Here is a 72,089-nt window from a genome sequence, read left to right on the forward strand (position 1 = left end):
TTGAAGATTCCGCATTCTCTGTGATCATCTAGCCCCAAAAGTGCCTGAGATAATCTACTAGATAGTCGGTCAACACGGGACAGAAAGACTGCTTGTGTTGCTGGTTGACGACATCTGGCAGCTATAGAAGAGATAGAGGTTTCCCTGGTCACTCGCTTAGATCTGCTTGCCATGTTTGGTGTTTGGTAGGATAGACTTTGGTCTACCGCTAAATTGAACATGATCCATGGCTTAGGAGGACTCATGAATCATGGTTTCTGTCATTGACTCATAAATAAATCAAAGTGTTAAGCTTGTAGCATTCCAAATCTCCAAATCAACAATCAAGTACAACACGTCCCAAGGTCCCAATTGTCTAGTCCTTTATTTAATGTCTTTCATAACCATTCTTTCACATTTTAAGACATCAAGATCTGTCCTTCTATCCTTGTGCAGAAGACACATTGATTTGTGTGCTATGGCATCAGTATGCCTTCAGATATCTGAGAAGAGGACTGAACCAAGAGGCATGGACATCATTTAGGGGTCACAGGGGTCGCAGCTGCGACCCTTGACTTGCCCCTTGGGACCACTGTGTGAAAATCAGTCATCATTCTCAAGAAGGTATAAGAAGAAACGTCCTTTATTTATCCCCCTGCCGCTGCAGCTCCTCCAGCTCCTCCAGGTTCCTGAGTTCCTGAGACCCACCTCACAGTAAGTACCCCCCACCTCCCAGCCCCTCGCCCTGCCCCGCGCTACTCACCCTCTCTCCTGCTTCTTTTCTTCTTTTCTTCTTCTCTGTTCTTCCTCCTCGCTCCTCGCCTGTAATCTTCTTCTGTACTCTTCTTCTCCCCGTCTTCTCTCTTCTTCTGTGTGCTTCTCTGCCTCTCCTGTCGCCTCTCTTCTTCTTCATCTTCTTCTGAGGTCTTCTGCCTGTCTTCTGCCTTCTGTTCTTCGTATCTTCATCTGTGATCTTCTGCTCTTCTGTGAACTTCTGCTCTTCTGAGTTCTTCTGGACTCCTGTTTCTTCTGTTCTTCTGTTCTTCCGGTCTTCTGTTCATCTGTTCTTCTGTTCTTCCGGTCTTCTGTTCTTCTGGTCTTCTGTTCTTCTGTCTTCTATCTTCTGTCTTCGGCTCCTCTGCCCCCTCTGTCTTCTTCTCCCCGCGCCTGCCCTCCTGCTCCTGCCTCATCCCTCTCCCTCACTCGCCTCCCCCTCTCTATCACCCCTATCTAACCCATTCGCTATCTACCTCCCTCTCTCCTCCTATCCACCTATCTCTCTATCTCACTATCTAACTCCCTCACTCTCCACCTCCTCCTATCTACCTATCTCTCTATCTATCTATTTCTCTATCTATCGATTTCTCTATCTATCCATTTTCTCTATCTATTTCTCTATCCCTCCCCCCTTCCCGCCACCCCCTCTATTACCTATTCTTCCTATCCTCTCACCCTACCTCTCACCCTCACCCACCTCTACAACCCCCCCTCCCCTATCTTCACAACCCTACTCCTATCTCTCTTCCTAACCTCCCAAACCTCCTAACACTCTCCCCCCTCCACCCTTAAACCTCCCTCCCCCAGCTCTTCTCACTCTACCAGTCCCCCCCTCCCTCGAGCTTTCCCACCGCGACCTCCTGCACGCCCCCGCCCCCCCAGCTCCCATTCGCCCCCAGCTGACCCCTCCCCCCCTCATACCTCATATGGCAGCCGCTGCGCGACCGCGCCGCGGGCACGCCGCTGGCGCGCCGGAGGCGCGCCAGAGGCAAGCCCGTCTGCGCCCGTCCGCGCCTGGCCCGCGCCCAGCGCCACAACCCCTGGTCCCCAGCTCTTCCAAGCCCCGCTGATCCGCTACGACCCCACCGCCCTCCTCGCCCTCAACCCAGGACGCTCCAACACCTGCTTCCAAGCTCACCCCAAACGCACCCATGGACCCTTCGCCTGCAACTCCTGCAAACGCATCTTCCACCACGCAACTACCACGACCACAAGCCCACGCGCCATCAACCACCTCAAGTGCATCCTGGTCAACGCTCGATCCGTCCACAAGCACGCCGTTGAACTCTGGGACCTCCTGGACTCCACAGCACCGGACGTCGCCTTCATCACGGAGACCTGGATGAACGCCTCCTCTGCTCCAGACATCGCCACCGCCATCCCCGAAGGCTACCACATCTCCAGAAAAGACCGCACCAACCAAGTAGGAGGAGGTATCGCCATCGTCTTCAAAGACTCCATCAGCGTCACCACCTCCACCGAAGACACTCCTCTCGCCGCTGAACACCTGCATTTTCAGATTCGCACCGACCCTAGGACCACCCTCAGAGGATCCCTCGTCTACCGTCCTCCCGGAGCGCGCGCCCCCTTCAGCGACGCCATCGCCGACTTCATCTCCCCGCACGCCCTCGCCTCACCGGACTACATCCTCCTAGGCGACCTCAACTTCCATCTGGAACAAAACAACGACCCCAACACCACCACCCTGCTCGACAACCTCGCCAACCTCGGCCTCAAACAACTGGTGAACACCGCCACCCACATCGCCGGACACACGCTTGACCCTATCTTCTCCGCCAGCAAACACGTCTTCTTCAGCCACACCTCCGCTCTACACTGGACCGACCACAGCTGTGTCCACTTCACATTCCGACGCGAGACCCGCCACCTCCGCACTCAACCCATCCCTCGTCGACAGTGGAACAAGATCCCCGAAGAGCAACTCTTCTCAGCACTCGCCGCCAACCAACCCACCCTCACCACCGACCCCAACGACGCAGCCCTCAGCCTCACAAACTGGATCTCCAACTGTGCAGACAACCTTGCTCCCCTCAAACGCACGCATCGACAGACCAACACCAAAAAACCTCTCTGGTTCTCTAACACCCTCAAAGAATCAAAGAAAACTTGTCGCGCCCTCGAGAAGGCCTGGCGCAAGGACCACACCGCTGACAACATGACCGCCCTCAAGAACGCTACCCGCGAACACCACCGCCTGATCCGCGCTGCTAAAAAGAACTTTTTCACCGACAGACTGGACAAAAACAGCCACAACAGCAGAGAACTCTTCAGCATCGTCAAGGAGTTCTCCAACCCCAACGCCAACGCCGTCACGCCCTCACAGGATTTGTGCGAATCCCTCGCTACTTTCTTCCATCGCAAGATCAGCGACCTCCACGACAGCTTCGGACACCAGACCCAACATAACACCACTGAACCCGCACCCCCGGCCATTACCCTCAACAACTGGACCCACATCAACACTGAAGAAACAAAAAATCCTTCATGAACTCTATCCACTCCGGCGCCCCTTCGGACCCCTCCCCTCACTTCATCTTTAACAAAGCTGACGACATCATCGCCCGCACCTCCAGACCTTCATCAACTCTTCTTTTTCTTCTGCTACCTTCCCCGAATGCTGGAAACACGCCGAAGTCAACGCCCTACTAAAGAAACCTACGGCTGACCCGAGCGACCTGAAAAACTTCCGCCCCATCTCTCTTCTGCCTTTCCCAGCCAAGGTAATAGAGAAGACCGTCAACAAACAGCTGACCACCTTCCTGGAAAACAACAACCTGCTCGACCCTTCACAAACCGGATTCCGAACCAACCACAGCACGGAAACCGCCCTCATCTCAGTCACTGACGACATCAGAACCCTGATGGACAACAGTGAAACAGTCGCCCTCATTCTCCTCGACCTCTCGGCTGCCTTCGACACCTTCTGTCACCGCACCCTAATCACCCGCCTCCGCTCCACTGGGATCCAAGGCCAGGCCCTGGACTGGATCGCCTCCTTCCTCTCAAACCGTTCCCAAAGAGTTTACCTACCTCCGTTTCACTCAGAACCCACCCAGATCATCTGCGGCGTACCTCAAGGCTCATCGCTCAGCCCGACAGTCTTCAATGTCTACATGAGCCCCCTCGCCAACATCTTTCGCAAGCACGACATCATCATCACCTCCTACGCCGACGACACCCAACTTATACTCTCCCTCACCAAGGACCCCGCCAGCGCCAAGACCAACCTACAAGAGGGTATGAAGTACGTCGCAGATTGGATGAGGCTCAGCCGCCTAAAGCTGAACTCTGAAAAAACGGAAGTCCTCATCCTCGCCAACACCCCGTCCACCTGGGACGACTCCTGGTGGCCCACGGCCCTCGGCACCGCACCGACCCCCACAGACCGCGCCCGCAACCTTGTCTTCATCTTGGACCCTCTTCTCACCATGACCAAGCAAGTCAACGCCGTGTCCTCCGCCTGCTTCCTCACCCTCCGCATGCTCCGCAAGATCTTACGCTGGATCCCCGCCGACACTAGAAAAACCGTGACCCACACCCTCGTCACGAGCCGCCTGGACTACGGCAACACCCTCTACGCCGGGACCACAGCCAAACTCCAAAATCGCCTGCAACGCATTCAAAACGCATCGGCACGCCTCATCCTCGACGTACCCCGCAACAGCCACATCTCCGCACACCTGAGACACCTGCATTGGCTCCCAGTCAGCAAAAGGATCACCTTTCGACTTCTCACCCACGCACACAAAGCCCTCCACAACAAGGGACCGGAATACCTCAACCGACGCCTCAGCTTCTACGTCCCCACCCGCCTCCTCCGTTCCTCTGGTCTCGCACTCGCTGCCGTCCCTCGCATCCGCCGCTCCACGGCGGGTGGGAGATCTTTTTCCTTCCTGGCGGCCAAGACCTGGAACTCCCTCCCCACCAGCCTCAGGACCACCCAGGACCACTCCACTTTCCGGAGACTCCTAAAAACCTGGCTATTCGAGCAGCAGTAACCCCCCCTTTCCCCTAGCGCCTTGAGACCCGCACGGGTGAGTAGCGCGCTTTATAAATGTTAATGATTTGATTTGATTTGATTTATTCGAGCAGCACAGAACAGCAGGTCTTACACCAACAATCTCTGGCAGTTTCTCCCACATTCTAGATCCTCTCCCACAACTAACTACTACTATTCAAAGATAAACATGTAACATACCCCCCTTTAAATAAATAAACAAGGAAAGAAAACAAAATAAATACATAAATAAATGAACTAAATATATACAATATACTTAAACAGTGGGAAAAAAATACAAATTACGAATCTCCCTTAAGCCCTCTGCATTTAACCACTCTCTTCACATTCCAACCTTTACCATCTTGGGTAGCAAGGCTGTTCTCAATGAATTTATTACTTTGAGAGCACAAACAAAATTAGATTCACCTTTTGCAATCAAACCAGGTTTGAGGATTCTCACCCAATCTCCTACCACAAATGTAGGTTCTCTGACTTTCCATCTCTTATCATATCTCACTTTCATTGTTCTCTGTTTCTGTCTCACTTTCCCAGCTACCCTACTGAGATCAACAACATCGGTTTTTGCATCTTCTTTCTTATCCACCAAGGAACCAGCTTAGAGCTAGGATCCCTTCCTTTCAACAACGAAATGGACTCACCTTGGTAACCGAATGCAGAGTAATACAATACATCCACAGCCTTTCTCTCAGAATACTCTTCCACTCAACTCCTGAATTATGTTCCACTTCAATGCCATCTTTGAGAACATGGTTAAATCGCTCCACTTGACCATTCTCCTGTGGTTCATATAAAGACATGGTTATATGTTTGATACCACACTTCAACAAATATTCCTCCATTTCACATGACTTAGGTTGAAAACCATACTCAGTTACCAACACTTCTGGGCCCCCTTCCCTGGCAAACACTTTACTCAAAAATTCAATCACAGCAGATGATGTAGTGTGCGCATCAAACTTAACCACAGGCCATTTCGAATGGTAATCAATCATTGCCAAGGCATGTCTGCCTTGCTGGGGTAACTCCTTGAACGGACAAGAAATATCAAAGGCCACCTTTTCCCGCAGTGAACTTGGCCACAACAAAGGTCTGAGAGGAGCAGAATATGTGTTAAATGTTCTATTACCGTTCATGCACACCGCACATTCCCTCACCAACCTGTCTATCATGACATCCATACAGGGCCACCAGAAATGAGCCATGACAAGCCTTTTCATAGATGACATTCCGTGGTGCCCCTCGTGTGCTAAATCCAGAATTATCCATTGCATAGAAACCAGAGGGATACACTTCCCTCCCTTAAAAATTAAATTTCCCTCCATTTCTAGCTCACTAGACACTTTTACAAAAGGTAACCTTTTCCCTTAGCCATGCTTCAAAAATGTATTTTTTGACAAACTGCCATACAGTATCAATACTTGTTTCTATTCCCCATGCTTCTTCTGACAACCCCTTGAATTCTACACTCAAAAATTCTCCAACAGTTGCAATCATTTCAATGTGCTCTTCCTTGAAGCCATCAGTGCACAGCAGTCAGGAAAGACAATCAGCCGTAACATTGTACTTCCCAGGCACATACTTGACACTGAAATTATATTCCTGTAATCGTGAAGTAAGTCTTGCGATGTGTGCAGTGGCATTCCAGCTACCTCCTGGTGATAAGATTCCCACTAAGGGTTTATGGTCAGTTCTCAGAATGAACTTGCTACCCCACACATAATAACAGAAATGTTCTACAGCCCACACACAAGCCAATTACTCAGTTTCAATTACCCCATACTTCCTCTCAGTTTCATTAAGGATCCTGGAAGCAAATGCTACACACTATTAATTTTCACACCCCTTTGACTAAGTACTCCACCAAGGCCATATAAGCTCACATCCACTGTAATAATACAGTTTTTGTTAAGAAAAAATGGGTTAAGAGTTGGAGCATGTGCAATTGCTTTCTTGATCAGCTGGAAAGCTGCCTGTTGTTTATTAGTCCAAACAAAGTCTACTTTGTTTCTCGTTAATTCCCTAAGTGGTTGCATTTTGGTTGCAAAATCCTGAATAAACTTGCTGTAGTACTTACATAATCCTGCAAAGGATAACAACTTTTCCCTGTTGTCTGGAGCAGGAGCTTTTACTATAGCATCAATTAATGATTTCTTAGGGACTACACCATTAACTGACAAGGTGTGCCCTAGGTACTCCACAGAATCGCAAAAAAATTGCACTTCTTCCCTTTGAGCGTTAACCCGTGGTACTTCAGTCTTTTGCACACTTCCTCAACATGTTCCATGTGTTCTTGCTCATTCTCTGAAAACATTTAAATGTCATCCTGGAAATATTTTACAAATTTGTCTAAATCTTTAAATAAGTGATACATTGCTCTTTGGAAAACAGATGCCGCAGAAGCTAAACCAAAGGGCACCCTGATGAATTGAAAAAGCCCTTGTGGAGCAAGGAAAGCAGAGAAATGCCCTGAATCTTCTGTTAATGTCACTTGGTAGTACGCGGAACAAAGATCCAAAGTAGAAAATATTCTAGCTCCTTCCAGCATACATACTACCTCATTAATGTTAGGAAGTGGATGACAATCCACCACCAGATTGGCATTGAAAACTCTCAAATCCACACACAATCTAAGGCTTTGATCAGTTTTCCTAGTCAGGACAATGAGAGATACCCATTCAGAAGACACTATCTCCTCAACAATCCAATCTTTGACCATGTCATCCAGAATATTTTTCAACTCTCCACGAACATTCAATGGTACACCTCTCAATTTCTGTTTCACAGAGCTAGCATTTCCTTTAACTTTTATTTTATAGCTATATCCCTTTAATTTTCCCAGTTCCTTAGTAAAAACTCCAGGAAACCTTTTAATCACAGCTTCTTTCTATGTCACATCCTCAACCACCAACAGAGGATCATGAACAATGCCTAATTCTCACTGATCCTTCCATCACAACACACTGACTTCTTTAGCAACAACATATATTTTGATCTGAGTTGTCCTTCCCTTGAACTCAATATCCACAACTTTATGTCCTACAATCTCTATTCTTGAACCGTCAAAGCTTTTAGCAATTATGTTCCTTCGTAATGATGGTCCAGGGAGAACCAGAATCAACCAACAACTTAAGTTCTACATCTAATATGCGCACAACACACTTAGGTGGTTTTATTTCTCCTTTCTTCTCTTCTTCTACTCACTTAATAGAAAGTACTGTCGTGCCATTCCATTCATTTTCATCTTCATGATTTTTTCATCAATAATGCATTAGACTTTCCCCTTAGTATTGTTAGTATTATTTATTTCCAGAAAATCCCTACACACTTGTCCAAAATGTCCCACACACCCACACTTACTACACTCTCTGCATAATGCAGGATACTGAGGAGATGACGCTATGTGACTGTGACTACCACACCTAAAACAACTGAAATATCTATCATTTTTTTTATATATTTGACTACCTTGGTTACTACCTCTACTAACCATTTGGATACTGTCCTTGGTATTAACTTCCTGGTTCACCCTAGGAGTTTCACTTACACTACATACTTCATCAGTAGTTTTGTCATTTTTGTTTCAAGATTTCATCCACATTTCTGACTGTTCTAATGATTTAACAGTGCTAATGGCTACTTCTAAGTTAGGATCCCCAACACCTACAACTGTTCCTGAACTTTGATTTTGATATGAACAATGACTTGGTCCCTAATCATCTCATCTGTAATGTGACCAAAATTGAAGTTAATGGATAAAGCTCGTAGACTGGTGAAAAATGGATCAAAACGTTTTCCTTTTTGTTGTGCCATGGTATAAAATTTGAACCTGTTTAGCGCAACACTAGACATGGGCTTACATTGATGCTCCATTCATAGTAAAGCGTCTTCATGCAGTTTCCTGTCTTCTTGTCCTTCCATAGGTGGTAAAGTCCTGAATACTATTTGACCCTCTGAACCTAAACAGTGTAGAAAAATACTTTTTTTTCCTTTCTCCAGCCATTCTTTCACCATCAATGGCTTTAATATATGTCATATATTATTCTTTCCACCTCACTCATGAAATAGGTGGTTCGCCCTTATTCTGGAGAAATTTAGATGGAGGGTCAAATTGCATGTTGTAGATCCACCAAACTAATTATTAGATGAAAATGCAGAAAAGTTATTTAGATTGAAGTAGTGTAGTGGTAGTCCCGTATATTGTAACTTCCAAACATCAACTGCTAAAATATTTCCAAGACGCAATACATTTTCTCTTTAAAGTATGCACATGAAAATATAAAGTCTTACTATAAATTTGTTTGTCCAAATAGTGAGTAAGGTAAAGGCAAGTATTTACCTTGTTTTCCGTTTTCATTTTCCGAATGCAAACGCTGAGCGTAAAATCACTAGAAACAGAATGAATTCAGAAGTACATGAATCGTCAACATGTTGTTGGGCACCCACATACATGTGATGTTAAGTAACTTCAATATAGTGTCAGTGGACACGGTGATATACGTGCAGACGTGCGTCCTTTGTTACATAAACGAGTTCTCCTGGTACGGCGTTTGCAGCTCCTAGACATCTCGTGCTGGTTGAGCTGTTTTAAAAGCATGCGTTGCCTCACCTTAAGGTTCATTAGAAGTAAAATTGCCTTTTTGTTAAAAATATGTCATTTTGTCATACGAAGTCCAATTTTTTTCGGAAGACCACAATAATTTTGAAACTAATTTTGTCTGGGGTACGGTGATATGTTCAGCTCAATAAAGTTAGTTGGATCTATAAAAATGGTATTGCACCTGTGCAGCTGTAGTAGCAAATACCTTTTCCCCTCGTCACCATATGTAAATATCGGTCATCATTTCCAAGCAGGTATAAGTAGAAACGTCCTTTATTCGAGCAGCACAGGACAGCAGGGCTTACACCAACAATCCCCGGCCGTTTCTCCCACAACCTAACTACTACAGTTCAAAGATAAACATGTAACACACTAGCACTGCCTTTGCAACCCGTGGCCTCGGAGGTGGCAAAATCCAGTGCCTAGAATACAGAGACAGTTCGTCCTAATTGACATCTCCTAATGCTCCACTTTCCTAGTTTTTTTGTCAATTTTTTTATTACACAAACAGTGAATAATTTTCAATGAATGTTGTATGCGTGCTTGTGGGTGAGAGTGTGTTTTTGTGTGAGTGTGTGAATGTGTGCGTATGTGTAAGCATGTATGTGTATGACTCGAAATAAAGGTTAAGAGCATGTGATGTCACTTCCGCTACCCCAGGCATTTTGGTGAATTGACACCCATGCCAAGAGGCAGTCTGTATGAATCTCAGGATTATTTATTTAGTCATTGTATATATCATGAACTCGCTCTGAGGGCATGAGAGTGATTTACATAAGAACTAGATTTTATTTCACATTTATTTTTAGTAGGAGGGGAAATTAAGTGATATTGTCCAGAATTATGGGACATTGAGCCGAGGCCTGTGGCTTGAACTTGATTAAGCAGTTCCGAAGTCAGCAGCTCTGGCTGCTAGGCCTCAGCTCCTCCTCAGTGCTCTCAAAATGCCTGGAGTCAAGAAGGGAGTCCTGCTTCTGGGATCTGACACAGAATCAATTCAGTGGATACCATTCCGTAATCTCCCCAGCTAATAGGTACCAATACAGCATTTGTCAGGGAAGCAAAAAAAAACTGAAGAGTAACATGTAACAATAAAAACAGATTAAACAGATACTAGGGCAGTAGTATCTTCGTTTTTTAACTTAAGGAAGCTGAAACAACTCCCTCCATTTCTAGACCATATCCACCATGAGGTAATATTAGGTGGAGTAATGCCAAAATTATACCTGAAAATACAGCTTTGAGACGACACCCCAAATAAAATTTTGAATGGCTGCATCATGTCCAGAACGCAGCAATTTGTTTTGTCCTTAAACTAAAAAAGCATAACTTTGGCATAGGAAACTAAAAGCACCTGCCCACACTATGTGGTGAAACTGGATTTTAAACACAAGGCCTTTCCAATCCACATGTCAGATTCAGCCGCCAAATCCAATACATTTTATTCAATTCAGTTCAGTAATTCTATTATTGATGGGGGTGAAGGGAGTGGTCATTTATTGCAGATCATAAACATGGGCACAAAGCTCTTACCACCACCTCTGCAAGATTTGCTGATCTGTCCTAAGTGAATTGTGCTGCCTTACAAAACAGATAAGCCGTATAATTTGTTGTCTATGGACTCTGTATATACGCAGGCCCTTATTTAAGAAAAGTGGTGCATCAGTTATGATGCACCACTTTTCTTACGTCCCCCTACTGGCACCTAACAACACCATGGTTGCGCCACATTTATAATACGGAGCACTAAGGGGTCATTAGCACAATAACGTCAACATTTTTTATACTATTGTGGCGCTTTGCTACACCAGTCTCAAATATGTAGCCACTAGTGCAGAAAAGTGCAAGGAGGTCCATAGATTACTATGGGAGCGTCATTTTAATGCCTGCTCTGAGAAGGAGTTAAAAATGACACAAAAAATGGTGCAGTGAAATCTTTTAAATTTCACTGTGTCAATTTTACGGGCTTCCTAGTGCATGAATGCCCTCGTTGCATATATTATGCCTGGTGCAGGAATAACGTGGTGCAAGGGGTTACAAAGTGGCGCAATGCATGCGCTGCACCACTTTGTAAATATGGCGTGACAGAAAAGCCACTTTGGCCATGCCTTAGCATAAAAAAAAATGACGCTATCGTTGCGCTAAGGGCTCTTAAATATGCCCCTTTGTGCCAACTCTTCTACTTAGTTACAAGCAACACAATTTATCTGTACTTGTAAACTGTGGCTTCACTGAAGATGAAAACACCTGTTGTCCTCTGCCAGCGAGGTGGGACACACTCTACTTAGTTACAAGGAAGTACACAATGTGTCCATGTTTATTTGCTCCTTGTCTTCAGTGTGCATTTTGTGCTGGTGGATGGAGGTGATGGCACCAGGGCTCATTCTTTGGGACAGGGACTTATGGATATAACTTAGAGCAACAGTTTGAAAGGCAGAACGGAAAGAAAGGAGGACGAGGCGAAACACAGGAGCGCAGTGACAAGCAGGGATCAAAAAGAACATGTAACAGTGAGATAAAGAGACAGGAATTGTGGGACGGCGGAAGAAAGAAATATGAGATGAGATCAAGACTTGGTATCTGACAACTCTGGTGGCTGACTTATACTGGCTTCTAAGAGAATCTCTGGATCGCTTTTTTTCCGTTCAGAAAGTAGGCGCCTCCAAGTTGAACATGTTGCATGCACACAATGGCAGGGATCCATCTGCTCCTGAGTCAGCCCTCCTTGGGGTAAATATTTTGTACAATAAATAGCAGCATGTCAGTTCCTTCCAACACCTCCTCCACCTCGTCCCCTAACCCCAACCCCCCTGAGTTCACTGCAAGACATCCCAGTCAACACCTTTACTGGTGCTGGGCTTGCCGCAGCTATTGTGGGACCCTCAAAACTGTATAAGTTGGATGTACCAGGCAACAGCAATGTGAGAAACCACCTCTTGCCAATCTAAGGTTGTGGTGGGTACATTTTCATACATCATGTAACTGGCATGTTCCGTAATGGCAGATGATGTGGGCCAATGGCTTCCATTGAGGAACACTTCAGTACTATACGTTTTGATTAGAGTCACAAAAAATCAAACAAGGGAGCCAGAAGCAGTTCTCAAGTAGAAAATCTCCTTCAGCATAGTTAAAAGACACGCCTATATCCATTTCCAGAGGCTTCTACCATCAGGTCACGTTGTTAACGGTTTCACTATTTTAAATGTTAGATGCAGGAATGAGATCATGAGATGCAGTGACACTGGGAAGAAGTATCCTCCAATTTGATGCTTCCCTACTCTACACACAAAGCAGTTTTTGAACATCACATCTCAGGTCACAAGTACAAACCCTGTCTCGGTGCTAACCAAAGGCTCCGGGTTAATGTGCTAGTCTGGCTTCAACAAAGGAAGCCTGTAGCAGGTCACACTGGTACACCTTAGCACACCAGAATTTCAACACTTGCTGACTTTGGAAACCAGAGAACTTGATTCGAATCCCGACATCCCTACTTGGCCAAAATATCATGCATTTCTGGGCAGATGATTTGCTCCTTTTGTTTAAACTTGCAAACACAGCAATGCAATTATGTAAAAAGCATAATATGTTATTAGGTACTCTCAGTATGATAGGCACACCTCACCTCCCTAAAAAGTAACCTTGTTTCAACTTGAGCCCACAATGGTATAGTACAGACCCTGTTTGTGATGCCGCTGCTCCAATGAAACTGTTCTCCACGAAGAGCCAGTCTCTTGGGGTATGTCAAACACCAGAAAAAGACGCTTGACAGCAACTCGAAGAATCTCAAATTATACGTAGGCCAGATTCATCTCTGGAGCCTGGCCTTTTCCAACTGTCAGCTGTATTTTTATTTATTTGGTCAGCATCTGCAACAGAAATTCTGCACAGGGTGCGCAATAAATGGAGATCAGTTGCAGAACTGCAGATGAAATAATGGAGGTGTAGCTTGAGATGTCCCAGTGGCATTACATTTCTCCAAGTATATTTTCCAGTGCTTAGAAATCGCAAAAATGCGGTATTAAGCACTGAATAAAAACAAGTTATTACAATTGTTATTTATTAAAAAGAACTGTTGACGATGCATGGATGGGAATGAGTTGCCTTTTTTAAGAGCACACATAGTGACCACGATGCGCACCAGAATGGTGTACACAAGGGGCACGCGTTGCTGCCGTTATTTAAAATTTGGATGTTGGTTGTGGCGAAACTCACAATTTTTCTTCTCGTATGGGAGCTAAATATTCATTTAATTTTGTAAAAAGAAAATCGCAATCGGAAATGCTAAGCACGTGAAAAAGAGGAACGTCCCAAATCATAAGGCCTGACTGCAAAAGCTATTTTCATGTGCAAGTTTAACTTACACGGGCAAATTCCCTTTTTACAAATGCAAAACGACTTTACAATTCTCCAAAGTCATTTTTGTACTTTTAAAATGATTTACCCACTCAATCTCCTTCAACGTTGGACGGGGATTAAAAGATAGGCCTGGGAAACAAAATAAAAGTTGTCCCATTAGCGAACAAAATATCTAAACAGTGTCTCTCTGAGGCCGGTTTTTAACGTAAGACAAGCCTCATGGGTATTTTGCAAGGCAATGGAGACTGCATGCATTTGTGCATGCTGCAGATAATGTTTGTGGCAGCGTCAGGGCAATCAATAGTAAATGAGCATTGTCAATGCCAATTGGTTGCGTCAAACAGAGCTATTGGCGTTGTCAATCTCTGGGGCTCATTTAAGAGCCCCTAGCACCTCCTTGCGCCACATTAGTGTCAATTTGTTTACGCTAATGTGGCCCACCGAGGCCAAAATCGCCACGTCAAATTTACAAAGTGGTGCAGTGCATGCACTGCACCACTTTGCAGCCCTTTGCGCTACATTATGCCTGCGCCAGGCATAATATATGCAAAGGGGGCATTCCCGTTAGGGGGTCTCAAAAAATGGTGCAAAGAAATTTATTTGTGACATTTTTGTTTCAGCTCTTTTAAAGCCTGCTCAGAGCAGGTGTTAAAAGGAGGCACACCATTGTTTTGAAAGGGCCTCAATGGGCTCTGCAGGATTAGTGTCAACATTTTTTATGCTATTCCTGCAAAGCTCTGAACTAGCGTCAGAAATGTTGATGCTAGTTCCCCTAATTACCAACATGGTGTGCCGTATGGTAGATACAGCGCACACAAACGGGTGCAAGAAAAGTGGCACTGCACTGAGTGCAGTACCACTTTGCTTAAATCAGGTCCTCAATGTCTTCTAGTCATTTTGAATAGCAGCGCAGCTACTACTCAGCACGACTGAAAGTCATGTAAACAAGCATTTACAATGCATCGGGTTTCGCGTTTGCTCGTGTTAGAGCCGATCGCGTTGTAAACTCCTAACCCGACTTTTCACCTATCGGGCAAAAGTGCATTTATGCACATAACCCGAAAAAGTGAAATCAAGTAGGTAAAGCGCTCGACTTCTGCCAAGCGAGATCGGGCTCGTAAATTAGTTTAAAAAAAAGTCCACGAGCCCGATGGAAAACAGCGAGCCTCGCATGTTTTCTGTACTTGGTCGCTGCGCTCGAGGACGGCTAGCCACCGGAAAAGGCATGACATATGCGTGCCTTTGACTAATGAAAGCAAGCCGATTTAATTAGGGAAGCCCACGAACCAATAAAAAGCACTGACGTGAAGTTGACAGGGCTCGGAGCCCTTTTCTAAATACATAAGAGTCTCCCTGCTATACGCATGCGCGAGCGCATGCAAAGCAGGCTCGACCCTAAAAACGTGCTATGACCGAACCTGCACTGTATTTTAAATTCATACATTTGAAAGCGGTTTCATGTGTGATAATGAAGGGAAAAAATTGTGAAATAAAACATTTGGGCAAGAGCACACTGTGCTGAATTCTACACTCACATTTTTGAAAGCACTTTCATGCACGAAAATGAAGTTAAAGGTTTTGGTGGAATAAAATATTTGAGCAATAGCACGTTGCTTTGTATTTTGATCTAAAATATTTGAAAGCGCTTTCATGCACGTTAATGTATATAATGTTCTGGTAAAATAAAATATTTGGGCAGGAGCACACAAGAAGTAGCTCTTACAGGAACTAAAGCAAAGTGCCTGGGCAGCACCTGCCTGAGCCCAGCTCCCACAGCTGCTCCTTGGCCTGGCCAATTCCCGGGTGCGTGCCCAGCCCCCATCTGCAGACCTCTTTCGCCTGCTTGAGCTGTAGTGTGCTCTGTTGCAACTCATCTGCCAGACGCTGGCAATTACATTCAAATGAGAGGGGCGTTGTGGGTGAAGTGGGAGAGTGAAAATGAAGGGAAAGATAAATATAATAAAGAAATAACCGAGGCCACAAACTGCGGCTTACACTTGCCTGGAATGACAACACACTGCTGCTTTCTAAGGCCCAGATGTAAAGTTTGAAGTTTTGGAATTATGGTTTGCTGCTGACTACGCACCGAAGTTCCCATCAGCGGTTAATTGCTTCATAAAGGAATATAATTGATTCCTTGTAAAAGTTGAAATAATGAAAATTTGCTCATGCACTAGTGAACAAATCAAATTATCTACTGTGCCTAACACAAAGTAAAGTAAATATAAAAGATGGGCAAATGTAAGTAATTTAATAAATGAAGCTGGGTGACCATAGCCTAAAACAAAGAGAGTGTGGTTATAGCTCCATAAACGTTAAAAGCCAAATGCTACAAAAATGTTGTTTCTCTAAAATCTTAAGGCGCTTAAAAGCTTCATCTTTAATGTACAATGTACAGGTTAAGCAATAGAATTGAAACAAAAACAAAAATCGCTTTACAATATAAAGGCAGTCACATTGTAGTGTAAGGTACATGTACAGCGATGTCTATGTTTAAAATATCTGTTTCTGGGATGCTCACACAATTGTCTGTCCTGTACGTATGGTAGGCCTGCGAGGGAGGGCTTCAGATGGACGTACACTGTTTGAGAACAGTCTAAATGGAAAGGAGTGTGTTAACATCTCGGTAATAAATATCAGCACTATATTGCAAAAATGGACACTGTTCCAAAGCTGCCAATGTTGGTCTTTTTAGAACTGAAACCTAATCCTCCCAAAGCCTTCTGTCATTGCAACAGAAATGGCAGGAGGACCGGTGAGGAATGGAATAAATAAAGCCACACATTACTGATGATCTGCTGATGGAAAGAAGTAACAGCCATGAGGGTGGGTGGGAGAAGATGGAGTTTGTGAAAGCACTAGCACTCGTATGGAGTGCTCTAGGACAAAGAAAAAAGTCGCTCCCAAAAAGGGAGCAGTGGATGGACACAAGTACTTGTCCCTGCTCTGGGGGAGGCCAGACATAGGAAGAGGCTTATTCATGCCATGGACAAACAAGGAAAAAGTATACGAGGGTGGTGATGGAGCAAGCAAATGGGAAGCCTGTGGGTGACTGAAGCCCACACATTGCACACAACACACCACTTCGAGTTAGCACATGAACTGTTTAGCCGAGACCTAAAAGTGGCCCACAAACTGCTAAAAAAACAGCCCACACACTGATCTGTCCGGCAAGTCCACCAGGTACTGCCTGAGTGCCCTATAGGACAGTAGCACCCTGATGTCCTTGTGCAGGAGGGGAGTGACAGTTCCTGGACAAGAACTTGTTAACACCCAAAACTCACCCAGCTGTGGCTATTGAAACCCTCCCCAATCCCTTCCCTGCCGGGTCACTAGGCTGGAAAGTTTTGAAAAAATTGAATCACAAAGCAGAGTGCTTTAGATGCAAAGCATAACCCTCTAATACCCCATTCTCTGTGTTCACCTCCTCCAGGGTCGCAAGTGGCCCTGCTGCCTCTTTTACATTGAGACTGTAAGTGCTCATATGTGTTTGAACCACACAAACGATGGAGCACATCCACCATATTGTGCCCAGAAGAAATGGCCACTGGAATTATGCAGCAAGGTAGGACCAAATCATGCAGCAAAAAGGGAAGTTATGCAGCACATTTTGTGATAGGAATAATCCATTATTTTGTCTTTTAAGGTCAAGCCTACTAGATAGCGCATTCAGTCTGTTACAAGGCATATTTTGGTTTACCAAGAACACAGAAGGGCTTGGAGCTGGCACATTGCTTATCTGCCTGCTTCTTATTTGTGTCCGAGCTTGCCAGTCTTGTGTTCCGTCTTTTCAGTATTGACTGGCTGGTATCACTGATTCCAATGCTTGCTTTTCAAACACTACATTTTTTCCCCTTTTGTGTAAAGCACACTATTGGAGTGTGTCTGTCTATCTTGTGTATGTCTCTCCCACCACACTCCATTTTGTTGTCTCTTGCCCAACTTCTTCTCCACATCCTATCCCTCTTGCGTTAGCCTGTGTGCTTCTCCCCATAGCTTCACCCACCCACACCCTCCATGTTGCTTTGTCCCAAACCTCATGTTGTATTGCCCCTGTACTCCACCTGTTGCTTTTGCATCCCCTACAACCCTCCCCTCTTTTGTGTTCTCCCTTCACTACATCCCATGTTGCTTCACCTCTCGCCCCAAAACCCCTGTGTTGCTTTGCCATTCCCACCACCCTCACCCATGTTGCTTCTTCTTCCCCCTCCCACCGCTTTAAAAGAAAATAAAGCTTTTGTGTTTTTTATTTTAATTTTACTTACTGATCCAACTCAGATTTTAAATTAAAAAGAAACAAAAAATGCCAGAGCCATTTGGTAGGGACACACACTACAAACGCGCACCTCTACAAACTGCAGAGGCCTTGCTGCATGGTTAATAACGATGAAAAAGTTAGTAGGTCACAAAAGCGAAACCTATTGGCATATTTACATTGTCTGCGAAAAGTTTTCAGCTCATTATTACCAAATACAGCATTAAGTGACTGAAAGGTGACCAGTCAACCTTTGCAAAATGCCTTCCACTGTGTCACTACGTTTTTAGTAGCATTTGATTCTTTTGAGTCAATACAATTCTTCGTTAGAATCTGAAAATTATGCAGCAGTTAATTCATTAAAGGACAAAACCAGCAAATACATAATTATGCAAAAAATGATGCAACAGCAGAATAGCATAATTCCGTGGGCCCGGTCAGTAGCAGCATTCACTACTGAATCAGGACCATTGAAGGGACGATGTCTAGCAGATCTTGGTGGACAGCTCCTATAGGTGCAAGACGGTTTGCATATGACAATTCCATGTCTGGAGTAACAAATTGAGCAGAAAAAAGGAAGGATGGGAATGTTGCCCTGAGTAATGAGCCCTGGCTGAGATTAATAGAAGTGTTTAAAAGCATAAAGTTCAAAGTCTCGGATGTAGTTCTTGGTTTGCTCCAGTGGTTGAAAGTGAAGGGCACTGGTACTTATTTTTGAGGACCAGGACTTATTTTTATCTTCAGACTGTCATCCATAGAAAGAGAGAAAGAAGGATGAAAAGAAAGATAGGAAAACTGTGACAAGTGTCACAGCAGGTGGGGCATAACTTGCAAGAGTGAGATAACGGGACTAGGTACCTAGGGTGCTGTAAGAAAAAAGCATGAGATAGAACCAAGACTAGGCAGCCTAGGTTTTCAGTACTCACGCATTCTGAGACATGTGCATGAGACACCTAAAAATAAATTCGGACTCCTACACTTATTATTCATTTTTATTTATTTATCTATTTATTTTGCAAATTAAGCACTGTTCTTAACTTTGTCAGTCTGATTTAGCAAACAATTCAATTTTTCCCATTTTCAATATTTGTATCCTTTCAGTGATGTTTTCGTTCATCCAAATCTTCCTTGAGGCTCTAGAACCGTTCGCTAACATCATAGAGTCAGCATCCTATATCTAGAACCTCTCTCATTCTTACACTCCCCACTGGAATAGCAATATTTTCATGGTGTTCCACAGATAGTTGGCAATTAAAAGCATAAGAAGTAAAGGTACGCAAAACATGTTTGCATCTTTCAAATTTCATAGAGTTCCTGATTTTTGCCCTTTGTATATTTTGCAAAGTTTTCAAACTATCCCTCCCCTGCATCTCACCTCACCTTACCTTTCCTGGCATTTTAATTTAACTTAAAGCACATGTATGCCCACTCGAACCAGGAATTCAAGCAAGCACCGATGAAGGTCGAGGAGAGTACATTGTTTCAGTGCCAATCGACTCTCAGAGTGCCAAAGGCAGGGCATCCATCTTAAGGAAACAAGGCCACCGTCCCCTATCATACCTTAACTTTATATTCAGTGTTAGTGTAGAAAATTGTAATATTCTGTGCAGCGTACAACACATTGGTGGGTTGGCACAAATGAGGCATTGCACTGAGAGACTGAATTTCTTAACCGTCTGGTGGTCAGAAAAGATATTAACAGTGCGTACCTACCACCTTCAACTATACTGTAGAGTATTGCGCCACAGTTCACACTTTCTTCTGAATATTCCCGTATTACCCTCTTGAATTCAAGGTGTCAGTTTCTGTTTCACTCAGTTCACAGTGATAACTGAATGACCTGCCTTTACCCTCCTGGTCCATACAGAATCACTTATCTTTGAGGAAAGCACTAACATTTTCCTATTTTTGCTGAGCTGTCCTTCTTTTTTTGTATCTTTGGTCTCCTTTCCTTCAGTTGATCTATATCCCTGAGCCCCAAGGTGCCATTTTAAGTTGGGCATTTGAACTTTCACAAATATTAAATGATAATTCTAATAATAATAGTAGAAAAAGGGATTCCATTTTAGGGGAATGTGAATACCAGTCCCTATAATATATAAACATAATGGTAACAGCGGCAGTACCTCCCCCACATTGCTGAGCAGAAAGTGTGAAAAATAAAATGGCAATAAAATTATTTTATTGCAATTTTATTACTTTCTGCCAGCAAACAGAGTATGAGAGCAGGGCCAGTGTGTCACTGCTGCTGATTGGCATCAGTGAGGAGTGGTAACTTCAGTTTGAAGTGAGAATGTTAGTTTGGCCGGCTACCTTACAACGGCGAAACCAACATGCTCAATTCAAACTATTCAACCCAGCTGGGTTGGATAGCAGACAGAGGCCTACAGTGCTTTTTGGAGCGCTGAGGCAGCCCACTCCAGCCAATCCAGATGCTTCACTCATGCTGCTTAACAGCATGAGAGCAGCGTCTGGATTGGAAAAAGGATTTGGCTGTGGGACCTCGCACTCAGACTGGAGCCCGCAGCCAGCTACACAACATCGAGGTTTGCATCGAGGTTTGCAGTGAAAAGTATGTGAAACTTCATATATATATATATATATATATATATATGTTTGCTTTGCCTTTTGTACCCCTCCATTTAAATATCCCACCAAATGCCACTGTGCTACATACTACAAATTAGTTATTGTGAATGTGACCTTCTAAAGAGAGAGAACTGTTTTTTTCGTTCGCCCCCCCTGAGTAGAAAAACACAAATAATTGCACACACCTGTAATCTACACTTGCAGTCTTCTTTGGGAGAAAAGACTATCAGGTAACATATCAAGAATATGCGTTCTTTTTAAGTGATAATCCAGGCTGAAACAATATAAAAAGCATTTAGCTCATTTGAAGGGTATTGGAAGGAAGTTGGGAAACTGACAGGTCCGAGGCATACCCTTTCTTGTACAAGTGACAAAGGAAATACCAAGTAGCATGGGGTATTATCCATGTTCGTACACCTTGCCCATATACCTAGATATTTACACTAGTTATGTTCATAAACTCCTTGTTGTTCCCACCTCATATAGTAAGCTATGCACCTATACCTACAGGAGTCAGTTTCTTCAAGGATGCAGAGCTATAAGCACAGCCTTACAAAATGTGACATCACCATAAGTGACATCAACAACCGTGGTGTTGTATCACACAGAAAGGGACTGGACAAATAGAAAACAGGTGGTTATAGAATAAAATAAATACTATTTACCTAGTAGTTCATCGCTACCTAGCTTCCCTGACTGCTACTCTCAAAGTCTCTCTTCGTGGCAACTCCTCTCTTTCGTCCTTTCTGTGTTTGTGACCCCTTTTTCTCCTTCAGTTGCCAGCTTTGTGACCGTGCCCTAGAAGCTCAGTCATCTATTACCTCCTCCCCCATGCCCCATCTACCCCTTGTTCGTTTCTTCCTTTAGTTCTTTTTTTTCATCACAATGTACCTTTGGGTTTCCCATCCTCTTCTACACTCTTCGTGTTGTACCTCCATTTCAAACCTTTTGCCAGGAGTCTACTCTATTCATGGACACTATTTATGTGGCAATTAGAGAACAACTTTAGATATGTCAGCAAGATGGCTCAGTGAGTTAACACTCACCCAAGCCATCTCCTGTGAGCTGCAGGTCACACGTCTTTTTCTAAGCAAGGACAACTCAGGCTTCCGTCGTTTCATGATCTTTCAAATGAGCACCATTAAAATAGGTATTATACACATTTATTATATACACCACTTAAAATCGTCAGCAGTGCAGCATTGAGCCCTTTATAAAAAGTATTTTTTCAATTTAAGATTAAGGTTATGGTGTGGGAAAAGGACTTGGCACAGTGTGGCCAAAAGAGGGAATTGCACAGCACAGGTCTGATCTATTAGGCCATTCGGGTTTCAGCTCGAATGCAGGTGGGCTATCTTATCTTTCTGAGCAGGGCAGTCCCAAGCGACGGAAATACACAGGAGTTGGAGAAACACACACACATTCTTTGTGTTGTTTACCCCAGCCTCATCCCTGCACGGAATTAGCTCCAAGTGAGTTACTGCTGGCCTGCCGATTCCAATGGGTTTTGCATTTTTTATGTTTTTGAAGGTAGACCTATCCAGCTCCTATAAGATTGCCTAACTGGCTGGATGTAGGACACGCCAGGATGTTGGGAAAGAGCCAAGATTAAAATTCTTTTTGATTCTAATACCAAACAGGATTATTTTGAGCAAGGCTCAGTTTTAGCTCACGCCACCATACTCAGATGCTGAAAAGACATGCCTGTCTCCCCTGTATGCAAATCGAACTCTGCAAAAGCAGCTGTTGCAGAGGCTACTCACAGCATGGCCTGCATCCAGTCACCAAATAACAGCTATGCACAATGAATTGACCGACTACGCAAGCTGGTTAAATAGTTTTTCTTTAAAGAAACATTGAATTTGCGATGTGGTTCAATTGAATTTTGTAGCAAGTAGATTTTTCCATGTTTAACCTAATTGCAAATTCATTTTGGCCTGGAAATTGATGAATGCTGTCTCTGTTTAGCATTGTCTAAATTTCTGCCTTTCATTATTACAGAAGAGCTTTGCAGGCTGTTCTGAATTTCTATCACATGAAAAAATATTAGGGTTATTAATATGAAAATTAAAACGTATACTTTAAAAAGAAAATATAATCCAGCAATATTATTGCTTAACATTGGTTAAGTGAAATATGAGTGTAATTATAAGGTTGGGGCATTTTCATGTGGAGTATAATCTTACGCAAACCTAGTGTTCTGGATTTTATTACACAACAAGAAGGCTCCTATTATGCTATCTTCTCTTGCTTTAATTGAAACAGCAGCCAAGAAAAAACTACAACTCCCAGCGTTCCTAGCTGGGAAAACTACAGAAAATATGTCACCAATAAATAACCAATCAGGATAACAGGTATTTATAAACGTCTTGACTGAGAGCAACAAGTCCTCTTTTCTTGCAGAGCAGTTAATAAACTCTGAACAATGGAAAAATCAAAATCAAAATAATACAGGGCAATACAATGGAAAAAAAAGCTTCCAAACGAATCCAAGATCACCACACTTCCATAGGCCAAAGAAGATTATGTTTCTGCCTATTTAATTGACTGTGGGCACCTAGTTGCCATAAGCTTTGGCCCTTTTTCTCAGTAATTACGGGACAAAAGACGTTCGATAAAGAAGAGATAATGGACTGTCCACTGAAATTCTGAGCCGATAGTGACTTTAGGAGGTGGTCACCGAATGTAAAGCTCGAGGGTAGACATGCCTATGTTCAACACCATTCCTTACGATCAAGATGAGGGTAAGTCCTGCCAATACTAGTTGAGGGGTTGCCCCTTCCCCAGCTAGGTGTCCTGCAGTGTCCACTCTATAACACATGGCTAAAAGACATTGGCATTAACAGCGCCAATAGCTCTCGAATTGCCGAGACCGAGTGGCATTGCCAATGCTTTTTTTTTGGTAGTGATAAATTATCTTAAAACCACCTTGAGTGCGCAAGGTCTGGCTTCACTCACTTCGTTTAATGTATACCCCACCTGTCTGAAAGTTCACCAGTGGCCCACGCCCTGTCCTGTAGTTAGATTAACACCCCCGCTCTTCTTCTGCCACCATTGGTGCCGGCGCTGCGTGCAATAATCACTGGCGGCAATTTAATGACGCCCCGTCAGATATGACTCGACGCTGACGGGCACCGTCAGGCGCGAGCTCGCCGCGTGCACATTATTTAGAAGGACAGACACTAGGCATGATGTACTGGCTCTCAGAGGGTTTGCCTCTGGGACCAGGGATTCAATGGCAGCTTATCAGGATCCGCTCAAATGATGCGGAAAAGTTACCGCGGCTGTCTCAGCGCACTCGAGGGTGGAATCATAAAACTGTCAGGCGTGGCTTAAATCAAGAGGAGTTTCCCTCTTCCGATGCTGGAAATATGCCCGCTGTCTCCTTTCCAGATGAGGAATCAAGGATAAGAGATCTGAATGTTTGACTGGATTCATGATTCAAACCCAGGCACCGAGGGCAGGTTATAAAAACACTAGAGCAAAGAACTTGAGTGATTCTGACATATGACACTTTCTGCTAGTTGGGCCACACACAGTTCTGAGAGTGCAACTCAATCCTCACATGCCCTGCCACCCTATTCCTTCAAACCTGGCGCCACGTGAGCATATCTTTCTGATCTGTAGCATCACCAACTTGTTAGGAGTACTAGATGCCGCGTTGCAGAAGCAGCTCAATCCCGACCTGCAGCACCACCTGCCAGTCTGTTCTAGGGACAACAGCGCTTTTCTGCTAGAGCGCCCTATTTCTAAGAAGCAGCATTGTCTGCTACTCCAGTCCTGGACGCTACTCTCTGCTCCTTCCAAAGTGCAATAGTCGTGACTTGCCAACCCCTTGCTACTAAACTCTTGAAACCCAGTGGGCAGCTCTGCCTGATCACCACAAGCTGCCCCTGCAGCAACACCTCTACTCCAGCCCTGTGATCCCGCAGACGGCTCTGGTGGTAAGCTGCAGCCCCAAAACCAATTCACCACCTGGTACTTCCACAAACACAGCTCCAGAAGTGCACAACAGTTCTGGTGTGCATGCACTGCTCTGCCAGTGCACCAAACTCAAAACTAACATGAATCCCTACAACTCTGGAGATCGACCCCCAGACACTGCCAGTACACTTCAGTCATGGCCTATAACTCACCACTGCCCATGTGCTGGGCACCCACACAGATCTGCAACACATCACCAAGTCCTGACCTATAACCTTGTTTAAAAACTGTTGTCTAGCATCATTGTCCACAATTGCTGATTGTCCCATGGTCCTTAAGACTTCAGACTCCAATTGACTGTCTGTCCCTGTACACTATGCTTCTCATATCTCTCTAAATTGTGTCTTCACTAGGGTTGAGAGACTTTTTAAGTTTGGTAACATAAAGCGAAGTTGCAAAACTTTGCTGTTTGAGAAAATGTACAAAGATTTCCTAATGTACCCTGACACCAACAAGGTGAATTTAAGCTTGCCTGTCTCCCTGCCGCCACATGTTGCTCCTGATCATGACGGGATGTAAGGCTGCAGAGAATGGGCTCCCAGTCTTCCATGCTACCACCCAGGGCTACCCTTAGTCGAGCTGCAGTATTGCCTGCCCACTTGAAGTTCTTCCCTAGGTAGCAGGACGCCGCCTGGTGGGTAGGGAATGCTGCTGGTTGATCACACCAGAAAAGAAGACTGGTGGGACACTAGGAGAGGCAGAAGCTGGATTTTCTTTAAATTTGTCAGCCTCGTACTGTGCCTAGGAAGCAAACTTTTAAAAAAGTATGGAAATTGGTGAAGCAGCATGGTTCTCTAGTTCAAATGCCTCTAGTCCTGACTCCTTCTTAATGTGCTAGCCTTCAGCACCACACTTTCCCAAAGGATGAGCCTGTGCCCCCTTCTCTTCAGGTTTATATTTCTTCTTCTCTTGATAGCTTAATCTCAGGGCTTAACTTCTCTACCCACATTTTCAGTTGTGTCATTCTGGTATTCTCCTCCTGTGCAACCTTCACTAACCACCAACCAAACATTCTGGACTATTACTCTATGTGTACTCCTTCAAGCAGATGCCAGACATAACTCTGTCTAACCATTGTCCAACACTCCTGCAAACCTGTCTCTTTCAATGTACTCATCTCCTCGGGAAACATAAGGTATAATTAAGCAGTATGCCTCGTCGCTTCAACTACATCAGATGGCCACATCTCTCTCCTCAACATATTCATAATCCACCATCACTTCGCATTCCACTCGACCAAGGACTTTACCAAATCCAATGTCCTATTCAAATATATTTATTGAAACAGTCTCCTGGGCAGATTTCCCAAGCTCCGGCAAAGTTGTTACCGTTAACACCCTCTCTGTGTTCACCCTGCTGACCATCCCCATACCACAGGCAAAGAACAGGCTGTCTCTAGTCCAAAACATCATACTGCTCAAATTACATCTGCAAATTTAAAGATCTGTGTGGTTGTGGTAAGATGCATCTTTTATGCTTGCAATGTTTTTTTTTCTTTGCCACTTCTAGGTGAAAATTAAAACTTTTTAGAAATTTACATCACACAGATTCTTAATTATGATTATGTAAGGTAATGAGATATATTATTAAGGCTTTGGAATTATGCAATTTTGCGTCTTCAGTGTGTTCTGTACAATGATACATAAGTCACACTTGCCACAACTTTCAATGTCTGCTGTATAATATCCAGATTTCAATAAAAGATATGATTGTAGCTGGTATGGTTCAAGGGTTTCTAACAATGTGATATACACAAGGCAAATTAGAGTTAGACACTTTGCAATAGTTGACTGGGCATTATTCAGTTGTTGATTACTGTGATCATGCTATTAAATAGGAACCAATGGGTGAAAGCTTTTGCCCAGTTGGTACTGATGGCTCCAACTCGTGGACTAAGAAATGGCTTTACTCTTCAGTATGAAAAAACGTTAATACATACTTACATATAATTAATTCAAGGTGGAAATAATGTTACCCTGTAAGCTTTAAACATATTTTGCTCATTCGTGCAAATTTATGCTACAACACAATGTTCTCAAAACAGCAGATTTTTCAAGAGGACACATAAAATGCAGAAAAACCCTAAGCATTTTCTTCACTTTTAAGGTGTGATGTCGAGAATCTTAAAACAACGTTTAATGAAAAAATGAAATCATACATATACGTAATGTGCCATACTGTTCCGCAGGGTGGTTCTTAATGGCAAGAACTGCTTTCAGAGGCTCCAAGCATGTACACAGAGAAAAGCCAATTCTGAAGACCAAATCTAAAACGTACAATGTGTATACAGGATAAAAGAGGCACACCTCTTTACACAAACTGTTTTACAGTAGAAGCTAAGAGGGGCGGGGTTGTTAAAACAATGGCTGTAGACCCTGCTGAATCTGTTTCATTAAAAAACTTTTTTGCATAACCTTCGGATCCTCCTTTGTATCCGTTTTCTTAAGGCGACTACTAAGATACAGCCACATGTTGCCTAGTTTTTCGATCTTGTCACAGAATTGAGGTAACGTAATTGCTCATGTACATCTCTGCAGGTGCACCCCAGACCTTTATTGCGGCATCTCTGAGATGCCATCCGCTATGGGACTCAACTAGCGCTCTTGCAGGTCACCTCAACTGGACCCTCCTCCCTCCTCCATGGGCCAAGCTTGAGTACTGGGACATAGCCTTACGGTTGTACGTCACTCGTGACCTGCAGCGTCTGCAGACACGCCAGCAACGAACTTGGCGCCCAAATCTCCCAGGACCTCTATTATTACAGCCTTCCGCTCTCCGCACGAGCACGGGGATACACAACAGCTCTACCGATGCTCCTCACAGGTTACTTACAGCAGCCTCTGCCCCACCCTCGCTGGGCCTCCGACATGGGCACTCTATATGTATTTATAAGCAGTGTTTGCTCACACGGATGCGCAGAATGTCGTTTAATTTGGCCGGCGCGGCTATAAGGCAGGATTATCTCGGCTGGCCTTTAAGTGGAAGCGCAGCGCCAGCAAGAGAAATCGCCCCTGTCGGCCCGTTTGCCGCCTCGCTTTATCATTCTTACGGTGGGAAGGTTTGTTCTGGACCCAGAGGCCGAGGTGGCTTTTACTCAAAACTTAACACATTACCTGCCGCACTAAGCCCAGCAGCACCCTGGAAACGATGGAGGCCTTGCAAGAAATCAGGACAGAACCTCACCACCCCCATCCGATTTCTCAAAGAGGAACCCATTCTACAGGGGACTCGTGCAGCGCGTGCCTCCTCACATGGAAGGAACCGCGTATGGCGCGGCTAATGCCGCCATTTAAATCTCTGCGTGTTTTGAGTGGAGGCTGGTACTAGCTGGAGGAAAAACAACCTGAGGCAGATCGCACTCAAATTTCTCAGATTAGCAGTCATGGAGTGAAAAAAAAGTAATAACTCGTTTTTAAAGTGGCGCTTCGTACATCTGGTGTTGCTGGTACCTCATTTACCAGTGCCCACTTTACTGAGCTCAGAAAGATGTAAGACTGAGTTAGCCCTGTTGGAATTCAAACTTCCCACCGAAGCTAAAGTTATACACGAATCACCCTGCATCACTCACAAGGCACTAAAACTCAACTCTACAATAATTAGCGCCAAAGCTAAAGACATCTGCTGAGAGCAGGAGGCCAGGTGGTCCTGAAACATTGTCTCTAGAACTCCCTGCTTCTGGAAGGAACAGTGTATGGCTCGATCCTTATCTGGAAGTGCTACCAGAGTGTGGAACTCTCTATTTGGAGGTCTACATAGTATAACCTCACTGTCTATGTTCAAATTCATCCTCGGATCCCACCGGAAAGCCCTTTTCTTTGGAAAGATAGATCATCTAATAGCTCTTCTCGGCACCCCGTACTAATTTAATTCCCCCTACTCCATACTGCGTAATATAATATGCTTATCCTATGTTAAAGTGCTCTAACACCTTCCGGTAAAGTCTGTGCCATATAAACTCACATAAATAAATAAACACACTCGTAACCTACAGATCACATGTGGCAGCACATTGAGAGTTCAACTCACTGAGCTATCTTGTATCAGGGTGGTGTAATATGTGCATACGTTTCCATGCCAACTTTCTGCACATTAACACTTTATTTTTTACAGTTCACATATCCACGTACCACCAATTTAAACCTGGTGGTAAATTCCTGGGTCTTAATCGAAAGTTGCAAAATTTGTACCTGGCCTAGCACTATCACAAAGTTCTATATGCTCCTTTAAGAGTTCAATCCGGGGAAACAACTACAATAACAAAAGTGAAATGATCAATGAATGATTATAGAACCGGGAAGAAAATAAGTGATGAACAGCTTGTGGAGACAGTTCCAAGAGTCTGGCACTATCTTAAGACTACTATGTGTCTTATCCTTTTAGCTAGTCGTCACTACATGAGGGTACTAATTATACACAAATTTGCCTAATCCTGTCCCAAAAGAATCTATCAGGCCTGATTTATAGGTCACATGTGCATCGCAAGAGAAAATCTCACATATGGAGTACCCCGAGCCTCTAAGCACAGCGAGCAAGGGTCCCACCATAATTGGGTCTATGCAAAGATGTGGAACCTGATAGCTTGTAACTTTGGACTCTTTTTTTTTAACAAATAAAAGTTTGCTTCGCTAGATGAAAATTTGACTATTTAAAGGAAACAAGCAATAAAGGGTCCTGTGCTGCAGTGGGAATGTTCCATCTGCTATGCAAGACAGCTGCAGGTTTACTGTGACCTGGCAAGACCCCACTTTGCCCATCCCATGGGTCAGAAGTCCTAGAGAAGGACTTCCAGCAGCGAGGAAGGTGAAAAGAGGTTTCCACATTCTTATTTAGGGCTAGAAGCCGGGCAATGAGAGGAGCAAATATAAATCAGTGCATCCGGATTTCCTGTGGAACTTCCAGGTGCTCAAAACACACCTCTGGTGGAGTTGGTCAACCTGGACAGTCTTCGAAAAGGTCAACATTTTCCAATTTCTGTTTCCACAAAACCAACATAAAGCATTTCACATACATAGTCTAAACCTGCCACCTGCACGTGTAAAGCCAGAAAAAAATGATGGAAAGCTTCACTCATTATCGTAAACTTTTGGGAAAACCCATAACTGAGTTACCTATTGTTTTATCACGTTGTGTGCCCAATTACAGAAGAGGACTAACCATATGCAAAAGAGGATCTCTGCACCTCACATGGAGCAGTTGGGACCAGGGGTCTTGGTCTCTTTCTACTCTGCATCAGGCAAGTAAGTATCCCCACACTCAATTACCTGTAAATGCTAATACCAGGATATACTAATCTTTCCATACAGTGTGCTGATTGGATACTACTTAGCCAAGGCCTTCTTACTTAAACCAAGATTCCCAGAGCAAGCAGGTTGTGTTTTAGCAGCATTTGAGCAAGATGGGATCTAGAAATGCACTTAGAAGAGGCACCGTGTTGAGGAGGGTTATACAGCTGATGAGGAGTTGACTGGCAGTTCCTACTATGGCCGATTTACACACTATAATACAAAAAGCAGTGACAGCTGCTGTTAAGCCAAGAGAAGGCACTCCGTTTCCTTAAACAGCTCGTATAGAGTCTAATGAGCCTGATGATCCTGCTATAGAAGTGGATATCAGATTCATACAAGGCACCCAAATTATAGAAGTGTGGGAACATATTAGAATGAACACGATATTTCCAGACCCCTCTATCCTAGAAGAGTGTGAATATTTTTGTTTTCATTACTTCAAAAAAGAGCCTTTCACAGTGACATTAAGAAGGGTTTTGGGTGAATATGGAAGGAAGTGGACAGGCATACTTCTCCATGTTTTTTGTCTAAAAGATACCAAATGCATTTTTTTAACTAATAACCTTCCAGAGTAAACGTGTACTGAGGAATGTCAGGATTGGATACTCAGGGTACTAAACAAGAAGATAGGGCAAACACCCACAGAGTAGTAGAGGTACTTTTTCACAACCTCTACAGTTCCCACCCCAGATTGGATGGAGTCCTCAAATCCAATACCCCTTTCAGCTTCTCCAATACAGCTACCCGTGGCAACCACTGCCACCATTTTTATTGGGAGGCCAAAACTGAGGAAGGGGAGGAAAAAGAGGGCAAAAGGTACAGTGACATCACAACCTCCAAAGGGACCAAGATATCGATCCCCAACCAGGAACCAGCAAGATGGCACAGGAGTAGTCACACTTTCACAGACACCCAAATGAGGATCTTACAGAAAGCTTTGGGGGTCGTACCCACCCGAAAAAGCTGATGTATTCGGTTTGAGAAAGGAATTGATGGAATGTTTTCACCGTATTTGTTTAGCTGTCTTCTTTAGAGCACAACCAGCCATTACTGCAGAGGAAGATACAAACAACTGCCTTCAGAATAAATCCTGTTTCTTTTCACCTACCAGTGCCATGTCCCAAAAAGTGTTGGCTTTTGAGAAAGCGGAGGCACATGACATTGATACTTTGAGAACTAACACTGCCCATTGACCAATGCGGAATTGCAAGCAGTAAGAGAAATAGATCAATTAACTCCATCATTATAAAATGTGGGGATAAAGGCGGGGCAATAGTGATACTCCCAAAAGAAATGTTCCAGGTCGAATGGTTAAGACATCTTCAAGATCACACAAGCTACAAAATACTAGATACAAACCCTACCAAAGACATCCTAGGTGACACACAATTTATGGCAAAAGAGGCAGAAGACAACGGATGGATAACCAGCAAAGAAGCTCACTTTCTACTGGAAGGATTCATAAGGGTGTATTTCCACCACTAGGTAGACCCATTGTCTCTGGGCTAGGTTTGCTTCTGGAACCCCTATCAAAATTCACAGATCATTTCCTTAGACCTTTAATTACCCAGATGCTGTCCTATGTAAAAACACAAAAGATATCCTGTACATGCTACTGGATATTAAGTTTGTACTAGACACAGATCTATTAGCGACTCTGAGTGTTGAGGCTTTATATACAAGCATTCCCCAGGAAGCCTCATTTAAGGTTCTGGAATCCTTGTTGAATGAAACAGCATGGGACTCCATCACGCCAAAGGATTTTTTTCTGGGTTGTGTCCACATGGCATTGACCAGAACTTGCTTCTAGTTTGAAAACCATTTCTACCTGCAGACCCACTGAACATCGATGGGCAGTAAATCTGCCCCAGTATAGTGTGTCTGTATGTTCATGACTTCGGAAAAAAACACATCTATAAGAACACCAATCCCTCCAGTACCAACCTTCGGGTTTGAAAATGATTTATAGATGACGTTTTCTTCATCTAGTGGGGTAGCGATGGGCAGGCTCTGGAGTTTGTAGAGTGGCTGAACTCCAAGGACATGTTCTTGCGCTTTACGATTACAGCCAATAAAGAATCAATTACCTTTTTGGACCTGAGGATTTGGGCCAGAGGCACTACACTACAATCTGAAGTCTATTACATACCAACAGACTGTAATAACCTACTGAGGTATGACAGCTTCCATCCAAAAGCCTTGTGGGACAACCTACTAGAAGGATAATTTCTGAGACTACGCAGAAACTGTACAGACAAATGCGATTATGACAAACATGCTAAACTTTGGTCTCACGACTAGAGGCAAACCTGTATCCGTATTATTTATTCAAATAAGTCAAAAAATTGCAACAGTTCCAGAGGTCTGCTTCTTCAAACATTTGCAAAACCAAAGAATGACCACATGATATGTCTCACCATTTTCGGCACAAATTCAAAACAGATAAAAAAAATAGTTCTGAGGCACTGGAAGATTTTGAACCCAGGAACTTTAGGTTTTGAGAAACTGTGTTTACCCTCAGAAAGGGAAATTCTTTGAGGGATCCTCTAGTGCAAACAAGACCAAAGGAATTGAACATTCAAAAACCAACTATACATACATTATGAAAACGCCCTCCAGTCATAGGCCACTTCCTATGTGGGCTCTGCAACATTTGTCCGTGTACCAAAAAAACCAAGGAATTGGATCTTGGTGTAAAGACACCATCGGTCCTGAAACATCATACAAATTGTGAGAGTACACATTATGTATATCAACTGATCTGCTCTTGTGGCTTATAATATTGGCATGATGTTAAAGAAAAACAGAGTAAGCATCAGGACCACATTCAGGTGCAAAAAGACAATCACTAATCTTATGCACCATTTTGTGGCCACTGGCCATTATGAAGATGACTTTACATGGTAAATCATTGAGGACATTTAAACATCTACAGAACAGCAACTTTTTAAGTACGAACTAGGATAGATTTACAGACTATCTAGTATGAACCTGGGTCTTAATGATGAAATCACCCAGACCTATTTAAGCAGTAAATGATTTCTGTAGTGGAAATAAATGTGAATATGGTTCATATGTACTTGTGACATGTACCCCATGCATCCTTGTAATAATTAACAGCCAGGAGTATCTCTATTATGCTTATTCATACTATTCTCCATGAGGGATTAAAAGAAGAAAAAACATTATAGTGACCAAAGACGAATTCTGCATCTTCGTCGATATTTTGAGTGAAATCAGAGTAGTTTCCCTGAGTCTGAGGCAACACTTCCATAACCGACATGTGCCTGTCTATAACTAACCTCTAACAACGTGCTATTCTCCCCTTTTCTTTTTAATAAAAGGCTTGTTCATATAGGCAATAATTATCCACTAAGGCTAATAACTGTGAGTTTATCAACCACAGCAAGACACAAAACTCACTACTGAAGATTTAGCAATAGTAAGAGTGATAAGCACCACTAGGAGTAGGTAGAAAAAAGCACACTCTCCCCTGAAAAGTGGGCTACATAGGAAAGAAACAACGTAGCACTCCAATTGGAAAGAACTAGGACATAAGAAATACATTCAAGTATAGTTTAAACATTCCCTAACTGCTTTTGAAATAAACTTCTTGAGGCTACATGTTCCAAGATCCCCGGTGGTCGCCGCTCTTGCGCGTCACTCGTCGCTACCGATTCAGCCCACTACAGTGTTTTTAAACAGCCTTGGGGCTTCCTGAGGCTGCCCTTCGACGGTCTGCAGTGGCAACGTAGTTATGATCTGCGGTGACCAGACCATGACAAAGTAAGTCCGCTTTTCGTATATGTTGACAAACAACCCGGGTCCTTGGTATTGGAAAAACTCTTTTAGTATGAGGCCGGCAACATATAATTATGTTTCCTTGGTGAGAGCTTTGAATCAGATCTACTGGTGCTTTCCAATAAGGGAAGCTGCATTCATGTTTATAACACCTTAGTAACTTCCCAAATTTTGTCTGGAGCTATGCCGACGAGTTCTGGGTATGAAACATCTTACATGTCCTTTTTGCAAATTTATGATTTCAATTATAACACCAGAACTTATAATCATGCATTATTGAACCTTGGTGGAAGCTTTAATTCTTGCTGTTTAGACAAAGAAAACAGGATATATTGTCCATATGCTGGGCCGTAAAACTGGGTAGCTTTTCTAATAAAAGTGCAATATACAATAATGTTTGTTTCCCCATGTTACTGCCTTGAGTGAATAGCAACTTTAATATATAATATCTATGAACCCCAGTCCTATTTTTTTAGACTGGATCCAAGTGTTTTGAGAAGAAGTTTGGTCATATTACTATAAGAATTAGCAACAGCATCAAAACAAGAGAATATGTGACCAACGCCTCCCCTACCCATCTGCAATGGTATCAATTGCTTATAACTGTGATGTGAATTTATGATTCGACTATAAGTAATGGATCAGCACTGACGCTCCTCCCTAAGATTAAGAGGGCTGCCTCCTAATTATAAGTCCATTATTCAAGCAAGACTAAGGGGATCACCCCTTGACAATTGGCCTACTGTTGAAATAACTGTGTAATGTCATAATCATTTTTGAAAATTGCAACATTACAACAATTCTTTTAGACATTGTTATATTACAATGCTTTTGAAAGGGAACTCATTTGAATATACTAGGAGGTATCTTTAATACTTTTTTCTGGATCTCTGCTTCTATCCAGTAAGATACTTTATCAAAGAACTCCCAGCTCTGGTTGAGTCTGCCCTGGTGGTATCATCCTACCGGGATGTGGCTAGCCGCTGACGATGAAACATGCCACTATTAGGGGGGGAGGCGTCTACTCCAATTTTGTTTGGAGACTAGAAGGTGACTTTACTGGTGGTCTTCCCCTTTTGCCCTCCCCCTTCTTCCTAAGCCTAGTTGCCACTTTGTGAGTATTGTTTCAGAGGATGCCCCACCATCTGATCCTACTGGTAAGAGAGTGGATCTGTCATTGTAGAGGGCTTATGCAGTCTTAAATTTTTCTCTAAAGGCAGAGTCCTATGCGTGTTATACTGTGCAATCCCTTATGAAAGATTTTCAACCCTAGCTAAAATGTTCAATCAGAAGGCAGACGTAACTCCAACATTAGCAATTATGGAGCAGCAAGTACGGATCTTATCAGGCATTTTCTTTGACACCCTTAGTGCTGCTTCATCCTCAGCAAGTTTATCAGTGGCAGCCCACTGCCAGTGACAAATGAGACCATGAAAGGCAGATGCCTGTCAGAAAAATATGTTGATGAAAATTCCTTTTTCTGGGCCGAAATTATTTGGGGATCAGTAGGCTAGTTTGATAAAAAAAACTGATTGAAGATAAGAAATTATTAGCCCAATAAAACACATCTCTTGAGGAAGATATTTAGGATTCCATATAGATTTGCCGTCCTTTCAGCCCAGAGGATGAAATAAGCCCTTTCAAAGGAGGGGACGGGGCCAGTACCTTTCTTTTTAACCCATCAACCCGGAACAGGAAATCAGAGTCCAAAAACTGGACTATGATGGGCTATGTCTAGATCTTCCAGGAAAACCAAAGTATTATCTGAAGGAATGAGAGTGTACAATTCAAAATAATTGGGTCCTCCAGGTGATCTGAGAAAGATATAGAATTCAAGTATCTTCTTCTCAAATACTTCTGTGTTACTCCCCTTCCAGCCAACACGGAAAAGTGAGAGGCTTTACAGAGTGGAACAGAGAAAATATTATCCCAAAAAGTCATACTACAAGTTCCCTTTTATCAAAAAGGAAGAGGAAGGTATTCTATTTTGTTTTTGGTCAGAAAAGTCACAGGAGAATGCAGACTGGTCTTGGATCTCGAGTTTGTCAACACTTTTGTCCCCCACATAAAATCCAAAATGACATCTCTGAAATTGACTGTTCCTTTCATGAATGAGGAAGACGTTTTGGAATCCATTGATCTCCAGGATGCTTCCCTGCATGTACCAGTACATCCATCTTCTCAAAGGTGCCTGAAGACTTGGGTGGGTCAAAGTCATTACCAATTTCAGACTTTTGCTTTTAGCTTATACTCCTCTTCCAGGTATTCACTACAGAGATGGCTCCCTTAGTAGAATCCATTCCACTGTTCTCACACCTTGATGATTGGCTAATTTGTTCCTCTGCTCTTTCTAAGGTAAAGGAAGACATCAATAAGGTAAGAAAAGTGATAAAGCATCATGGAATACTTTGAATTCACAATAAAGTCTTATCTGGAGCATTCGCCAAAACTGCAGTTCATTGGAGGACAATTCTACTGAAGAAGGAAAGATTTTTTAAAATCTCATGAGAATTCAAAGACGAAGACAGGACTTGACAAAACTGTTGATGAATTAATCGGCTTCTGCCAGAAAATGGTTGAGGTTGATGGAAATGACAATCATGATTCTCCCCTGGGCCAGGCTACATTTGTGTCCTCTGATAAATCATCAGCTACCAGGTAGGTCTCAGGGTCAGAAAGGTATGATCAGTGTTGGACTTTTTTGCTTATGCAGGGTCATCCCAATCTTTTTGCCTCCTGCCTCCTAATTGTTTCTGACCTGTTGCTGTTGGCTTTTGAACTCTAAGCACTTTATCACTGCTACCCAGTGCTAAAGTGCATATGCTCTCTGTAAATTAGATGTGATTGGTTTATCCATGATTGGCATATTTGATATACTAGTAAGTCCCTAGTAAAGTGCACTAGAGGTGCCAGGGCCTGTAAATCAAATACTACTAGTGGGCCTGCAGCACTGGTTGTGCCACCCACATAAGTAGCTCTGTAATCATGTCTCAGACCTGCCACTGCAGTGTCTGTGTGTGCAGTTTTAACTGTAAATTCGACTTGGCAAGTGTACCCACTTGCCAGGTTCAAACCTTCCCTTTTCTTACATGTAAGGCACCCCTAAGGTAGGCCCTAGGTAGCCCCAAGGGCAGGGTGCAGTGTATGGTTAAGGTGGGACATTTAGTAATGTGTTTTATATGTCCTGACAGTGAAATATTGCTACATTCGTTTTTCACTGTTGCAAGGCCTGTCCCTCTCATAGGTTAACATGGGGGCTACCTTTAAATCTGATTAAAGTGTAGATTCCCTTTAGGAGCGGATGGACATGTGGAGTTTGGGGTCTCTGAGCTCACAATTTAAAAATACATCTTTTTAGTAAAGTTGATTTTAAGATTTTGTGTTTGAAAATGCCACTTTTAGAAAGTGAGCATTTTCTTGCTTATACCATTTTTGTGACTCTGCCTGTTTGTGGATTCCCTGTCTAAGTCAGTTTGACAGTTGGGCTGGTTGCACCTCACACTAGACAGTGACACAAAGGGAGCTGGGGTGTTGTCTACTTTCCCTGATGAGCCATCTGTGCTAGGAGGGAGCGGAGGAGTGGCCACTTACACCTGAAAGGGCTGTGCCTGTCCTCACACAATGTCGTCGCCGACCCCCTGGTGAGTGTCTGGGGCCTGGCCTGGGAAAGACAGGATTTCACATTCAAAAGAGACTTTACTTTGAAGTAGGCCTACTTCAAAGGAGAAATTGGGTATAAGAAGGGTATCCAAAACTACAGACATTAGAACACTTCTGGAAACAAGAGGAACCTCTGCCTGGAGAAGAGCTGAAGAGCTGAGGAGAAGTGCTGCCCTGCCTGTGACTGTGCTTTGTGGAGCTATCCTGCAGTTGCTGCTTCTGCCAGAGTATGAGGGCAAAGACTGGACTTTGTGTGCCTTCCATCTTCTGAAGAAATCTCCAAGGGCTTGATTGAGAGCTTGCCTCCTGTTGTTTGAAGTCTCAGGGACAGCAAAGACTTTTCTCTGCCAGCACCTGGAGTCTCTGGAGAGACTCCTGCTCTGACAAGTGGTGCCCTATCCAGTCCCTGGGCCCTTGAAAGGAAAGCTGGTGGAAATCCAAGGAAATCGACTTCGGGCGACTTTGGACTGCCACCGCTGCTGAATCCGGTGATGCCGCCTGCAACCGACTCCGTGATCTTCGCTGGAACGCGACGACCTTCGCAGACCCCACGCCGCTGCAGCCCCACTGAAGTCCGCGACTCTGTGGAAGTCGCTGCACCACGTCGTGACCGACGCCGCTCTAAGTGCACGGATTCAACGTTTCGCACAGACACCGCGATCCCCGACTTCGCGCATCGACTTGCTTTCACTCTTCACCAAAGGTACTGTACATGGGGGTCTACGCTACTCATTGTCTGGCGCCAAAGGTGTCGGCTTGTTGGGAACGACTCCATCATGACGCCGTGTTAACACCTCATCGAAGCATTTGGTGTTTCTAAGCGCTATGTTTGAGTTTAATCTTTAGAAATTCATAACTTGACTTGTGTATGTCGGATTTTTGTCGTTTTGGTCTTGTTTTGTTTAGATAAATATTTCCTATTTTTCTAAACTGGTCTTGTGTCATTTTGTAGTGTTTTCATTAAGTTACTGTGTGTTTTGGTACAAATACTTTACACCTAACACTCTGAAGTTAAGCCTACTGCTCTGCCAAGCTACCAAGGGGGTAAGCAGGGGTTAGCTGAGGGTGATTCTCTTTTACCCTGACTAGAGTGAGGGTCCTTGCTTGAACAGGGGGTAACCTGACTGTAAACCAAAGAACCCATTTCTATCAATCAGCAAGCCTCCAAAGATTCCCATGTTTGTCAGGAGATGCAGTAGTAGCTACAGGAGGGGAATTTGCAGAGGAGATCCCCTTTCAAAATATGCCAAACCAGAGTTGGAACAGATGCCATCCTGGTAGGCTGGCGAGCTGTCCTGGAGGAGAATTCAATTTAGGAACAGTGGTCAGAACAGGAAAAGAGGGCATTTTCCAATTGGACGGAGATCAAATCGGTACAACTACTCTACTCGGTTTTGCCCCATGAAATCGGAGGGTTCAGAGAAGAACAGACAAGATTGTAATGAGCTACAAAAATCATCAAAGGAGCTGTGGGTTAATTCTTTGAACATACTGGTACAAGCAATTTGCTTATGGGGAAAGCAGAATTTGACAGCTTTGACAGATTCTGCACGATTATGCCATCTCAGAAGGCTTGGAAAATCAACACAATGTTGTTTGCATGGCCAGAAGGACCTTTTATGACTCCCCCCCAATTCCCCTAATTCTGAAGGTATTGCAGAAGGTGCAAGAGGAAAGCAGCAAGGTTCTTATGATGGGACCGTCACCCTTGTTATCCATCTCTTCTATAGTTAGTTTCCTGTCCTACTTGGCTGAATCCACTAGTCTCTTATCCAATGAGGGCCTCTCTGCTATCTTTCAGAGCATTTCAGAGACTCAGATTAGCGGCCTGGCTGTTGAATGGCTGAATGTGGAAACCAGAAGTTGTTCTCCAGAAGTAGCATCATTAGTTCAATAGTCCAAGAGTCCTTCTACCCTAAAATCCTATTCATGACACTGCAATCCTATAATAGATGATGTATTAACAGATACTCTGTAGGGCTGTTAACAGGTCCAGTATTGGTGTTAAGAGTTTTTGAAGGAAGGTTTTGAATTGGGGTCGGCCATCTTTACCCCAGGAGCCCAGTGAACAGCAGGGGGCGCTATTAGAGCCAGAATTTAAGAAAGTATCCTTCTTGGTGGGTGGACATTTAAGGTGTTTTTTACTTAAGAAATCACTTTTACGAAGCCTCTTACCAGCTTGGGCTCATCCCTTGCTCTTATAGACACCACAATGACACCCTTTGAGTCACATTGCATCATGCAGAACTGACCTTTGTGACTCATAAAGTGGGGTTTCCGTGGCTATTTGATCTGCTAAGTGAGTTGGAGATTTAGGGGCACTGTTATCATCAGAAACCTTCTTAAAGTTCTGTCCTTACACTACTTCATCTCCCCCTGGATCACAGCCCAGCCAGCCGGCCTGGAAGCTGCAGTAGCAGTGTGCACTTTGGAGAGGCTTTCGGGCAGTTATGTGAGCAGAATCAAGCAGGACCGTGTAGGATCATGGGAGGATCGGAGGAGGGGTGAGTAAGTACAGTGAACAAGCAGGGTCAAGTGGAGCAACTAAGCTGACTGAGCTGAGTGCTGAGCGCGGAGCAGGGAACACAGGGATCTGACCTGGACGAGCATGGTAGTGGCGTTGGAGCTGCGTCCTTAGGGAAAACAGCATTTGTAACTTAGGATCTCTCTAACCGTCCTTCATCTTCTAGTATCTGCCTCATTGAAGACTCTACAAATTATAACTAATTCCTACAGATTTACTATCGCATTTGGGTGCAAATACTATCAAAATGAGGTCAGGCACTAGGGGAGAACCGATGATTCCCCAACGTTAAAGGAAGGGCAGAAATGACTCTGAGACAGCCCGCCAATGACCAAATTCAAGCAAAGTCCTGCACCTACTTGTTGCACTTTTAAATCGACTTTTAAATATGTTCGACCTCTGCCCCAAAATGCCTTCCAGCTTGTCTTTCATGAAAGATGGATGGGCTGCTTTGAATTCAGCTCTACCAGCTCCTCTATCCCCTCAGTCAGCACCACAAGGCATTGGTCACTCTCTAGACACAGGACATCAGCTGATTAATACGCCAGACAAGCAAACTACTACAAATATAGCCATCACAAATTAAAACTCTCCCTCAAATTTGCACACAGATTTAACTATACAGTCTACATCTACGAAGGATCTGAGCAATCAGAGAAATTTGTTGTATTTCCACATTTGCTACCATCATCAACTGTGGACTTACCGGAGGCTCCAATCCATATACAAGTAATGCTGCATCAGATAAAGACCTCCCAACACAGCAACTAGCACTGTCATGTGCTCAACAACCACTTTAATATGTAAGACAGGAAGCAGCAAATGTCTGGGGAGTGGGAATCGCTCTATCTCCCCTCCTAGCAAATAAATAACAGCAACCAGAGCATACAAGAACAAACCCTTGTCTTTGATTTTCAAACTGCTTTGGCTGTCTGTGACCGAGTTGCAGCTTGCCCATTGGACATCAGGGCATCGCAACAACAAATTAGATACTACAGCTATGGCCTTGGAATTCCAGTCCAACAAGTTTTCTATTTAAATCTCTTTATTGGAGACTCTGGCTCAATACACGTCAGGCCATTGATTCTCGCTTCAAACGTCTAAAATTCCATCATCTGCAAATTAGCGTCAAATGTCAATAAATCCCCTGTTCCATCAGCTACTAACATGCAAGATTGGTCTGCGCCATACTCCTGGATAAGTTAATTGCCTTACCCTCCATTGTGGGAGACCTAGTACAGGAGCTGAAAAAGGTTCGTAAAGTCCAACATTCTGACATAAATCTGCAAGGGACTATGACCTCTGAGCCTCAATGCAAACCAGCTCCAGCAAAACCTTTGTCCACCTCTTTAGTCTTGCAAAATCAGGAGTCTACATCAAAAAATGTTATTACTTGCCAAGCGGAAATTCACTGCCCTCTCCATACCTCTGATTCTATAGAAAGTATCGAAACAACAACAGCAAAAGCAGCCAGACCTATGGAGCGTTGTACTCTTATAAATTCATTAAAAAAAAACAATAAGGTACCGGTTTCAACTAATGAAATTGCACCCAATCAATTGTTGAGACCTAAAAGGAATCGACTAGGAAAGCCAAATAACAAACAGGCCAAGATCTTAAGAGCTGCCAGACAGGCTAGTATGACTTAAAAATTGTTTCCGCTGTTCAAAATAATCCACTTTAATGGCAACAGATTCTACACCCGGCATGGATCAGCCACTTATTGAACTTAGCAGATCCTGGCAAAGACCAAAAGCCCTTGACTAGCAGATTGTCACTAGTGATCCAGCTAGTGTAACAATTGCCCTCTCACATTTACAAGAATCCATTCACCCCTCTTTGTAACTACAGGAGTGTATCCTCAGACAGAATCTGTGTGGCCGCATTTGAGCAATGTGTCAAAAGCAAACCTTGGCGTATCATGGCCACCATCATCACAGGCCTTCGGAGGTGAAATTACACCATTGTAATATCCGAACAATATAGCACCAGAGGCCATAACAACACACCAAGTGCATGCAGAAAACATTAATGTACAAAGGCTGGAAACATCAGGCTTTTTAACACCCGTCGCAAACTTATCAAATAATTGTAGAACCCAAGGTGCTTCAGCTCTGATAACAATCTGGCATCCTGAATATACATCAAGAAGAAGCGGAGACGTGCTGAATCATGGCAGTATTTCTAAACTACTTTGTTTGCACCCAAATCGCCCTCATTTAAATGCCAGTAATATTTTTTCCCATAAGGAAGCAACTGTAGTAACATGGACATCACAATATGTAGTTGATTCTATTTGTGAGAACCAGAGAACCCTAGAAGATTTGGGAATTATCATCACCTATCCAAAAAGGTTCATTATCCAGAAATCTTCTTGAAGAAGGAGCTTAACTCCCTAGCCAGGCTCTGCATACTTCTGATAATACGCGTAGATCCCAGTCTTTTCTAAAAAATGGTATTGGCCCATTTCAATCAACGGTTACTCTCAAAGCTCAGCCTTTGACCATCACTTATCAAAATCATGCCGGAAGACGGAGCAAGCTTGCCAACCCCATCTTTGCTAAGAATCAGGAGGATTAGGGATGGATGGCCTCATCCTTGGCCAAGTCTCAACCTAACTGATCCATTGTCAGTAACCATCTTTTATCAAGCCCAAACATCAAGAAAAAACATGCAGCGATGTCCCTAGTATCCTGGTATGTGACATGGTTAGATAAACTTTGCATGGACAAAGACGTCATGTCCTTTCTAGTCTCTAATGACATCATATGCATTGAAGAATCCTGGGAAGACCACAAAACCCCCTTGGAAGGTTATGAGTTTTTCTTTGCTAGTCACTAGATTTCACTTCACTTCAAAGGCCACTCAAAGGGAGGCCTTTCCATCTACCTAGCCACTGACTGGGATTATGTAGCCATTGCGTATCCCACTGGCCACAAAGACTTTATTTGTATTGCAATCAAGAATTCAAAAACCAAATTCGTCAAGGGACCACTTATTCCTGTTAAGCGTGTACATACACCTGACAGCACTAGGGAAATCCCAAAAGGCAATGATTTAGTGCAACTCATTTCAGACATCAAGCTAAAACGTTCTTATGCTCACTTACTTCTGACTGAAGATTTCAATTCAAATCTATTATAGAATCCTTCTCGCAATACAGCAAGTGGATCCGCTGATCCCTTCACAAGTACTCAGGCATCAAACATCCGATTCCATAGGCCACACCCCTTTGGCTGACCTGGAAGGAATGTCTATGCGAGCCATTGCGTCCAACACACACTTCTGAGAAGACTGCCTGTTTTCATATTATTCACTCAGTTCTGTTACACCTTTTAGTGACATAATTTCTTTGTCTATTATTCCACGCTGTGAAAGTGATTACATGCCACAGAGGCTGCTTGTAAGGACCTCTAATAGAGCGCTTCCTCATTTACTGTCCAATGAATCAAATGAAGGCAAAGACAGCTAGAAAAGGGTTAAATGGAGCACAGAAGCAGCCACAGAATAGCTCTTCGAAAAGCGGTGTTACTTGATCAGTTTAGTGCCCCATTTCATACGATCAGTGACTGGGAGCTCTTCAGTCAGCTATTGCATTCGTTGGGCAGCAGCCCACTGCCTAATGTTTCATCCAGAGCTCCATGGCCAACTTTCAAGCAACTCTGGTTTACAAAAGAGCTCATGGCCCAGAAAAGATCACTTAATAAGGAGACAGGATTATTTAAATCTTCGGTTGTGAATGCATCTCTGTTGGTAGAGATAAATGTTCTATGCAGCTCTTTAAAAAAAACGTAGTGGCAAGCTAAGCAAAATTATGAGGAAAATTTGCAAACCCAACTTTTCCTCATTTGTCGAAATATAAATCTGAAATAGTTCTAGTTCATCATCAGTCACTTGCACAGGGGGACTGAGACTGCAAATATAAATGTGAATACTGTTTCCCCTGCAGATTCGGTCACTCATATTAGTTCCCTCTAAGTTGACTTAATGAAATGTATGAAACCACCACCCAGCATCAGCAAGCTAAATATTCAGGATACAAGCTTTGAGGCTGGCCTCGATCAAAGTCAGGCCCATATTTATACTTTTTTAGCGCCGCATTTGCGCCGCTTTTGTATTTTGTAAGTTTGCGCCGCTTTTGCGTTAAAAAGCGGCGCAAATGCGGTGCTAAAAAAGTATAAATATGGGCCTCAGTCTTTTGCTTTAACCTTTAAAGCTATAAGGATCAGAAAACATATCCAGAAAAGTAGAGCAGATGGGGCTCTCAGCCCTAAGGACATCCCAGTGTCATTTACACTTACAACTTCTGGTCTAAATCACTGGAAAAGCCTTTCAGAATATGCGTGGATACTAACTCAGTCCCATCCTCTTGGCAAGGCTCGGTTTTAGATCCAGTCTATAAGAAACGCCCGGTGGCCGCTGCGGACAGTTACCTTCTCATCGCTCTTTTGGATGTTGAGGCCAAATACTTTGCCTTTGTCCTGCTGGAAGATCTCGAAGTCTGGGCCAACTCCAGGCCATTTAATCAAACTGGCTTCAGATCTTTTCCCGGCACTACTGATAACCTGGCGGCCATTCTGATGTTTGTCGCCAAACAAATAAGCAAGAGAGAGCAATTTACTGCTGTTTTATGTATTATAGCAAAGCCTTTAACCATCTAAATCACTAGCTGCTCTGGGCAAATTCTGCTGCCTGGCAAATTCTATCACCATTATTGCATAGCATTCAACTGCGGTATCCTAACAGCTGGGCCAGAGTAAAAGTGGGAAACAATAACATAATTTCCAGCAAAATTAAGACCTAATATGGGGTTAAATAAGGATGTGTGTTGCCCCCTACCATTTTAATCTGCACATTTGCAATTTACTGCCTGAACTGGATTCAAGTGACAGCCATGCTCCAAATCATGCAAATCAACCTATAGCTTTGCTGCTCTATGTGGACGATGTAGTCCTTCTCAGTCAACATGCATTGGGTTTACAAAGACTGATCACAAACACAGTAGTTGAAGCACAATGGCAATACATCTTAGAAAAAGCTAACACTGAAGTGTTTGGCAGAAAAAGAAATAAAACAGGTGTCTGGTTCATGGATAATCATAATCATTGCTTGATTAAGACCAACAAATATAAATACCCCGGATGCTGGCTGGATGATAAAGGGGGAGAATCAACACACCTTAATTCACTGAAACCAAAATCTGCATTTCTTCAATTTGCCTTTCAAGCCATGCTAAATAGAACAAAACGTCACAGTTTGGAAACAATCCTGAAAGTATTCCGCGCAAAATTAATTCCCGTGCTGTATGGCACAGAGGCATTTCCAGAGAAGTTTGAAATCTTCCTTAAAAGTCCAGAACTCCATTTTTGGGCCTCTGTTCCAGCTGCCGCACAACACATCACCGGCCTATATCAGGTTGGAGTTCAAATTAAGTGACCAACAATCATTTCAGAAAGCACATTTTCTGAAATTAATGAACTCAGCACAAGGTGCCAACACAAGATCATCAATAATCTAGACTGAAATAACGACTCACAACCCACAGAACCCTAATCGCTGGTCAGATAACCTCAAAGAGGGTCTCGAAATGAAAGGTACTGCTGTCCGATGGAACCAGCATCCGCCCCAAACTCAGTTTAAATGTAAAAGAGCTTTAAATAGAGCGGTTCACACAGCTTTCTTTACGATTGACAGCCGCAGTTTAAAGAGAGGAAAGCATGCCCACATTGTCATCAATAGGTAGGATTATGGAGGGACACAAAAGAATATTACTGAACTCTTCGCTGTTTATTATAAGCTGAAGTTCTGCAGATAGGGATAGGATGCTTCTCTACACTAGATCTTCCGCCGGCTTGGGTGACCCAACCTGCCTTCAACAAGTGTTGTTAATGCCGCTCGTACCAGTCGACATTGCGGAATCTCCTCTGCATTTTTCAATGCTTATTAAACAAGAGCAGAATACTCCTTCGATGCCCACTGATAAACCAGGAGTTACCGATGGTTCAGGCCGTTGATGTCCTTTTGAATAGAGCACATCCACAGGTTATAGTAAGTCTTGTAAGATTCCTGAATAAAGCCAAGAAAGCATTAAGGAACACCGTTTTGCCTACTGCATCCGCATGGACTTAATTTATTCGATCTCAGAGAACTTTCGCTGAATAACATAGTATCTGCAATTCATAGTGGTTAGACTGCTAGTGCAGGGTCATCAGCTAACTTTGCCTTTACGTCTTAGTTATTCTCTTAAAAACACTTTTAAGCTCACAGTTCCAACTATCCTGCCGCTATAATGCAACATAATGTTCAGCACGTAGCTTGAGTCTGCGTGTCTTTTCAGTGAAATACAATTGGAAAAACTCTTGGAGCTGTACAGAGTTTTCTTTTCAGATCAAATGTTTTATAGCAGCTCTGTTCAAAGGTAGTTTAAAGCACTTGACACTTTGTAATTGATATACATGCTCATAGGATAATATTAGTGGTCAAATAATTTTTATGATCATTACACTTTCGTAAATGCACTTTTTTATTGGATATTACACTTGGTTTATACAATTTTTAGTATTTTTCTCTTCTTCTTCTTGATAAAGTGAAACCGGGGATTGTGTTGAACGCTTCTTTTAAATAATAGATTTTTTTACTTTTAACGGACATTATTGTCTAAATCAGGCTTCTCCAGCGAGTAACTCGTGAGCTACTGGTAGCTCTCCAGCTACCTATAAGTAGCTCGCCGGTGTGCAACCAACCAACTAAATTAGAAGCTTTTGCTTGGATGAATTAATATATGTAAATAAAAATTGAAAAGCATGAAGAAACGTATGTATTTTCAGAACTCATAAGCTAAAGTTTTTAGAAAAATGGTAGCATTTCCAAAATATATTTAAAGCTGATATTTGAGTGATAAATCATGTGGTGTTATGGAGACTTATCACTCATAGTATGACCTTGGTGCCAGCCATGGCTGTTATGTATTACGTATGCAGAGGCATTCCATATTGACACAGCCTTTTGTACATTACTGCTGGAAACTATGCCTGATGAAATGAGGTCATCTGTACTGGTACTCTTGCACATGGTGTCCACTAATTTAATTTGTCTTATGTGGTCACTAACACAACAATAATAATTTTAATAGCTCGTAATGATTTTCATTGAATGTAAGTAGCTCTCATAACAGAAAAGGTTGGATATCCCTATTCTAAATAAAGTAAAATAAAACTTGAACTTAAAGTTCTGCCTAGATGAATAATGTTATGTTCAAGCTTGCACCTTGCCTCTAAAGTGTTTTCAACTGTCCATTATTAAGAATATTTTGTCCTTCTTCGCAGTCCGAGGATAAATGGTCTGTTCAATTGTTGGATATTAAAAAACCTTATCAGTTCATTTGAATAAAATAAGATCTTTCAGAAAATGGACTCCCTATTTGTGACTTTGGTTTAGCTGGACACGTTTTGAAACCATAAGCTGCTGCTTTAAGCCGATGGGTAAAAGTGGCTATAATTTCAGCTTGTAAGTCAAAAGTGAATGCATGCCACAAGTGGTTTAGGACAGGTCTACCAGAGGTTTGGGGACCTCATGGTTGGCATTCAACAGAGCTTCAATGTGTGAGATCTGTAATCCTTCTACTTGGACTTCCTTCTCCACTTTTATAAGGCATTATAGATTGATGTTGTGGGGAAGTGATTCAATGAGTGTAGCTGCCTGACTCAACTAAAGACAGTCTCCATTCTTAGACCTTTTGAATGGCATGTAAAGGAATTTAAACATGTTTGCTTGTTTAGCATAATTGTTAATGTGCTGCGTCCCAGTACACAGGAAGTTGAAAATCAGCTTGCTTAGCTAAGGTGACTGCAAAAGTGTTCCATAAACTTGGTCTCTGAATATCTAACTGGGGTTCATCAGTACTGGTGGACTTGACACTAGTATGGTAAATGACAGTATCTACCAGAGATACTGTGAAGTAATTATTGTTAGAAATGAAGTCTTTAGTTGTCAGAGTTTTGAACCCTGTCCAATTAGGGATCACCACTCTGGTCAAGTAAGTCAGATACAGACCCTTAATTAACCTGTGCTCACCCTCTGGTAGCTTGGCGCAGAGCAGTCAGGCTTAACTTCAGAGGCAATGTTTGAAGTATTTGTGCAACACACTCACAGTAACACAGTAGAACACCACAAAAAGACTCTACACAAGGTTAAAGAAAATATAGTGACTCTTTATTTGGTAAATGTAAGACCAAAATGACAAAGTTCCAATACATAGTTTAGAAGTTAGGCATTGAAATAAATCTGGTCAGAGTAATATTAGACCATGGCAAGAAATACAAATCTTGTGATGAGTCCAAGCAGTATTTTAAAAGATAGTTGCACGGGTTAAGCAGGACTCCAAATATGCATGGCTTATTTTAGTGGCTTTACGGTAATGTCGGGAAATGCACATTCAGTGGCTATTACCAACATTGTTATGGTGCTGATAAATCAAGTATGGCCTTGTGATTGAGGAGTAGATGTATGGTATTATTCCTCACCTGCAAGGAGCACCAGGCAATCAACCTGGGACTGCTCGGTCCACATCTAGCAATCACGTAAGTGTCCCAGGGACTACAGCCCATAACTGCGAAAGCACCTGCTGGAAGGCCGGGAAAGCGGAGTCAGATCAGTGCTTGCTGGGTGTCGAAGACAGGACTGGGCTGTCAGGCAAGTCGGTGCTCCCCATCGTGTGAACATCGGCAGGCCTCTCATACGGTACACGTGATGCTGGATGGTCACGCTGACACCTGCTGGCACAAGTGTAACTGTTTCCTAGCCCAAGCCAGACAAGTATTGGAGATAGGCTGTAGGCACACAGGGCAGAGAGTGCAGAGAAATGTCCACTTTCTCAAATAGTAACAATAAATCCAACTTTAGCAGTAAAAAGGATTTATTATTATAATTCCAATGGTACTACACGTGACACAGCTACTTCTCTCAGATCAGGAATTACAGCTTAAAGATATTATTAGGAATTCCAAATGCTGGACTATGAGAGTGGCAGGCCTCCCAGTAATAAAAAAAACTTTAGAAGTTTTTCATTACTAGGACATGAAAAACGTAATGTTTTTTGCTTACATGGCACCCTGCCCTATGGGCTACCTAAGAAAACAACACAATATGAAGGACTTAACTGCAAAAATAAATGTAGGTGTGGCCTAATTTGTTTTGTGGGAGAGTGGCCTGCGGCACCCCTCACCGAGGCCGATCTGGACCACATCCCCCAGGGAGCAGCCAATTATTTTCTTTTTTGGGGGGAGGGAGCACGTGCCCCGCCTCCACAGTGTGATATAGGCCCCAGGGACTGGCCATGTGACCTGCCCCCCCAGGGCATCCAGTCTCAATATTGGGGACAGCGGGGTGAGCTGTAAGACCCACTCTCTGTAAGAGCAGATTCTTCTGAGTTCCTGCCTGCATCTCCGCATGCAGGAAGACAGAGGAAACCACTGCTCTGATAAAGGGAGAGCTGTTTGACAACTCTCCATTCATTGGAGCAGAGTCTTTGTTGTGACTTGGCGGCAGCTGTCAAAGCTGCTGCCAAGCCACAGCAAACAGCTATGTCCCAGGGGTGGGCACGCCGAGACATAGAAGGATCTGGCCCGGGGGGGTGGCAGTTCCCAGGGCCATCAGTGGTTCCTCAAGGGCGGCCCCCTCCAACAAGAAAAGCCCCGGGAGGTGGTGATCCCCGGGTCCTGTGGGTCTGAAACAGACCACCTTTCTATTTTTTACAGTTTGCCCTGAGGGAGTGGTGGACTCCAGGGCTGCGGGGGAGGAGGGGGTGCGTGCGCCCCCCGCATATCATTACATTAAAGCCCCGGGGAGTTGGTGGTCCCCGGGGCTGTGGGGGGGGGGGAGGCCGCGCACTCCCTCCTGCATTAGATTCGTTTTTAGTCCCAATGAGGGGTGGCGGTCCCCAGGGCTGCTGGGGGGGGGGGGGGAGCACATGGCCCCTGCCATATATATTCACATTAAACGCCCAGGGAGGTGTTGGCCCCAGGGGCTGCAAGGAGGCCATCCAGCCTCCCAGACCACATTCTTTTAGTGCTCTAGGGAGGTGGTGGTCCCCAGGGCTGTCAGAAGGCCAAGCGGCCCCGTTCACCACATTACTTCAGTACCCTGGGGAGGTGGTGGTCCCCTGGGCTGCAGATAGGCTGCACGGCCTCCCTGCACCATATCTGTTTTAAGCCCCGGGGAGGTGGCGGCCACGGGGGCTGCAGGGGTGCGAGCAGGAGGGGGATGGCACGCATATAAATCAATGCCTTCAGGACCTGACCCACCCAGGGGCTCTATAGAAAGTGTGGGAGCATGGGCTTGTTTTTTAAAATTTTCACTGCATCGGCTGTGAATCATAGTGAATTTATTTTTTAAAATGCCTTTTAGCTCTGTGTGGGTTGCCCTGGCTCCCCAGCACCAGAGCGTAGGGGTTAAGGAGCCACTACTGTGGCCCCTTGTTTTTTTTACTATTTTTTTAGGGGGACTCAGGTGAAGTCGAGTCCCAAGATGGCTGCCAACACTTCCTGGTTTAAAGTGTTGGTAGCCAATCAGATCTGTACATTTCCCTGCACAAGTTTGTCATTATTTCCGAATACATTGAGAAGGATCCGCGTCCCTAGATATACAAATTGATTTTCACGTTAATATCTCAAAAAATAATGGATGGATTTACACCAAACAAGAGAAAGCGTAATCTGCGTATCGAAAGCTAGCTTTCTGACGAATTTGGTGTAATTCCCTCCAGTGGTTAGGGCTGTAGTCATGTCTAAAGATCAAATGGGAATTAACATGGGAAACACAACTTATTTGACCCCCCCCTCTTTTCTCAGCCCCTGCTCGACAGACCATCCCAAAACTTTCTGTGCGCAACAAAAATCACCGGGCCACGTTTTTGGAAAATTTTGTGAAGATTTATCAAACGGTGCCAAAGATGTATAGGCAAGTAAAAAAACACCTTTTCTATGAAAACATTGTCCTAACTATAACTACCTAGTGGTGACTGCCACTAGCTAATATGTGTATATATATATATATATATATATAGTTCTGTATGGTACCTGATATTGTACATGTTTTGTGGCATTGGGGCAGAGCTCACTGGAGATTTAGTTCGATCAACCTGTAAATTTATGCTTAGCTTAGAAAAAATTTTGTTCTGTGTGATATTAGACCTTGGTTAACAATTGTTTCCTGTTTTTTACTGTTTTATGCAGCAGGAACATGTCCCGAGGAAATGACTTTGCTCTACTTGAGCACCAGAAAACGTTACACCTTTTCTTTAGGCACAGTGAGATTAAATGATCTTCCCAAAATCACAAGATGTTCAGCAGAGGCTGGGATTTCAGATCCAAAGAAAGCAGCACTAGCTGCAAGGCCACATCTACTCCTTCCTGTGATCACCTACTTATGACCTGACATTACCGCTACCATAATTGTTACATTTAGAAAAATAGCACATAATGATACATTCCCAGGTAACCGGCGATTATTTAATTATCACGTTAGACTCTCTTCCCCATTCTCTCGTGGCTTCAAGACTAATCAAAGGAGAATGCAAATGAGTCTGTAAGAACAACATTTTTTTAACATGTGCAAGGACAAAGTGTGGGCTTCTTAGGTCAAAGGTAACCATTTGTGCCTGTAAGAAAACTCAGTGGCACGTCTCAATATCCTAAAGGCATCTCTTGTGCCCCTGCTCTGTCAAGAGGAGATGATATGGCGTGCTCTGCCAGCAACCACACACTTAAAGATCTAGTAATCAATAATAATACATAGTACATTCATAGCACATCTTTTCGCTCTTCCTCCCTTCCGCTGCATTGTGTGATCTTGGCCATACACGTTTTTCCCTGTGCAGTCTCAGTTGCAAATGTGTGTATATATATATATATATATATATATATATATATATATATATATATATATATATATATATATATCTATATATATAAATAAATAATGCTGTACATATTATGGGGCCAGACCTAACTGGAGAATCAGGTTGAGTGACGTATAATTAAGTCGACCCTTTCAGACACTGTAACCTGTCTGTTTGTGAAAGATATATTGTAGGCTTACAAGAACATACAGAGGCTTATACCCCGCCCATTGATTACTATTGCTTATCACAGGTTGACTGTATTGTCTCTCTCCTTTGCCTGCTCAATGGCTTTTCGTGTTCCAGCTAGTAAGTCTTGTCTTTGTCCCTAATCTGGAGCCTTTCCTCTTTATTTGTGTATTTCCACTGTTCACTTTTACAAAATTATTTTTTATTTCTGCTTAAGCACTTCTCATGTCTTCCCGCTGTCACACTTATGTGCTTCTCTTCTCTCCCACCCTTGTGTTGCTCTGAATCACTATGTGCTTCTCCTTCACTCAGGTTCATGTGATTATCTTTCTATCTCTCTTCCCTGGTGGCCTGGTGTTGCTTCTCACTACCCCAGCTGTTGTGTCAGCTTTCCCCCCACCCACATCCATATGTTGCTTCCCCGTCATGCCTCGTGAACACAGACCCAGTTGCAGCACAACACTTCAGTCCTAATAGGGCTCCAAGGCCAGGAAGGTTAATGTTTTACATACTTTTTAGGTCGCGTCCGACCAGACAGTGCAGCAGTCTGTTTTGCTAAAGACAGCTTGGGTACATTCAGAAAGTTGACTGAGGAATGCATTCTGGCCGTTTCTTGGCATTGGCTTTCTAGTTTGTAACTCACATTTTCTTGTTTTCCAATTGCTGGCTTTTCTTAGGCTGTCCAGCTTGAGTTTGTACCTTCCCTTGCCAAAACCTTATCGACTGTCACAATTGCTGTGCATTCAAAGACCAATATCAGACTCTGGCTTCAGAAGGTGCTTATTTACTTTTTTCTCTGACATCAAAGTGAAATGATTTATGTGACAATCTTTTTGGAAATTTGCGGTGGGAAGGTATTTTTCTAGCACACAAAATGTAAGTATTTCAGAGTATATCAGAATTAGGAACACAAATGAAACACATTATTTGTTATTTCTGAAACAAATACTTCAATAAAATCAAAACAAAGCATTACCTTAGGTGATGCAATTTTCACACATTTTCATCTGTTCACTGTATAGTTTTATTAGTAAAACTGTTTGTCTGTGCCAATATAATTGTCATTTCTACTGAAAATGTGTTGTCTGTAATGCCAGTTTGCTACCATACCATGAATACTCCACTCTACGCCACACCACTGCACTCTGCACCACTCCACTCTACACCATGCATTATACACCACTTCATGCTATGCCTCTCTCCTATTCTCTACCGTGTACCACTCTACTCTATGCCAAAGCACTATTTGTCACTTTTCTGTACACCATTGCACTCTTTGCCATTGCACTCTACACCACCCCTGTCTAGGCCACACCAATCTACTCTGCATAGCTCCACTCTACGTCACTCTGAAACACTGCACTCTATGCCAATACTCTCTACCCCAATGCACTCTACTTTGCAGCTCTCAGCAATATGCCCCTGCACTCTACACCAATTCACTGTACGCCACTCTAATCTACTCTGCACCACTTCACTCTATGCCATTACTCTCTAAGCCGGTCAATGCAACTGCACTCCACCCTGCACCACTCCACTCTATGCCATGTCACTCTACTCTGAAACAATCTACTCTACACCACTGCACTCTATACCACTCTAATCCACTCTGTGCAACTCCACTCTATGCCACTGTACTCTACGCCACCCTTTCTTAACCACTGTACTTTATGACAACGAACTCTACAAAACTGCACTGTTTCACTGCACTCTGCACCACTGTACTCTACATCTCTATACTCTATGCCACTCCTCTAGACACCACTCTACTCTCCTCTACACCACTGCACTTTGACACTCTACTCTCCAACACTGCACTCACTGCCACTGAACTCTACACAACTCTACTCTGCACTACTCCATGCCACTGTACTCCATGACACTGCACTCTACAAGACTATACTCTACTCTGGACCTCTCTATGCTACTCTATTCTGCATCACTCTATGCCACTTGACTCTACTATGCACTCTAAGCCACTGCACTCTATGCCACTTCACTCTACTCTGCACCACTGCCCTCTGCATCACTCAACTCTACGCAATTCAACTCTGCACCACTCTATGCCACTCTACTCTGTAACACTCTACTCTATGCCACTGCACTCTGTGCCACTGCAGTCTGCACCACTGCACTCTATTCTGCACCACTCTAACCTACATCAGTGCATCCTACAATGCTGCATTGTACACCTCTGAATTCAATGCCACTGCACTCAATGCCACTGCACTCTACACCACTATACTGTGCAACACTCTACACCAATGCACTCTGCACCAGTCCACTCTACTCTATACCACTCCAGTGTATGTCACTGTACGCAACTCAACACTATGCCACTCCAATAGATAACACTGTCGGCACTCCACTCTGCAACACTCTACTCCACTTTTCCCCTTCCCACTCTTTGACACTCCACACCACTCTCCTCTATGCCACTAACTTTTAGCAATGCTGAACAGTAGCCATTCTGGTGTACAAAATAGCTAAAGCACATTGGCAAAGCCAAGAGCTCTTGGATACGCGCAACCTATTGGCTTTGCCAATGCTTGTTTAAAATTGGATTATTTATTTGTTAAGAACCAGTCACTGGTCTTCCAAGGAATACCTTTTGTAAGTGTAGCCTGTGTTCCTTATACATTGTACAGTGGATTAGCAAATTGCCATGGCTTCTTTAAGGATGGATCGTGACGCTGAAGTCCCACTTACCTGGTTCATCATATGGGATAGAATGAGAGGCCTGTCAATGCAGCCATACCATGGATTGGCCCTGCTTTCTTTTTCCAGGTCCCTCTCCCATATCTTTAGTATGTGAGTGTGGTCCTTTCTCTACTCTAAGCAGATGCTGAAAGGGCTGGGAAGCTGACAGCAAATCTCACATCAGAGAATTATTGTGTGAACGTCACACCTCTAGACTAGGTCCTATATTTATTAAAAATGGCGCACAACTGCACTAGCGTAGTTGTGCGCCATTTTTTTAACGCCATTGCCTAAAGCCATCCGTGCTCCATATTTAAGAAATGATGCACAATGGCTCTAAGGAATGGCTAGCGTCTCAACAAAAAGATGCTAGACGGGGAGGGTTGGCATAAGGGGGAATTGCACAAGTGGGTCCGAAATGATGGTAGGCTGATTAGCGGCAAAAAAACTGCCATTAGTCAGCCTAGTGTAATTTTTTGACGCACAAGCAGCCAAAAAATGACTCCTGTCTAAGTATAGGCAGGAATTATTACCACCACCCCAATGCCCACCACAGGGGACCAGTGCGCCCAGGGCAAGCCCTGCATAACCAGTGCCAGGCAGGGGACCGCATTTAAGGGGCCTTCAATGGCACACCACACACATACACAAAAACGTACCTGCAACTTACCTGGGATGGGCTCTTTCCCTTTTAGTGTCCCTGTGGTGTAGGTGGTGGTGATGCTGGGGGTCGGGTGGGCATCTTTGTGTTTCCCCATGGAAATGAGCCGACCTGCACTTTAACGCCTGGTCAGACCAGGCATTAAAAAATTATGCTGATCAGGCTTAAGGCCATGATTTTGGTCCGCCTCCTTGTTGCGTGTTGATTCTGTGTCGGGAGTTAAATATAGCTCTGGAACTAGTGACATTTTTAGAATGGGAGCACATACCTTGCATCTCATTGATGCAAGGTGGGTTGTAGCTACCCAGAAATGTTGCCATCTCCAATAATAGACGGGTCTAGGGCCAAAATATAAATGTGAAGTTAAGCTTGCGCCGCTTTAGCATCAAAATAAATAACGCTAAGGCAGCACTAACCTTCCATAAATATGGGCCTAAATGTATCAAGAGAGGACCACTCTCTAACCGCAGACTGGAGTGTGAGGTCTGACGCGTGATGGAGGGTATGAGGGGACAAAATAAGTCCTCGCTCATCTGCTTTCAGGATCAATCAAAAGTTCACCCCCTCAGTGAGGACTGCCCCATCTCAATCTGAAAGCGCATGACAAGTTTTTCCGACTAAAATGTGTAACAATTGGCACACTCCAGCATGCAATTCACATGTTGAATATCAAAACAATGCGCATTAGCACCTTTAAAGGGGTTTTCAGTGCATAAATTATGACAGTACTTCTTTTGGTATGCAACGGTATGCACCACTGCAATTTGACAAAAAAAGAGGTTGAAACCCTAGTTTATCTTATGAGCTGTGAATTGCACAAAGCACGTAATTTTGCAAACAGTGTGGTTTTTGGGTCGAGAATACCAGAGAGTGTAGGCTGTTTGATTGCAAAATACCTTTTTGTGGGCTTACCAAGAATTTATAGGGCCTTATATCAATCAATCAATCAAATGATTTCTTAAGTGCACTACTCACCCGGTAGGGTCTCAAGACGCTGGGGGGAGGTAGGGGGCGGTTACTGCTTGAAAAGTCATGTTTTTAGGTGCTTTCTGAAGGTTAGAAGGTCCTGGGTCTTGTGTTGGTTGGTGGGGAGGGAGTTCCAGGTCTTTGTGGCAAGGTGGGAGAAGGATCTGCCGCCGGAGGTAATGCGTTGGATGTGGGGGACTGTAGCGAGGGCGAGGTCGGCGGAGCGGAGCTGGTGAGTTGGTATGTGGAAGTTTACTCGTTCATTGAGGTAGGCCGGTCCTAGAAAATGATCCTTTTGTTGATGGGAAACCAGTGTAGGGATCTGCGGTGGGTGGATATGTGTTTGTGGCGAGGGAGGTTGAGGATGAGCTGTATGGCTACGTTCTGGATTCGCTGGAGTTTTCTTTGAAGTTTGGCTGTGGTCCCTGTGTAGAGGGAGTTGCCGTAGTCCAGTCTGCTGCTGATGAGGGCGTGGGTGACTGTTCTTCTTGTTTCTAAGGGTATCCATTTGAAAGTCTTGCGTAGCATGCGAAGGGTGTTGAAGCAGGAGGATGATATGGCGTTGATTTGCTGGGTCATGGAAAGGGATGAGTCCAGTATGATGCCAAGGTTGCGTGCGTGGGTGGTGTTGGGGGTGGTCCGAGGGTGGTGGGCCACCAGGAGTCGTTCCATACTGTCTTGTTGGGGCCGAAGATGATGATCTCTGTTTTGTTTGAGTTCAATTTGAGGTGGCTTGTTGTCATCCATTTGGCGATGTTGAGGAGACCGGTGTGCAGGTTAATCTTGGCAGTGGCTGGGTTCTTGGTGAAGGAGATGATGAGCTGGGTGTCTTCAGCATAAGATATGATGCCGTGGGGACGGAGGATGTTGGCGAGAGGAGCCATGTAGATGTTGAAGAGGGTGGGGATGAGGGAGGATCCTGGGGGGACCCCACAGATGATCTTGGTGGCTGTAGACCGGAAAGGAGGGAGGCGAACTCTTTGGGTTCTTTCGGAGAGGAAGGAGGTGAGCCAGTCCAGGGCCTTGTGGCGAATTCTGGTGTTGAACAGGCGTGGGCAGAGGGTTTGGTGGCATAAAGTGTCAAAAGCTGCAGAGACTCTAGGAGGATGAGGGTGACGCTCTCGCCCTTGTCCACTCTGGTCCTGATTGATGTCATCTGTGCAGGTGATGAGGGCGGTCTCAGTACTGTGGTTCTTGCGGAATCCAGATTGGGAGGTGTTGAGTATATTGTTTTCTTCAAGGAAGCGAGACAGTTGTGCGTTGACAATCTTCTTGGTGACCTTTTCCGGGAAGGGGAGAAGAGAAATGGTCGGTAGTTTGTGAGGTCTTCCGGGTCTGCTTTGGGTTTTTTGAGAAGAGCGTAGACTTCGGTGTGCTTCCAAATATCTGGGAATGTTGCGGTGTCGAAGGAATTGTTGATGACAGCACGGAGCTGGGGAGCGATGATATGGCTGGCCTTGTTGAAAATGTGGTGGGGGCATGGGTCTGTTGGGGAGCCTGAGTGGATGGACTTCATGGTTTTGCCGATTTCTTCGTCGTTGGTGGGGGTCCAGGTGTTCAGTCGGTTGGTGTGGCACGGTGTTGTAGTGTTGGTTGTGTCGGTGGTAGTGGGTGCTGATGATGAGAAGCTGTTGTGTATGTCTGCGATTTTGTGGTGGAAGTAGTTGGAGAGGGAGTTGCAGAGGTCTTGGGAGGGTGGGGGGTTGATGGTGCAGGATTTGGGTTTGGTGAGTTCTTTGATGATGGCAAAGAGTTCTTTGCTGTTGTGTGTGTTGTTGTCTATGCGTTCTTTGTAGAAGGATCGTTTGATGGTCCGGATGAGTTGGTGGTGTTTGCGCCTGGCAGTTTTGAGGGTGGAGAAGTTGCTCATTGAGGGTTCTTGGCGCCAGGCTTTCTCAACTTTTCGGCATTCTCGTTTGGAAGATTGAAGTTCTGTGGTGAACCATGGAGTGGTCTTTATGGTGCGGGTGTTGTTGTTTGTTTTCAAAAGGGCGAGGGAGTCTGCGCAGGTTTCTAGCCATCGTGTGAGGTTGTGGGCGGCGGTGTTGGGGTCGTTGGTGATTGGCGGTGGAGCTTGTGCGAGGTTGGAGATCAGGTGTTCCTTGGAGATCTAATTCCACTTGCGGTAGGGTGTAGTGTGTTGTTGGTGGTGGGTGGTGTGTTTCATGAAGGAGAAATGATCGCAGTGGTGGTCAGTCCAGTGGACTTCGGTGGTGTGAGTGAAGGTGATGTGGCTGCTGGAGGTGAAGATGGCATCTAGAGTGTGTCCCGCTGAGTGGGTGGGTGAGGTGACCAGTTGCTTGAGGCTGAGGTTTGTGAAGTTTTCCAGCAGGGCTGTGGTGTTGCAGTCGTGGGTGCTTTCCAGGTGAAAGTTGAGGTCACCAAGGAGTATGTAGTCTGTGGAGGAGATTGCGTGGGAGCTGATGGTATCGGCGAAGGTGTCACAGAATGGGTGGAGGGGTCCAGGTGGTCTGTAGACGTGGGTTCCTCTAAGGGTGGTGTTAACGTTTATGTGTATTTGAAAGTGTAGGTGTTCTGCGTTGTCTAGGGAGTCTTTGGTGTTGGTGGAGATTTTGATGGAGTTTTTGTGTTTTATGGCGATACCTCCTCCTGGTTTGTTGGTGCGGTCTCTACGGGTGATTTTATAACCCTATGGGATGGCTATGGCGATGTCGGGTTCTGATGGGGAGTTCATCCATGTTTCAGTGTTTCTTTGTCACGCCTTGCAGACTGCCCCTCTTACATGGATTACTGCATGAGTGCTGATATACTTCAGACTGGGAGAACTATTTCTTTTGTCTCTCTCCTTCATGTTGCATTGCAGCCAATGCACTCACAGCGCAAACAGACACAACAGTGTGAACTCGATCAACGGTATTAGAGCACTGGTCATATTGTTCACATTTACCTAATCAGAGTCATTTCTCATGGCTCTCCCCTTAAAACACTTGGTGAATCTTTTACTAAAACAGAAATCCTCAAAGCGAAATCGGCTGCCCTGGCACAGCTGGAGAGCTGATACTACAATATTCACTGCACTCAGGAAAACTCGTCCCATAATGCTTTACAAGTATTCTTTTTCAAAACATGTTTGCGTATAACACAGCCTGTGGTGATCCTAGAACAATGGGATCACCACCAAAACGTTCACAACAATATGTTGTTTCTGTCTACATCTAGGTTAGTGGGGACCCCAAATAATAACCCCTCCCAAAATTCAGCGTCTCTTTAACTTTTCTCATGGTTGGAACTTTACTTTTACAGCTAAGAGTAGGTTGGGTTTCAATAGCCTCTTTGTAATATCAGTGCTATAGGCCTGTTAGTTCTTAATATATGTTATGTTCTCTAGGGGCTAAATATATGGTTGTGCTGCATTACTTTCTGACATTTTTTTGCGTGGTTATGCCTTCTAGGGGATAACTATACAGTTACATGACCATGTTTCTTACAAATGCTATTTTCATTGTGAGTCCTCTAGGGCTGTTCCAAGCATTATAGTCTTATCAACATATTAAAATATTCATGGCAGGAAACTTGTCCCATAATGCTTTGCAGGGCATTACTTTTTCAAAACATTTTTGCTCATAACTCAGCCTGTGATGGTAACCCCTCCTACCATTCAGTGTCTGTTTAATCTTTCACATGGTTGGAACATTAGTATAACAGCTGAGAGTAGGTTGTGTTTTAAGGGCTTTCTTTGTAATATCATTGCTATAGGCCTCTCAGCTCTAAATATGTGTAATGTACTATGCCCTCTAGGGGTTAAATATATGGTTGCACTGCATTACTTTCTGCCATTTTTGGGTCGAGTTTGGGAGCGCACAGTGCTGTCTATAAGACATGTTGTATTGAATATGGGGTTTTACCCACACCCACGCTTGCCATTCGTTCTTTGTTGTGCTCGTCTTAAATGCTTCACTTTTATTGGTGCATTGTGCTAAAAGTCCCTCCTTTTGCATGCTCAGTTCCCGACCAGGGGATTCCACTAGGAGAACATTTTTTTTGGCCATTACACTACGTCACTCTTCCTTGTGTTACAGCATGTGATGGTCCCTACTCCCTCCTCCTGTCTGGTTTCGGTTTTGGAAGTGTATTTGAAAGTAACCTATTTTTGATTTCTGCCATGCCGCGCAAAAGTGTTTTTTAAAATAATTTCAGCCGTGCTGTATAACAGCTGCTGTACAACATGGTTAAAAAATATGACAAAGCAGGCTTTGGCAATGCTTGTTATCCCTGTTCTCCTTGACGTCTCCTAATGCCTAAGTGAATTCGGTGGCATTTTCGAGGCTGTGTACGGCAACATTGGCATCTCTACGCGAGACACCCACGACCCACGGAAAGCTGCAAAAGCGTGTTATAATGCTCTCACTGAGTAGCACGCCACTTGGATTACGCAAAATCTCCTCTGACAGTTCTGTGCGTGTGATCTTGTCTTTAGCTGTTGCTATTACAGACTGTTGACAATGATTCTAGGGTTATTTTTGTAAGTCTGACCTGGGACTGGTTTACTTGTAATTTGTTTTCAGCATTCTGAGAAGCACCTACATCTTGCTAAAAACTGCTTTGCATCTGGCTGCCTGGTGTTGAGATTGCATTTGCGGCTCCAGTGAATCAGTCCGTCAAGGCGTCAGCGGGGAGCGTGTCTGACATCTGTGAGAGTTCTGTTTGCAGGGTAGAGGGTAGTCTAGCATGTTGCGTTCATCAGCCAAAAGCATGCCTCCAGGGGCAGGACAGGCAGCGGATCTTAAACTTACAAGACAGCAGTCATGTGTGTGTATTACATGGCTTTGCCACTGAGAGCTGAAAACACACGTACAAGTGTTCTTGTGTGGGGTCTGGAGCGGAGCAGTGGTTTGGAAGTGGCGCTGACAAAAGATAAGTGTAGAGCGCTTTTTGAGCAATAAGTACACCGCAGGAGCTATACTATTCAGAGCTTGGCGCTGTACAGGCTGGCTTCATTCATGATGCTGACTGCTTTCATTTCTGCACGTTCAACTATTCATTGGAAACCAAATCATTCTTATTGTATTCACTTTGTTACAGTGTATGCACTAGCATGACCGTGACCATGTTCGCAAAAAAACGTTTTTTGTATATAATGTAAGTATGGAAGAAAACACATCAAATACATCAGGGAAATTAATGCCAGTATGCCAGGAGAGCAACGCTACGCATCAGTGTTTTCATTTTATTGTATCCAGCTCTCTGGCTTTGGGAAATGTGTCTACAACTACCATAGTGGAATAATTATTTTCATGGGAGTTCCTTAATTTCTTTAACACGAATTGGCATGCTTGGAGATTCATGTCTGAGGGCTCGGCATGTGAGGACAGCTCTGAGCCTTGTATAGTTTTAAGTAGCTTCTTATGGCTATGTCTCTTTTCAACATAATTTATTGGCACAATACCTTTTGTTTGAAAAATTATATTTTTGATATGTTTGCTGACGGGACAGAGGGCGGGAGAAAACACAGAGGAAAACACCTTTTTTTTTTACTGCAGAACGAGGAGGAAGGTAAATGGAACTGCTTTAGTCATATGCAGGGCCACTAAAATGTTGTGGCAGAGAGGAACAAATTATGCGGCAGGGTTGACCAATTTATATGGCAAGAAAAGTCCACTTATGCATTTACACCCAGCTCTAACTCAAGGAAATGCAAGACCTATTGCATTGCAAATGCTTGTTTGTATTACTAACATCTTAATATTACATTTTGAAGCAGAATAAGGTGCCTTTAGCCACTTTACTAAATGTATATGAACAAAACTTCACAGTGGACCACACTTATGCAACAGGTGCCTGTCATTTCATCACCGTGCTCATGTTACTGAGTGGTTCAGATATCACAGGATGTCACAATTTAACCTCATCTTCCTCCTTCACCCTACTGCTTTTTTTAGAGGACCTGCGCGTCAGCATATTGGCATCAAGAGTTAACAATTGCCCAGGTACCATCTTTTTGCCTACACATCGTTTTTCTTTTCTCTTTCTTGAAGTGGCACATAGTAGTCAGATACATGAGCTGATTACTCGGCATTTCGTCCTTCTTTGACCGATCAAACAATTATTATTTTGTCAAATTATATTAAAACCTATTAAAAAGCCCTGTGCTTTTTATACTGTCTGCAATACGAATGCTTGCTATTGTCACTCCATTTAATTGAAAATAAACATCAACATTGGGTCTTAATCTGCATCCCATTTTAGGTTTGCTAACCCATCTGTGAATGTTTCTCAACTCAGCAGCTTTTTCTGAGCAAGGGACGCCATCTCCTTTTAATTTTATGAGTCAAGCTGTTTCAAACGTGATCTTTCACAGCCATGCTGCTGAAAAGTCAGGCTGCATTTTCCAGGGATTTCCCAGGCTGGTTACCAAGACAACCAGGCCCACAGTTGAGATGGGCAAGAGGCAGCATCCGAAGGACACGGCTTTTCCCTCTTTGCCCCCCTGCAACCCGCGGCCTTTCTCATTGTCAGCAATAGCGGATTTTGTGTCCTTCGTTTTCCAAGGATTCACCTGCTCAAAAGACAACGGTTCATGCACCTAAGTAAAGACATCCGTTCCCGGCCCTCAACCTTGAGGGCAGAAAGCATATGCACTGCTTTGTCTGTGACAATCGGGTAGATAACATAGGAGTTCCCTGCAGTTCAGGCATTACCATAGGGTCCCTTCTCGGCTCAAACACTTTGTGCATCAGTGCGACGGCCAGCTTTACACTTCTTTACTGGCCCTGAAGATGCCCACTGAGACTTTCATACAGGGGTCCATGGCTGCATGTGAGCTCATCAAACCTGGTCTAGTTCAACACGAAACCAACCGGCCTACTTCCAGTCTCAGTGCTTCTGCTTGCCCAAATTCACCCCACTGCCTCTCCACAGTGCTCCATTGAGGGAGCAACCATCGAGAATTTTGCAGCTCCAAAAGTGACACATGGTGTGCACTAGAGCTGGTAGACCGCCAGGTTAAGAACAGGTCTGCAGTTTTCATACTATTTCCTCACCCACGGAAGGGCAACTCCTCCATTAGGGCAGAGGAGCGTCGCTCCCTGGCCAGCAACAGCAGCTGCAAAACCGTTAAAAGAGATAATAAACTGTGTTTATTATCGTTTTCTTGTAAAAGGGCGGGCCATGGGGTGATGCGCAGTGAGCACTCCTCCTCACTGCGCATGTATGTTTTGCCGGCCGTCTTGGGCCGGCCAAACATACATGCACAGTAGGTTCTCTCCAGCCCTGTACTGTGTTGCTGGGCTGGAGAGAGCATGCACAGGCTCCCAGTCTGCCAGTGAGTGGCTGGGCACTCCCACCCAATCCTGACGCTGCAGCGTCAGGATTGCCCGCAGGGCAGGCTGAGAGCCTGTACCTGCAGCAGAGGAATGGCGTGGTGGTGTCAGCGGCAGCGATCGAGGCATTTAAAAAAAACCACAATGTTTATTCTCCCCTATCACCTCCCTCACCGCACGCTGTCCTGCCCCTTCCGCGTGCTGCCTAGCTAAACCCTGCTCCAGTGAGGACTGGGGCAGTAGCAAAGCCGAACATTCACACTACTTTTTTAGTCTACAAACATGGTCTCCAAACGTGGTGCCATAGTGAAGATGTCTACAAGAGAGAAGATCGCCTGTTGACTGCTTTCCTCAACAATTACTTCCCCTAACAAAATTTCAACACATCCTGATAGACAAAATCAGAAATAGTATTTAAGTGCATTCTTAAGGAGGAATTAATGAAGTTTCCTGCCTGTCATGGTCTACTGGCAGACGCCAATTCACAATTACTTGTGTAGGCGTTTAGTTCTAGACCCTAAAATGGAGGACAAATTAACGAAAAGAAAAAGAGGAAAGATAAGTCAAAGAAATATATCATTTTCTCCTTGAAGATTGTAAAATAGACATTTGGGCCCTTGTTATGACATTGGCAGTATTTCCGCAACACCGCCGCGCTGGTGACCGTCCAATACCACCAGTGATGGCGGTCTCCTGACTGCCATATTACGAGCCACACACAGGAGACCGAAGAAATACGCCACATTACAACCACCGCCAGGCTGTCCGACGGCGAGAGAGAGGTGGTCCCACCACTGGCACTGCCATGACATGAAGATTATATTATGAGCCACATTTCTGCATGGCTGTCACTGCACAGCAGTGGACCATTGGCGGTTCGCACTGCCGTGCACGACCAATGGGGTCCCATGGCTGCCTATGGGGGACTGGGGCCCATGATGTCATATGCCAGTGGTGACGGTCTGGTACGGGGTGGCTGTCACCGCCTTCATCTGCCCCCTTCCTGTCAACCTCCATGACGTGGGCCTCTGGGTGACTCCTGCCAGGTATGTGGGACGACTGTAATGGGGGGAGTGTTTGTGTGATATGTATGTTTGAGGTGTGTGTGTGTGATTACAGGCATGTGTGTGCGTGAGAATGGGTGTATGTATGTGTGGGGGTGAGGGTTGGTGGGACAGCAATGAGTTTTCCTGTCCTGGGGTGGGTCACCGCCAGGGATTTTGTGGCTGGGAAACCACTGCAAAAACCCTGGCGGTATGCACCCTCGTAATATGGTCAGCGGTGTCATGCATGCCGCTGGCCCAGAGAAGGCACCTGCCGGCTGCGGCAGTCCGCCCGCACTGGCAGCGGTGTGGCTGTTTGGCGTCGGCCACACAGCCTTCCTTGTAATATGGCGGTCTTCACCGCCGGGACCGCAGCAGTGGAACTGCCACCTCAACCGCGACGGTTCCTGGAACGCCGGGGTCGTAATGAACATCTTGGTGTTCTTGGACGCAGTGATGAGGGTTTCATCTGTAGATAATCTATAAAACGCATTAAGAAATGTGTTGACACTGACTTGAATAGGTCTAAGTGATAACCTCAAATTCAAGTACGTGCCTAACAGTGACTCAGCATTATTTTGGAATCGAAATATGCCTAAAACCACTTCCTGAAACCTGTGTCCTGTGAAGGAGACATATAAGCAAACCCATTTTCATCACACCTAAATTCATGGGAATCATGCCTATCTCGGAATAATGGACACCTTAGAAGGGAACGATGGATGACAATCATCAGAAGACAGGGATTTTGTTTGTTTTAGGCCATTGCACGGTAGACTGTAAAATAAAAATGTTTTGTTGCGCCTGATTTACAAGTTTGGGGTAGTGATTCTATTAGGAAGTTATCACCCATAACTAACTGGCACAGACTCTCACTACTAGGGGTGCACCATGAACAAAAGTAAATGAGCAGTGGAGAGTCAGCAGTGCTGAAAGAGTACCAGTGTAAAGGGCGATGAAGCAGAAAGTGCCCAAGCAAGGGATGAAGGCCAGTAGACGAAAGACACATAATGGTATGTAGATATTACCTGTGCATGGGGGGTGTAATACTTCTGGCATAGACAGGAATCATCTTTGGGTTCTAACAATTCCACTAGATTTGTCTGCTTTGGATGTGACCAGTTAAAGTCACAAATGTTGTCACTTCATGTCTCCTCTTCACTTGTTTTCTAGATTTCAGCATTAGCAGTTCATCTGTGTTTCTCTTTCAGAAGCAAGCCTTCATTTCCCTTCTTCTAATGCACTGGCTATAAACTTTTCAGTCCTCTTCCTCTAGTGTAGGCTAATTACTTGTTCTCAATGCTACTACTGGGGCATGTTCTCTGCCTTTGTGTTTCTAAGTAGACATATGTGTTTTCTGTTCATTCGGGTGATATTACATACTATTTTAGATCTATGACTTGAGGTGTCACTCTCTCTGCCATTCATTTTAAATAGCCCTGTCTATCGCTCTGCATTCACAATACATTTACCTTCTCTCTTCTGCAATCTCTTACATTGAATGACTCTTTACGTTATAGTCATGTCTTTCTCTGGCATTCTGACAGACTGTTATAATTACTTTGTATCTTATTTTTTATTCAGGGTATTTTTCTAGCATGGACATACACTAATGAAATCTGTATTTTTTTATTGACTGTATTCCCATGTTTCCCATATGCTCTATCATAAAATGCTTTACACTGGCTGTTTCTCTAGCACTTAGGGCCTGATTATGAGTTTTGCAGAAAGGGTACTGCAGTCGAAACGGCATCGGATTCCCCGGCCTCTAACAGGGTGGTTATCCCTCTGAATTTCGATGTTGGCGGGTTGCTGAACAAGAGCCCGCCGGAGTCCCTCTGACTTCGCCAGCCATTCGCCAACCACCCTGATGGTGACATGGGAAATAGCAACTGTCAGAGGGCAGTACAGACAAGGTTCATACCGTTTGGATTACGAAGTGCCTTTATGTCGAGCCAACTTTGGCGGGGAGACCGCCTGCCTCGAGATGGTGAAAATAGGGGTGCAAACTCACCCATTTCCTTCTTTTCCCTTCAGTTTCTGATGTGAACCACTTCATCCATGGCCTCCATTCACAGCAGCAACATGACCCCGAAGAAAACTACCACGTCGGAGCCAAAATCCAGGTAAGTACATTTCATACTTTTCTCCCATGGACTGGACTGGGAACATATGGTCCGAACTCAAGCAATGGATAAGTACTTGTACAAGGTATTTTTTCACTTATATCATGCATATATGTACACTTTCCACTTATTTAGTCACAATGTACACACCTGCATCGTGTGCCGTGCCTTCGGAAACACCTCAGATGGGCCAATGATGAGATCTAAATACAGCGGGCGAAAGACCACCGAGTCCGAGGAGTACATGGGAAAACCTCTGCGGTGAAATGGTGGTGAGACCGTCAAACTCCTAATCAGGCCCTTAGTCAATAAAAACCACTTATAATGTTATTTATTTACAATTACAGGCTCATTTATATTTTGGTTCACCAATACATTGGCTGTACATTTCCCACCAATAAACCTGCACATATGCTGTCCTTTTACAATATTTTCACACTTGATTAGGTTGTATTTTCCACTGGCTGTGCTTTCTATATTACAGTCTCAAGTTATTTGTTCCCCTTGTTCTGTTGGTGTTTGGACAAAATATCAAGTTGTAACTATTGAGATACAGAAATATCAGAAAAAATATTGTGATGCAAAAATACTGTGATGCAGAAATGGAGTTGACAAGAATATTGATTTTTTAGGTATACAATATCGTTTTCAAGAATATCTGGTTTGTTAATAGTGTTTTCTCTAATATAGTTGTAACAATAGCATTTTTTAAATTATCTTCATGTGTTTTAGTTAGGATTACTTTATTATTTAATTAGTTCATTGATTATTAATTATGTAAATTGTTTAGTTACTTTTTGTTACATATTAGGTGTCAGTTGCTAGCCTTGTAGAGGTATAGGGTGGGTAGTTAAGAAATAATTAATAAGTAATAATTGATTAATAATTGTTTAATTTGTTATTAATTATGTACATTGTGTAATTATTATATTTTTAAGTTATATATATCTAGTTAATGAAATAATAATTAATAATTATTGCTTATTATTATGTTGTTGATTACAGAACTTGTGTAATAATTGTATTTCAAATTCAATCTGATCTTGGCTACAACGGTAATTTGTGTGCATTTTATAATCTATGTATAGTGCTGTTGTCATTTAATGTTTGACATGGTTAAATCTTTATTAACTATGGGGACTTTCTCTTCAAGGTACCTTGAACACTCTTTGGCTCTATTGCCCTAGATACTCTAGATCTGTTTCTCGTACAAGGATAATTTAGTGAGTCTACATAGGTCAGTTGATATCTATTACAGCTTTTTGGTTGACCTAGACCTAGACATTTATCACGAGAGTGAAAGGAGATTTTATCTTTTGCCACGATTGAATCTAATGCTAAACTTGCGGTTGGTTTATTATTATGCCATCGCAAGTGATTTAGAAACAAATGACTTTGAGAATCGACACAGGTCTGTTTGACATGCATTACATCCTTTTTGGGAAATTGATCTATTGGTCATGACAGTTAGGACATATTTTATTTCTGTCACTAATTAAAATAAGATTAGCTTGCGGTCGTTTTTTCTATTTGTCCGCGCAAGTTTTTCAAAATCTTTACAGTTCAAGTAATCTACTATATTGTATTGAATCCTAGCAATGATGTCTTTGAAATGAAGGCAACATATGAACACATTGAATTTGTGGGGTATTCCGGACCGAAGATTGTTTTATTTTTTATATGGAATTTATATTTCAAAAGTTGATTATGTTTATTCTTGACAATTCATATATTACTTTATATGTTCTGTTATGGGTTTACTTTGAGATGATTATGGAATTATTATTTATTTTTACTAATTCCATATATGCAAAGTGATTGTTTAATCAGTACATTGTTATACTTATAAGCCAAAGGTTTGACATTCAAAGATGGCCGTCATGTTTTTTGCTATTTTTCAAGGACTTCTTTGCTTTTAATATTTGTTCATTTCCGTCCTTCTTTGGATAGTTTAACAACTTGTGTCATCATTGGACGTATACCAGTTTTCATAATGAATATTTAAGGCAGCAATTTCACCGGTCGGGTTAGACGTTCGTTCATTTTTTTGACGAAGACAAGAGGGACGTAGACTCATGATGCGGGTGTTTTAATGTACAGGTAGTTTCTGATACTAACTTGTATAATGGTTATTCTCTTTGGTTCCTGTTAGTGCTGTGATGTGTTTGGTTACCTTTCATAACGTTTGCTTTAGGTTTCCAAATCAATGGGTTATACATGTACTACATTATGTGTACTATATACAGATGTGTCATACGATGCCAGTGGTTTGTAGTAACTCTCTTATGGTTAGATTTTATATACAGGGTCATTTCAATATTCAAATTTGAGCGAACTTATTTGATCTTTTTCATATATTATTATTCTGGATCTGGTATTTGTTGGATACCATTTTGACATATTATGATGTCTGCATTGTACTTTGTCTCTTGATGCTAGATATTTCTGCTTGCAAGTCAGTTTTGATGTTGTTTTAGTAACATGTTTGATAACAGCACTTTCTGATTTTAACGGGCACAAATAGGTGTACATTGGATATTTTATTAAGAAAATACATAAGCTATATGCTGTTGTTTTATCATGAATTTAGGAATAGGGTTGGAATAATCATCTATAAAGGCCCTCTAATCGCAAATCTTTTTTTCAATATTTAGGGATTGTATTATCGTTCTTTCAGGTAATAGAACATTCTTTTGTGACGTTCTTCATTGCATGCGAGGTACATGCGAATCACATAGTCTCTCAGTTGAGATCAGGGAGTTAAAGTAAAATTAAGGAAGTTGCTTTGGGCCTATTATGAAGAATTCACATATAGGTTGTATTGTATCAAGGTTAGTATGAGAAACAATATTTTCGGGAATATCATATCAATCCAGTTCCTAGCTGAAGAATATAATTTGGTTTTCTTTTCCTCTTATAGTCTTAGATGATATTGTGAGATTAATGAATATATGGACGATTAAGGTACTTACCTTTAGGAATAGTGAGTATAATCACTTAGGTGATGACATGACACTTAGGGCTTATTCCCTCATAACAACTTTGGGACCTTTTTGAACTTACACTGCTTGCATGGTTTATTTTCCTAAAAAATATTAGCATTTTTATTGTTTGAATATCTGGCTTTATTCACGGTGATTAAATAATCATCTATTTTTATGACATTCAAATAGTATTGATAATGAACACTTGGTGTTGGTCCTCTTTGCACAATCTACATTATTTTTTCACATCTTTGGTGATTGGATGTGACTTGATGTGTTTCTATATCAATCCATAATATGTGGTTATTTTTGTAATTTGTATATAAATATTTGTAATTAATAATATAATGTTTTGTGTTATAATTTATCAGCCTTGAAGAAGTCCAGCTTTGGACAAAACACGTGTCAAGGCTGATGTCCCATGATCATCATAATAAGAATATACAACGTTCTAACAGATGTAATTCTGTGCATCTTTATTGTATCATTTTTTGTCATGATTTGCTTTGTTACATGTGTTGTCTTTAATAAAGTTATGTATGTATAAAATAATTGTTTTGTACATCACAATAAGAGAACCAACACCATTGTTGCTAATTTAAAATATTATTCTAAGAACAATCTGAAACTCTTAGTATTTTCTTTAGCCCATAATTGGTATTTAATTTGTTTATATAATCATTACTCTGTATGCTCCACTATCTTTTTTCTAATAGTAAATTTTACTCCACTGAATTTCTACACTTCTCCTACTGTTGCACAAATTGGAGTGGGAATAGTAAATTTCACCACTCCAAAGTCTAACACTTTCCTTACTGTTGCACAGACCGAAGTGGGCTTAGTAAATTTTAAACCTTCGAAGGCCAACACTTTCCCTACCGTTGCATAGTTTGGAGTCAGAGTAGTCAATTTTACCCCTCGGTAGTCCAACGCTTTCCCTAATGTTGCACAGATTTGATTTTCCCCTATGAATTTCAACACTTTCCCTACTGTTTGACAGATTGGAGTAGGAATAGTAAATTTAACCCCTCCAAATTTCAACACTTTTCCTACTGTTGCACAGACTGGAGTGGGAATAGCAAATGTTACCCTTCCAAATGTCAATGCTTTCCGTACTGTTGCACAGACTAGAGTGGGAAACGTGCATTTTTGATCTCTAAAGTCTAACACTTTCCCTACTCTTGCACAGACTGGAGTGGGAATAGTAAATTTTACCCCACCAAATTCCTATGCTTTCCCTACTGTTGTACAGACTGGAGTGGAAATATAAAATTTTACCCTTCCGAATTCAAACACTGTCCTTACTGTTCTACAGACTGGAGTTGGAATAGTACATTTTAGCCATACAAATTACAATGCTTTCTCTATTGTTGCACAGTTTGAAGTAGGAATGATATATCTATTCTTCCCAGACCATAATTATGTCTTTTTTATTTTATATACATATATATATATATATATATATATATATATATATATATATATATATATATATTTATATATATATGCGTATATATATATATATATATATATACGTATATATATATATATATGATATGTGCAGCAAGTGTTTTTTATTTGGTAAATTATTTAACATTTTGTATTTGATTTTGTTCCCTTTTCTAGTCTTTATTTTTTACAGTAGTAAATTGAAAAAATAAAATCAATAATATAATGTAAAATATATTTTTATTAATTGTGGTATATTATGTATATTTATAAATAAACGTACACACATATTTATGTGTGCATGTTTATATTAGTTTATATGTATATTTAGTCTTAAATATATTTATTATACATCATGCCAATGTGTATTACGATATTTTAAGATTTACTATTTTAAATGATATGTATCGAAAATCAATATATTTGTATAATTTTTTTAATGATAATAGTGTGAAATTATGTATTTTTGTACTTAACATTATAAAGAAACAATATTTGTGTCATCAATATCTTTGACACGATATTGTAACCAATATTATGTCAATGACCCTTTCTGTTAGAGACTCCTCTATTGGTTGCCTCTTACATTGGCTGTGCTTTCTTTCTCTGTTATAGATTCCTAAGATGTGTGTGTCCTCCTCTCTAAAAGACTCCTACATTGGGTCTATCTCTTGATCTCCATTACACACTTTTATGTGGGCTGTTTTTCTTATTCTCAGTTATTGTTGGCAAGTTCTCCATTATGGTGGTGGTTGTCATTCACATTGGCTATATCTGTTCTCTGTTTTTCTAATATGTTTTTTTATTGGATTCTGCAACACATAAACAATATGAGAGTACAACATATCAATTCAAGTTCTGCTACGTCCCCATTTCATAAAGTCGAATAGCATATATACATTTGAGTAATTTTATTTACCCACCAGTTGAGGACCATTCCAAGGTG

This window comes from Pleurodeles waltl, chromosome 4_2 (genome assembly GCF_031143425.1).
Source record: "Pleurodeles waltl isolate 20211129_DDA chromosome 4_2, aPleWal1.hap1.20221129, whole genome shotgun sequence".
Lineage (NCBI taxonomy): Eukaryota > Metazoa > Chordata > Amphibia > Caudata > Salamandridae > Pleurodeles > Pleurodeles waltl.